The 71,374-nt window shown below is 33.9% G+C and overlaps 2 protein-coding genes, 1 long non-coding RNA gene and 1 other non-coding gene across 5 annotated transcripts; 3 read left to right on the plus strand and 1 right to left on the minus strand.

The window, feature by feature from the left end:
• Positions 1-13,535: 13,535 nt before the first annotated feature.
• On the plus strand, positions 13,536-15,848 carry LOC127151052 (uncharacterized). 2 transcript variants are annotated; one of them, XR_007823759.1, is made up of 5 exons: positions 13,536-13,849; positions 13,956-14,040; positions 14,127-14,226; positions 14,473-14,522; positions 15,327-15,848. It is a non-coding gene; the product is annotated as an uncharacterized LOC127151052 (long non-coding RNA). The 2 variants fall into 2 exon arrangements; XR_007823760.1 differs by lacking the exons at positions 14,473-14,522; positions 15,327-15,848 and having other exon boundaries at positions 13,949-14,040; positions 14,127-14,435.
• A 9,695-nt stretch (positions 15,849-25,543) lies between these two features.
• LOC103501656 (60S ribosomal protein L23a) lies at positions 25,544-27,581 on the plus strand. Its single transcript, XM_008465294.3, has 4 exons — positions 25,544-25,652; positions 25,753-25,798; positions 26,695-27,058; positions 27,369-27,581. The coding sequence occupies exons 2-4, from the start codon at positions 25,786-25,788 to the stop codon at positions 27,451-27,453; spliced, it is 462 nt and encodes a 153-aa protein (XP_008463516.1). The 5' UTR covers positions 25,544-25,652; positions 25,753-25,785; the 3' UTR covers positions 27,454-27,581.
• Positions 27,582-28,021: 440 nt separating this feature from the next.
• LOC103501654 (psbP-like protein 1, chloroplastic) lies at positions 28,022-31,485 on the minus strand. Its single transcript, XM_008465293.3, has 8 exons — positions 31,317-31,485; positions 31,116-31,221; positions 29,958-30,038; positions 29,707-29,789; positions 29,467-29,589; positions 29,318-29,389; positions 28,674-28,770; positions 28,022-28,412 (listed from the first exon to the last, which is right to left on the minus strand). Exons 1-8 carry the CDS (start codon positions 31,359-31,361, stop codon positions 28,309-28,311), a joined length of 711 nt encoding a protein of 236 aa, XP_008463515.1. The 5' UTR covers positions 31,362-31,485; the 3' UTR covers positions 28,022-28,308.
• Positions 31,486-33,479: 1,994 nt separating this feature from the next.
• LOC127151072 (U12 minor spliceosomal RNA) lies at positions 33,480-33,633 on the plus strand. The gene has a single exon (XR_007823813.1). It is a non-coding gene; the product is annotated as a U12 minor spliceosomal RNA (small nuclear RNA).
• Positions 33,634-71,374: the final 37,741 nt, after the last annotated feature.

Genomic DNA, 71,374 nt, shown 5'->3' on the forward strand with positions numbered 1-71,374 from the left:
AAATATGATAGTAATTTTCTTTTATCAACGTGTAGATGTTTCATAGGTTGGATATTAACATAAAGGAGAAAGGGCAAATCAATAATATCGTTTACTATATGATAAAAAAATCTACAAAACATTTAAAAGTAAGCAATTAAAACACTTTAAATGGATGCAATATTCTGACTTTTTAAAAGGCCTACCAAAATTTTAATTATATTTCCCATAATTTAAAATGTATATATTTAAAAAAATATCTAATGACATGCTATTTTTATTAACATTTTTGTAAAATTTAGATGTTAAAAGTATTGGTCGTTGTCGGCATTTTTGTATTTTGGAAAACTGCAAACAGTGTTCATCAAATATTAATTACAACTGTACCTTTCTCTATATGTCTGATTTGTAGTTGAAAAATCGTCTCTAAATTGGTTGGTTTCAATTCAATTTAAGAGTTTTAAGAAATGAATTTAATTAATTCATCAACATTGTAAATATCAAATAAACACTTTCATCCAGCGAAATCGTGATGGTACAACTAAAATTGACGGGAGATGAGAAAGAAGTCCATCTCAATCATAAAAACAAAAAAAAAATGCAGTTAATTAATTAATACGTAATATTACCAAAATCTAAAATTATCGCAACATTTTCTTTTGTCAGACACGAACTAATAGTCAACTTCCAAAATAAGTATAGTTCAATTGATATAACACTAAAATTATCAACTTCGAAAGTAGAGGCTTAAATTTTGCGCCCTACATATTGTAAACAAAATCTAACGGTTAAACAACTCTTCATCTTCCAAAAAAGTCACAATTTAATTGAAATTTGTATGTGTCAACCACAAAATTGTTGGTTCAAATCCGATTGTATTAAGAAAACTAATGATTATTTAAATATTAAGAAAAAAACTCTATCCATCATTTCAATATTGTTTTAAGAAGGATTAAAGAGGTAAAAAGGAACTCAAAAAGACAAAATCATTCATTCATTCATTCTTTCTTTCTCTTTCTTTCCAATTATGTTGGTTTATTATAATGTAGTCCATATAGGTGAGTTGAAATAACAGTAACCAATAAACAAACAAATTTGTTTATAATATCACATCACTATCACTCATTTGAAGGAAAAAGGTTAGAATAAAACTATTTTGAAACTTACTCAACTAAAAAACATAACAAAATTGGGAATGGAAAAATATTGGGTCCCAATTGGAAAAAGCAAAGTGACCTTTCATTGTCAAATCATATACTTGGTCTAAAATTAAAGTAAGATTCAAACACATTGAAATCAGCCAAATAAAAAAATATTACAAAAACAAGGATGCCACTAATAGGGATAGGAGATGCCCTCTCGTGATTCTCATTTCTTGGCTAACATGGCCATTGCGGCAAACACACGTGTCCAAACTACATAGGAGGAGAAAAGCCAATTAAGTTTTGATGAAATGAGAAAAGTCCGACTACATAATTGGCCTCACATAGAAAGACATATTTAGGTTTCCTCAATTTAATGTTTTTTGCTTTTAGTTTCTCCAATTTTAAAATATATATAGGAAAACTTGGTCGTTTAGATCTCAAGTTTTAATAATATGTGTTTTTGTCCTTAAATTTTAAAATTATACTATTTTTTAGTTCTTATGATTATAGAAATTATACATTTTTTTCTAATCTTTTAAAATGTATCTTTTTAGTCAATAAGTTTTTTTAAAACATGTTTATATGACATGGTAAATTAGAAAAATAATTTCTAAAAATCACGTCCTATCTACAACTATTCTTTTTTTCTAATTTTAGATATCAACAATTTCTTAAAAAAAAATCAAACAAAAAATGGTTATATGACAATTTAAAGTTATTAAATTCATTAACTAAAAAATTACATTTTGAAAACTTAAGGTATGTTTGAAAACGTTCCAGTTTTTCTATTTTTTGTTTCTCATTCTCCAGTTCTTATTAATTGTTTCTTTTTTTTTTTTAGAACAAAAAATAAGACTTTGTTTGGTAACTATTATCGTTTTATGTTTCTTGAAAAATATAGTTAAAAACAACTCGTTTGATAATTATTTCTTGTTTTTCGTTTATTGTGTTATTTTCTCTAACATTTTCTATTGTTTTTATAATTTAAATATAATTAAGTTATAGAAAATAAATAAATAAATATATATATATATATATATAATTCATTAGAATATAAATAATAACAATAAAGCATTGGCATTATCAAATACACCTAAGTCTCGATGCAAAATTAATAACTATAATACAATAATTTTTATTAATCATGTTGTTAAAATTTGATTTGAAATATTATTTTTCATTCAATTTATCTTTTTTAGATGATATTCATTCGAATTCAATTCAACTATATTATTATATTATGTTGTGATTGTAGAGTATTAAAAATGATGTGAATGATTGTCTTAGAAAAAAATATAATATAAAACTTTAACTAATTGGTGATGCTACTAAAACTAATAATTTTAAATTCAAAATAACATATAAATGTCACATTGCAAAATGTGAATTTTAAATTTCAGAAAATCGTTAAATAAGCATATAAAATATAAAATAAATAGAGCTAAATAAAAAGAAATTAAAATTAGATTTGAATTTTGAAAATTAAATAATACATTAATCTGACTATTGAACAATTTAAAATTAAGAATTAAAGTGAACATATAATTATGAAAAGTTAATAAAAAAAAAGACAAGAAATAAATTAAAAAATATTAAACATATAGATATGAAAAATTAATAAATGAAGAAACACAAGATAAATAAATTAAGAAATATAAATAAATAAAATAAAATCATCATAGTTGGAAATTAAATTTTCTGTACCGATCTTAGGCATGACTCTAATCAATGAGCCACCTAGAAACTTTAAAACATACCAAAAAAAATATAATTACATAAAATGGAAACGAAACTTAGAGAAACTACTTATGATAGGTTCTCAATTTTTGTCCAGTTTATGAAATATTCCTTGAAATTTGAAAACGAAAAATAAGAATAGTTATCAAATTATATCTATTTCTTAAAAAAATGAGAAACGATAATAGTTATCAAATTATGTCTATTTCTTAAAAATATGAAAAACAGGAATAGTTATCAAAATATGAATATTTCTTAAAAAATGAGAAACAAAAACATTTTCAAACAAGTCTTTAAAGATCAAATGAGTATATTTTCATAACCTTACGGAATAATAATGTACATTTTTAAAATTCAGAACCAGATACAAACTTCCATCACAACTTAGGACTAAAAAGATAATTCTTCATAAAGTATATCCCTACTCATTATCTATTTTATTACATGTTTGTAATATTTTTTTAAAAAAGATGTTATAGAGGATGAATTTGGATTACGTTTTCAAGTGCTTAATTTAAAAAATAAATTATATTGAAAAAATTGCAGTAATTAATATCTAATGAAATAATTCTTAAAATATATTTTAAACAATTTTTACCAAAAAGTTAAACATAAATATGTTTTTTTAAAGTTGTTTCAAACAAGCCAAAAACATCTTAAAGAGCATTTTCAAAAATAGCAAAATATTATAATTATTTACATGATATAGTAAAATTCGTACAACCTTTTATAACTCATTTGAAAATGTTGATATCATTGATAAATAGCTTCATTTTATGTGTTATTCATATATTTACATGTATCAAACTAATTATAATAATTTTTTTTATTATTAAATATTTTGTTAAAATTTATTACTTTAATTCTTATATGAAATATAAATATTTTGAGAGATGTTCTATTTTTTACGATTTTCAAGACAAAAAGATAGAATATCATGAAAGAAAAGGTGGAGGGAAAAATGGGCCACCAGGGATATAACATTTGAGCTTAAATTAATTAAGGATATAGCAAAAGTTTTAAAAAATTGCAAATATGACAAATTTTAACTACGATCCAAAGTAAAAGATGAAAATGCCCCTGCAAGCAGATACACTTCACGCTTCTGCTGCTTCGTATTCCAATTTCAAACACAGACTTCACGCTTCAGTCTTCACGTTTTCCCTCCATCTTCCACTTTCTTCTCCTTTCTTCGTATTTCGATTTGATTTTTCGTTGCCAGTGCCTTCGTTTTCTGCTTCGCTTCATGTTCTCAACTTCATCATCTACAGACTTCTTTGCTTTTCGTTATTCTTGTAACGCCCCAACAAATTTGATTTCCTTTTCATTATTATCTTAAGTGTGGATACAGAAATTTCGAATTTATTTGAGGAACTTGATTATTTTGACCTTGTGATTAATTAAGGTTTAGAGTTATAATTATTTTGATTTGGATAATAATTGTTTTATTTGGAAAATAAATTTGGTAAAGTTATTTGTTGAAGATTAAAGATATTTGGGTTGAGGAAAGAGAGAATTGATTTTTGTTAAAGATAACGGTGAGATATTATTTGGAAAAAGAAAAAGGAAAAGAAGGGATTGATGTGATTGGTTGGAATTGAGATTTCGGAGGAAAAGGAGTAAAACATTAAATTAAAGCAAAAATAAAATAAAATAAAAGGTTTTATTTTATTTAAATGGGGGCATTGAGATGTGCAATTAATGCACCATCACCATCATCTTCAGCAAAGGAAAAAAAAAGAGAAAACCCTAGCAAGCTGCTGCCGCCTTTCGCCAGACACCGCCGTCGGGCGTTCACTGCAGATCAGCCGAGCCGTGCTGCCACTCGTCCCGAGCGAGCCGATCCACTCCGCGTCCCCCTCTGCCACGAAACCAGCTGTCGCCCAGTCGCGACCGTCCGTCGGAGCTGAGCGTCGGCCGCTGAAACCGAGCGTCGTCGATTGAAGTTGCGAAGCCGAGCCGCATCTCTGCTCCGCGTAAACCCCGAGCCGACCCGCTCCAGTCGCCAGCCGAGCCGCATCCATCCGCTAACCGAGCCGCGCCTGCTCCATGCCTCAAGCCGCCCTGTGCCGTGTTCGTGAGCCGAAATTCTTCAAGCCGAGCCACCAAGCTGATCCCTACTCTTCCAGCCGAGCCGCCAAGCCCTTTTGAGCCACCTAGTTTTTGGTCCTTTCCCCACCTGTCATTGGTAAGTTTTTGGTAAGTTGGTTGGGTTTTTGGCATACCCAACGAAGAGTAATTTTGGTTTTTAAATAATTTAATTTTAGATTAAATTAAATTATCTTTCTGAAAGGGCCGGTTGGACCAATTGGAGTTGGAGTGTGGGATTTCTCGACTTAAATGGAATTATTGCAACCTTGATCTTGGGTAAGTTGCTTCGAACGACTTTTGGACTTCTTTTCCATGAAGGTTAGGTTATTAATTGTTGTTCCTAACCATTTAGGACCTCGCTGCTTGGAAAGCACACTTTTTCTTGCTGTTAGGACTCGTCAAGCAAATCTCCAGGTAAGAGATTTCTACTACTAGCTCTACGACTAGAACCATGAGACTGCATACACTTCCAGTTATGCACGTTAAGGACTAGACTGTATAACACATGTAAATTAATGAGAGCATGATGTGACTGATGATGTGGTTTTATATGATGGCATGGTATAATGTGATGACGTGGCTTATTATGACTGTATGTTTGATATTGTGATGAGATGTGAGATGATGATTAGACTGATACGATTACACGATGATGTTATGTTTGTGTATGTTATGGTTGGGGTACCTGTTAGCTTAGCCTATTAGAGTCGTACCTGCATGGGTGTCCTTCGGGATCACCACCGATTTAGGACGGCGTAGTCCGACGGGACGCCAGTCTAGCATGGATATAGATATGATTCGAGTGATTCGACGGGATCCTCGCAACCCGATTGTCTTAGTGTTTCCTCTGGGTTCGCTACAGACCAGTATGTCCTAGGTGCTCCCCCGGGACACCGAATACCAGAATTTCGTTCCTACGGGAGCGCATGTTGCACGTGTTCGAGAACGTGCCAGTTATTGGGTACCTTTTTCAGGACTCTAATAGGAAGTTAACAGGCACCTAGTGGGACTAGTAGTGGGTCCCTTACGGAGTATTTTATACTCACTCTCTCCATGTCATGTTTTTCAGGTAGAGGCCGAGGTAGGGGTAAGGGCAAGCTGGCGAGCGACCAGAAGTGACCGTGGCGAGCCATAGGGATCTCTGCTTTCACTTACACCCCGTTTTAAACATTAGTACTTGAGTTTTATTTTTCTTTATTTACTATTTCGTTTCTTTAAAAGTAGATAGGGCCCGAGTAGGATTTTAATATTTGTTTATATTTCGCACATTACCTTGATTTGGTTTTTATAAATAAAATTCTGAGGTTTTATTCATTTTAACCAAACTTTATGACTTAAATTATGGTTATTTACATTTAGTAATGACTTCAGCTCAGTATAAGGAGTTGGGTCTTTACAATTCTCCACTTCAATTGTAAGTTATTTGTTTTTCTTTTGAAATCATAAGTTATTTTCGTAAGGTATATTTGTTTTCTATTTAGTCGTAACTTGTTTGAAATAGATTTTTTTTCTTTTTCTATTTGTTTGAAATCGATTTCTTCCTTTTATGTTTGGCTCTACTTTGTTTTTTCAGTTTGTGTGTAAGGTTTAGGGTCTATTAGACTTGAAGGATGTTTAGTTTGTTTGCTTTAGAATGTTATTAGATAATTTAGTTAATGTAAATTTTTATGTGTTGTTGTTTAGGTTCTATCAGTGATATGTTTCTGTCAAATTGAAAAGGATGTTTAACTTGTTTGTGTTGGATTGGTATTAGATGTTTTAGCTTAATATGCATTTATTATCTATTATTGCTTATGGTCAATCAGTGATATGGTCTATCCATGATATGTTTCAATCCTTGATAGACTTAGAAGATGTTTAGCTTGTTTGACTTGAGAAGTTAATAGAAGCTCTAGTTTAATGTGCATTTTTTTTGTGTGATGTTACTTAAAGTCTATCAGTGATATGTATCACTGATTGATAGATTTGGAGTATGTTTAACTTGTTTCTATCTCGATAGACTTTGAGGATGCTTAACCTGTTGATTTTGGATGTTAGTAGAGGCTTTAGTTTAATGTGCATTTTTTATGTGATGTTGCTTAGGGTCTATCGATCATATGCTTTCATATGTTTCTATCATAGATAGATTTGGAAGATGTTTAACGTGTTTGCATTGGAATGTTAGTAGATGCTTTAGTTCAATGTGCATTTTTCTATATGTTATTACTTAAAATCTATTAGTGATATGTTTTTATTACTAATAGACTTTTGACAGACTTTGAGTATGTTTAGTTTAGTAGATGTTAAATAAGCTATACACAGGACAAAAGGGCCAATGTGACCCAGAGACCTTGAAGCCCAATTTTGAGCGGGCTTTTGTGAATGCTTTGACATTGGCTCTGACTAGATAAATAGGCCGAATTCAAAGTTTATTTTGATAAATAGTAAAAAGAATATTTAATTATAAAAATGAAAAGAAAAAAAATCAACAAAAATAAGCGTGAAATTATTAAAAAAAGAGAAAAGAAAAAAAAGAAAAATACTCAATTCATATATAAAATTCTATAGTGGGTTTGTTTGGAGGAGAGAAAGGAAAAGAGAGGAATAAAATGGTTCTCTAAGAGGAAATTAAAGGAATAAGTTTAATTCTCCTTATTCTTTCTTAATTATTTTATTTGCTTTGTTCCTCCCGATCCCTCTCTTTCTTTGACATAAGTTGTGCTATTGTTATTATTATTTTAAATTAAGAAATTTATTATTATTTTAAATTAAGAAATTTATCATTATTATTATTTTAAATTAAAATTTTATTATTATTATTGTTATTATTATTATTTTAATACTATTTCAAAATAAATTTGTACAAGTAATTGACGTTAACCATTTAACTGCATTAAAAAAAATTGTTTATCGTATTTCATTTCGTTTCAATGTTATTATATTGGTTGTCGTTTTTTTAAATTGATTGTTAATGATGCGCAATTTCCCAATATTGCACCTATAACGTCAACTTAAAGAAAATACACGTAATTTTTTTCACACGTAACACATCAATTAATTTTTTGGCACGAAAAGTTTGAGTACAAAACATTCAAAATTGAAATCATTGTTCACACGAGATTTCGGGCGAAATTTAATTCGTGGAATCGAACTTTGGATTGATTTATGTATTGTGGATACAATCTCTAATATTTACTCCTTTGATTCTTTCTCTCGGATAGAAAAAGTAAAATTTAAAACTTCATGGTCTTCGATCTTCAAGAAGTTGTAACTACAAGTCAGTTCGAGCTTCAATCTTCTGGAATTCAAGGAAAGTTTGATCTTCCAAGTCAGAAAGAAGGTTGATGATAACTTGCACGTCTTAAGAGGCTTCAGAAGTTTTTGTCTTCAATTCTTCAGAGCTTCGATTTTCTCTTCAATCAAAGGTCCCCCAAATGAATGGTAGATGTCTCTATTTATAGAGAAATTTTATGGGCTTTAAGTGGGCTTGAGCCTGTTTGTTTGTTAGGCTTGGGCCTATCTGTCTGTTGGACTTAAGCTTGGCCCATTTGCTTATTGGGCTTGGGCTTGAGCCCACCTGACACTCTGGGCTTGGGCTTGAGCCCACCTGACACTCTGGGCTTGGGCCCATTTGCTTGTTGGGTTCGTGTCCGGGCCCAATTGTTTGACGGGCTTGGTCCATTATTTCTTGCCCTAATTTATATTTAGGGCTTAATTAGATCAGGTACAAGAAAGCTTAATTATCCAAACCCAATCAAATTATGATTATCACAATATTTATTGTGATGACGTGGCGAAATTTAATTGGCCAAAATTTATTGCTCAACAATCATATAAAGCTAATGAAGCATGTTTTTCGATAAAAATTCTAAATTTCAATAAATAAAATACGAATATTGTGTATTGGATTTACAATACGAATTAAAAAAATATATACATTCTATGAATTAAAAAATAATTTTAAAATCGATGGTTAATGATACACAATTTTCCAATATTACACTTACAACGTCAATTTATAGAAAATATGTGTAATTTATTTCGCACGCAATGCATCAATTAATTTTTTGGCATGGAAAGAAAGCTTGCGTACAAAACATTTAAAATTGACATTATATTTACGAAAGCTAATAAAACACGTTTTCCGATAATAATTTCAATTTTTGGTAAATAAAATAAGAATATTTGTGTATTGTATTTATAATACGAATTTAAAAAAATACATTTGTACAAATTTTAAAAAGAAAAAAGAAAAAATAATTTTTTTAAAATCGATCATAAACGATATGTAATTTATTGATATTGCACTTACGACATCAATTTAAAGAAAATACATGTAATTTCTTTCGCAGGTAACATATCAATTAATTTTTTGACATGAAAAGCTGCATACAAAACGTTCAAAATTAACATCGTATTTACGGAAGCAAACATGTATTCTGATAAAAATTATAAATTTTGATAAATAAAATACGAATATTTGTGTATTGAATTTATAATATGAATTTTTTTTTAAAAAAAATACATTTTTATGAATTTAAAGAAAAATAGAAATAATAATTTTTTTGTCATAATCATTTCCACTTATTCATTCTTTAAACAATGAATATAAAATAATTCTCATAATCCTATTCTTTATTCTTTCTCTAAATAAGGATTATTATTATTATTTTCTTTTCATAATATCCATTTTCTTTATTCTTTTTTGTCCCTTATTCATTTTCTTCTCCCAAACACCCATAAATTTCAATACATAATTTGAAAAGTCTCTTAGACAATTTAAAAACAATAAAATATAGTATAATTAAACCACTTTCAATATAATCAGTGCTCCTACCAAAATCCCAAATCGACCCATCCTTCGCTAACGCCTCAAACAATTCCTAATTTTTTTCATCGTTCTTCTTCATTCATGCCTAAAACAATTAACCAAAAACCAAAACCCATAACTTTTTCAACTAAAAATTGTTCCAATGCTGCCAAAGACGTCAACAGTTGCTCGCAACTCATCCCTAAGTTGCTCGCCTATCACTCTTTTCACCATCGCTCACCTACCATTGATCCATCGCTGCTACATAGTGACTCCACTGCTCGTTTTACTGTAATTCGAGGTTCGAGGTTGCATGTAACAAAATAAACACAATACATTTTTTCTTTTATTGAGTGCATAAACAATTTTCCTACTTTTCGAAAATCAAATTCAATAATAAGTGTATGAGTGTATGACTGAATGAATGATAGAATCTCTAAACTTTCAAAATAAACGAGGGTTGAAACTTAAGAATTCGAAAAATGAGACGAGTTTCCAACTTCTTGCGGCTAGTTTACAAAACTTGAGTTTTTTTTTCTCTAATTTTCTTTTAAATAATTAGCAAATGGTTCTTTTAAAATTCCCTACGATGTACTTTTTAAAATTTAACATACAATCTAAAAAAATATTTTGTAATTGAAAAAACAAATATTAGCTTTAGTAGTTTGTTGAGATTTGAAAAATCAAATATTATTTAAAAAATAAAAAATAATTGTAACGTCCACGAATTAAAGGTAATTTTTGTTTAGTTAGGTTGGAACTATTGGGTGTAAAATTTTAGTTAGTTGTTCGAAAATTGTTTGATTTTATGGAGATTTATGATAATATAATTATTTAGAGTATGTTTGGAGTGAAGATTGACTTATAGTCTGACATTATAATAATATGAGCATTATAATAGTTTGCGTTTGGGACAGGTAAAGACTATAGTTTGCGTTTGGGATGCAGACTATTATAGTCTGTGTTTCATAATCTACGTTTGGGATAAAGACTATTATAGTATGTGTTATCATAAACTGTGTTTAGGTAGAGATTATTATAACCTGTGTTATTATAAGCTATGTTTAGGATAAAAATTATTATAATATGAATTTTTTACTACTTTTTTTTTCGTACACATGTACTGTGTATGAAATATATATTTTTCTTAAATTGAATTTATTAAATCTTGTTATATAGAGCGAATATTTTAGAATTTTTTGGATCTTGCCATATATTTTGAAAAACTCCTATCTGATTTGCAATCTTCCCACTTAATAAATGGGATTCAGATCAGAAACGTTTTTCAAAATATACGGGGGAATATTTTAAAAGTCATCTTTCGATTTTTACCATAAATTTGTTAGGTTATTGGCTTATTGCAGTGTTCAACCTAAACTTCTGTTTTCTTCAAAATTTGCTCTAAATTTATATCTTTTACAATTTCTACCATTTATTCGATCGTCCCTAATCCACCACCTCATTTAACAAAATATCTCCTTAATTTCAATAATATCAAGTTTCACATAAATTAATTTGATTAATGCACAAACTATAGGTTGGAGATATTTTAACCACATTAGTTTTTATTTAAGAGAAATTCATATAGGTAGCAAATAAATTAAAACTGTTTACAAATTAATATAACCAAAAAAAAAATAAAAAAATTACAAAGATTATATAGAATTCTTTTAGAAGGATATTTCTCTAATTTTATACCATGTATTTTAATATATATATATAATGATTATTTGTTTTTTTTAAAGATCAATGTTAAAATTGCAACACTTACATTTGTGGCTTATGTGATGAATTTATTATTGAGGGTAACATTTTGAAGTAATGAACAAGTTTAGGGATAGATTTCTTCTCTTTGAAAATTAAACTAGTAATTTACCCTTCTAGGACCTAATTAAGAACAAGATATCTTTAGCTGGTTCTGAATTGTCAACTCCTAAAGATATAGTTTGTTACATTCGTGCTAAACATGGTTTAAGCATATCTTACCAAAAAGCATGGTGTGCTCGTGAGGTTGCATTGGATGAGATTCGCGGATCTCAGGAGGACTCCTACAAGATGATACCCCAATTTGCATACATATTGGAACTCAACAACCTAGGTATATTGGCAATATACTTATTCATATATTTCATTAATTTGCCGTTATTATTTCCTTAACATTTTTTCGTCATATGTTTATTACTTTTTTTTATGTTCATAGGTTCTGATGTTGAATATAAAGTTAATGCCGATGGTAAATTTCTTTACTTCTTCATAGCATTATTTGCTTTCATTTCTAGTTGGCAACATTGTCATCCAGTCATTTCTATTGATGGAGCAAATCTGAAGAATAAGTACGGTGATACTCTTTATCTGCTTCAACACCTGATGCCAATGATCAGATATTTCCAATAGCTTTTTATATTGTGGATTCTGAGAATGATTCCTCATAGACCTGATTTTGCAACCAATTAAAGAGAATTATAGGTGGCCGAAATGAAGTTGTCATAGTAGCTAATAGGCATAAAAGTATATGCAAAGCCATAGAGATAGTATTTCCCAACGTTCTACATTGCATGTGCTTTATTCATTTACTTAAGAACCTGAAGTTGAAGTATAAGATAATAGTTGATATCGTATTTCATGCATGTGGGAAGACTTTTAATATTGTAGACTTCGAACTCGAAATGCGTTTGTTGGAATCTTCTGCCCCTGGTATACATGAAGAGCTTGAATCCATTGGTTTTGATAAATGGTATCGTGCGTACTCAACACGTAGGAGATATAATGTCATGACCACTAATATATCTGAAAGTTTGAATTCTATTATGATTTTTTGAACGAAGAAATGAGGTTGATTATCAAGAGACGCAGATTTTACCAAAATCATTAAAGGTATATTAAGAGAACAGATTGAACGTAGTCTATCAATGAAGGTATGCTCAATTTATTTATATTTACGTATATTCTTCATATACATCACCATATTTCATATATACATTATATAATTCTTTTATATATTTGCAATGTAGGTTAATCCGGTTAATAACATGAAATACTAGGTCATAGATGGAACCTCCCAATATGTGATTTACTTACCTACAAAGGTTTGTAGTTGTAGAATGTGGGATTTATTGAAAATACCTTATGCGCATGCATGTGCTGTTTTCTGCATGAAACATTTATCAATTAAGTCATATGTCTCACCTCTTTACTTGAACAACACTTTGAGTTCAATATATAGAGGCGTAATAAATCCCTTAGGCGATCATCGACAATAGCAAATACTTGATGATATTATGTTCATTGTCATCCTTACACCTAATGTAAAACGTGCAGTTGGTCGACCGAAGAAGATTAAAATTCCTTCAAAAATAGAGTTCAAAAGACGCGTTAAATGTGACCGTTGTGGACATGTTGGTCATAACCGAAAGAGATGCAAGTTTTTCTTATTGAACTAGATTAATCGTGATTTATTGTGTGTTATATTTATAATTTAATTTTTTTATATTGTAATGTTGTTAAAATTTTAACTTCAATTATAAATGTGTCCTCAATTTTGGAAAAAATTTCATACGTCTAGAATTATGTTTACATTATTTTCCTTAGTTATCTGTTGTTATATACTTCATATTATTGAAAATATACATTGCACCATTTCCCAATTTTTCAACCACATGATATGTAAACCCGATATTTTCTTGGTTTAATTTCTTTAAATGTGGAAAAAAAAAAGAAAAAAAAATGGAAATTAAGTGTAAATATAAATATATATATTTATATATTAAATAGTTTTATTCAATTAATTAAAGAAAAGAAAGAAAAGAAAGGACAAAAAGAAGAAAAGGAGAAGAAAATTTCATTTTCTCTTTTCTTCTTCTTCTTCTCCTCCCTTCACCGCCAAATTTGAAGACATCCAAGTTCCTTTTATTTTTTTTTCTTTTTCCTTCTTCAATTTGCAGAGAACTTCTAAGAGAGAGTTTGGAAGAAGAAGAGAAATTTTACTAGAATTTTTAGGTTGAAGAAGAGGAGGAGAACTCAAACAAAGTGTATCAATGGCTGAATTTTAGTTCATTCTGCACATCACTGGTTTTTAATTCGGTTTGAACTCTTCAAAAGGAATTAAGAGGTGAGATTTATATTTACTGAAAGTTAACTCATTTTTAAACAAACTTTATGAAGAACGTTGGAGCAAATTCGGATTTTCATTTGGTGCTTTTTGATGAAGAAAACAGAGCAGTTGGTTTTCACTCGAAATCAGGAGGTCTCTTGTTTTTCTTGTATTTCAGAGTGTATCGGTGGAGTTAGAATTTCTATTTGGTATGGTTGGAAAGCTTATTCCATTTACTACAACTTTCATGAAGAAATTGTAAACCAAAAACGACTAAAAATTGGTTAAATTGTAGGAACAAGTTAAAGAGGTCGTGTGCGCGCGATTCTGGAAGTGGTTCTGTTTTGAGGGTTATATGTGTTTATGCACGGGGAATCAGATTTATATGTCTTCAGGTAAGTTTTAGAGGATCTCAAAATGAAGAGTTTGATATAAAGAACACTCATTTTGGTTAAGTATTGAGAAAGTTATAGTTCTTTGAAGTTTATGTTAGAAATCTGGAAATTTTAGAGAATTGTTGAAATAGGATTTTATTTCTTAAGCTTTGTTTTCGTAAGCGTCATCTTTGGTGCGACATGTTATGTATATCTTTAGGAAACCAGAATGTTTAAGGTTTTAATACTTGGTTGCGTTGTTGGCAGGCCGAGAAGAATTAAACCGAGCTTATAGACCAAGGATCTAGCCCAAGACTGTGAGTGACAAAACCAACTTTGAAATATTTTCCATAACTGTTATTATGATTGAATGCGATAAATGTTTATTTACGAAGCCATGAAAGGTATTTGAATTTCATGACTATTTTCAAGTATACATTTGGAGACTAGATTTCTTAAAGAAATTTATGCTAGCACGTAGATATTAAATGTTTGGAAAATATTTAAACCACAATATTTTAAGCAAAGCATGAATTAGTATGAAGTTTTGTTTTAAGAACTACAATTTTCCACGAAAGAGCTGAGTAAAGTTCGAGCTTTGTGTAAAATTTATAAGCAGGCATGTTTTAATATTTTATGATGATTTATGAAATTTTCATTAACTACATGACTGAGATCTTGAGCCTGAGGCTAGAGATTACCGTGTGCACACTGGTTAGATTTCGTTGTTGACGTTGAGTGTACTCCGTAACAACGATGTTGTCGTGAGTGCTGGGCGGGCCCCACTACGACAAAGACGATGGGAGTGCTGGGCGGGCCCCACTACATCGTAGTGCTTGTAAACGTTGTTGTACTAGGTGTACCCTACACAACGTAGATTCGTCATGTTAGTTAAAATGCTTCGATATACTTGATATGCCTTGCTAGATTTCAATGATGAACATGCTGAGTATTTAAGGAAGCTATTCTTACTATTACACATTTACATTTACGACTTGTATAAACAGATTTATATGTGTAAAGTTTTCACGTGCTCTTATCTTTAAATTCATAGTTTTAAACTGAGTCACTCACTGAGCTTCATAGCTCACCCTTTCCAAAATGTTTTACCCATTTTCCAGGTAGAGATCGACTTCCCGGTGCCTGATAGACTGCCTTAGTCTGCGGAAGCTTCATTATCGATTGCCAGTACGTGTTTTGAGTTGGGCATAAAGTCTGTTGTGTTGTGATGTATTCACACCCTTGTATGTTATAGATACTCCACAGTTTGTATAAGCTTTAGGAGCTGTAGTTGTGTAAATTTTGTTGGTTATATTTTGATTAAGGTGTCTTTAGGTTTACTCGTGAAATTGGTAAATTTTGAGGTACACTTCATGTATGTGTTTGACTAGCTGTGTTTGACTAGCCTAGGATCCGCTGTGTTTTGTGGCATGTACAATAGTTTATATACTAGATTGGCAAGTTCATCACATGAAAGTTTTAAGCAGAGTCGACAGATACAGGTATATAAAAAGCGTTGTTCGTCGGCTTCACGCCATCTTTCGGTCTAAGGTAGCAGGTAGTCCGGGAGGGGGTGTGACATGATATTCTTTCCATTTTAATATATATCCAATTATAATGTTTATTATATGTTATATACACAATATTATTACATATATAGGAAACAATTTTATACAAAACATTCCAATTGTATTTTTTAATTATCCACTAATTTTCTTAATATCCCATATTTACCAATGATGTATACATTATTTTCCTTAGTTTTCTAGTTCAAATTTTGCATTGCAAAATCATATACGTAATATTATTGCAAATATACTTAACATAAACATTTTATCACATTTTCCATGTCAATAAACATCAAATTATAATGTATAGTATCCTGATATACATCATATTATTGAATATATATCATGTTATATCCATTATAACCTTATCCCAATCAAAAAGTTTCTCATCAGATTCATTTCATCTTCCATAACTGATACATGTTGTTACATCTCAAACATACATTTCATTCATTTCAACCATGTTTCTTTAGATAAATAAAGCATTCAATTTATAATATCCTTTCATCAAAGTACGTATCTATTTGTATCTGTTAACAAACACAATATACAATTTATAAAAGTTATAAAATTTCAAAGTTGTTCCTTCAAATCCAAATAACATAATTCAAATTACAATCTTAAAAGTTGTTTCTTCATTTTTCTAATACAAGGTACTACAAACCTTAGGAGAGCAATTTAAAAGTTGGTGCTTCAAATCCTTGACTATTCAACTCTATTTTTTCCTTCTTTGGCTCCGTCAATCCAAATTTCGTTGTGAAGGAATATCTCAATATCGTAGAAGGTAAATTTCCTCTTCTCATGCTCTTCCTCGCTACTTGTTGATAAGCAATATCTCTACCTTGAACCTGTTATTCCAGTGAATAATTAGAAATGTACATTTCAATATTACGACATACATATGATCAACATTTGAAATATACATACAGTAATTGTAGCACTCTTAACAACTACAGGTCTTTGAGCTGGTCTCTTTTCCAGTTTTTTCTTATACATAAAGCACATTTAGCGTATTTTATAATAGTTTCAATCTACATATAACTTCAAAAACAATAACTATATTTACTAAATTACTTACCATCATTTTTATTGCTTCTTTTTCAGTTTTGTCTACTTCATTAAGTAGCGCAGTGCTATTTACTACTTCATTAAGTAGCGCAGTGCTATTTACTACATCATCAAGCAAATCATTTTGTTCTCCGTGATCATCTTCATATTTAGTATGTAATATACACATTTATAAATTAAAATATACAGCTATATATCTGTCTATAATATACCTCTTGTCTTTCATTTTAAGTTTCATCGTTTTATTCTGATCATCATTAAAGTTAGTATGCAAAACATACATACATACATACATATATATATATGTGACTAATATACAGACCAATCCATAAATCATAATATAGAGATCAATTGAAAATCTACCTGCTGATCATTTTTTCCTTCACTTTCATTTTCGGATTTTTCATCATGTTCTCTTTTATCCCTCATTCCCCTTTCTTCACCATTATTTCTATCACCTTCACCTCCATCATTCTCGTTATTCTCATCCCTTTGTATGGTTTCATTTGGTTCCACTGTTTCCTTTTCCTTCTCTTTCAACATATTTTCAGACCTTCGACCTCCAGAATCAGTTTATCCAATTACATGTTTAAAGATTGATTGTTTGCCATCATTAGTTCTTGAAATTTGAGGAAGTATACAAGAACTTCCTCGTTGGATTGCTCAGCTTGCCGTGAGCATTCTCCTTTCTCAAATCTTTCATTAGTTTCCTCCCTATTTTGCTTTTCATGGAACGTGCTTCGTTCCACGAAATCATCCTCAAGAAACATGGCCTTGTATTGGAATTGTTTTAGAAATGACATTCAGATATGAGTTTATACTATATGCATATACATATATAATATTAACAATAAGTATAAAATATACAGCTCGCATCAAACTTGTTCATGGTCGAAAACTCTTTCTGCCAGTTCTTTCCATTATGGGTGGTTGTCAACTACCTAGTTCAACATGCATATCTTTTTGTGATCAATTCTTTAGGCACAAAATATTGAAGGTCCAGTCAACAGTGAGATACAGTCATACACCCATACTAAAAGAGAGTAAGCAAATCTAGAGATTCCAACAGCTAGGGCAGAAGGGGTTTTTTTTTATAGAATCTATTAGCACATTATACACTATCCTTCCCCATGGATACACATTAAACTATTTTTTATCATCCACTAATTTGATGTGTTCCAAATCAATATCGGTTGTGAATTATTTTCCAAGGAGAAAATTCTCTAGGAAGTATATATTTGTCATTTTATTTTATCTTCCTTCTTCAGTTTTTTAGAGTCATTAAATAAAAATGAGATCCTTAATCTTGGTATAGGGTCTTCATTCTTGAAGTGCTTGGATATAAATTTTTCCTTCACCTTAGATATTGGATTGGTTCTTCATATCTTACTTCCTTCTTATATATATATATATATTTAAACTATTTCCACCATTTAAAATTCAAATTCAGAAAGTAAAAAATATACATATGTATTATCCTCAATCATAATAGGATCATCCTTGTTTGATTTAATATTTTTCAACCTCGATCCTATGCATCTTTCGCTTGTATGAACCATTTTTTTTCAACCTTATCCTACATATTATGATACAATATAAACTACAGATTATGATACAATACAACCTTATCCTAGCCAAACACATTTTGTTTTTTGTTTCATTTGATTTTTAAGAATATAAATATCAGTAAAAAATATATACAACATGAATTACTTAATTTTTGGTTTACACAAAGAATCTACACTACACTTTAAAGTGGTTGTTTAAACAGAAATTCAACACTTCAATATATACAGACTTCAAAATGGTGGTTTAAACATGAAATATATACAACATACATTACTTAAAATTTGTGTTTTACACAGAGAATCTATACTTTAAAGTGGTTTAAACAGAAATCAACACGAGAACACTAACGTCTTTGATAGTCTCATTTTCTAAATCAAATAGTTTGAAGAAGACTGTTAAAGTTCGTAAATAAATACGATTGATGGTATATATACCCCATTTTATTTCATATAAGAACTATAAAAAAACACTCATCGAAATGGAAGATTTTTTCTGAACACAATGATGGAAAACGACAATGGTCGGATGGTGAAGCTCTGTTGAATAATGAGAGAATGAAAACTCTAATGTAAACAATGGTCTGCGGAATAATGAGAGAATGGTGGTAGTTTTCCCAGACGAACTGCACTTTCCTTAGTGCACTGATTTTCCTCTCTCCACGCTTCTAACGTCTAGCTTTCCTTCCGTTTGAATTGTTTTTTTTTCGTTCACCTAAAATAATGATGGGTATTGTATTAAAATAACCCATACTTTTGTGAAATAAATAAGCGCATTTAGGTCTTTTGTGGAATATATGACAAAATTAGGCACATTGTGTAATATCTTAGGGCAAATTAGGCCATTTGAGTTAAAACCCATTAACTTAATGAATGTGGTATTTATACAAGAAAATCAAGGATGGAAAGGTAAATTCTTTACAACAACTAATTAACAAATCTTCAACTAAGTAACATTTTACTAACTAATTATATCAACTAATATTCCCCCCTCAAGATGAAGTACAAAGATTACAGATTGCCATCTTGAACATAAACTCGTGTATAATTGATGAAGGAAGTGGCTTAGTGAACATATCAGCTAGTTGATGTTAGGATTTAATGGATAGAAGCTTTTATTGTCCCCGTTAAATTTTATCACGTATGAAGTGGCAGTCTATTTCAATGTGTTTAGTACGCTCATGGAATGTTGGATTAGAAGCGATGGAAATGGCCACATGGTTATCACAATATATTAAGGTTGGAGCTTGATGAGGAATTTGCAAGTCTTGAGGGAGGTGAGTCAGCCATGTAATCTCACTTGATACACTTGCTAAAGCTCTGTATTCTGCCTCTGCTGATGAGTGTGAAACCGTGGCTTGCTTTTTAGTTTTCCATGATACAAGGGATTTTTCAAGAAAGATGCAAAAGCCAGTGATTGATTTTTGAGTGTCTAAATAACATCCCCAATCTGAGTCAATGAAGGTCTTGATGTTAAATTCTTTTAAGGCCTAAAGCATTATGCCTTGTCCTACTGTGCCTTTTAGGTCGCGTAGTAGGTGTGTTGCAGTTGATGCCCTAAATGTCATGGTCTTGTAGTTTGTAATTGTATATATTATACAAACTTTTATTTATCTAATAAGTATTTTATTTTATTTGACATTTAGTTGCATTAACCCACAAAACCAATAAACTAACATCCAAGGTTATCTTCTGTAACCTAAACATGTATGTGGAGACATACAAGTGGATCATGTATACAGGGGAAGGAGCAATATTCCGGTCTGTAGTAAATGGATAAGGTTGGATACCTTATCCTAGTGGCACTACGAATACGGTCTGCTTTGTAGTTGTTATAACTGTTCTAAAGTGCTACAAATGATTTGATCCTAATCATTCATGTCGAGACATTAAAGCAGGGGTATTCTATACAAAGAGTTTGTATAAGACCGGACCATGAAATGAATAGTCTCTCTTATTAACACTGTTACTAGTTGAGACTTATTTCACCAAGATGACCATAGGTGACTTGACTTGAATCCTAAGTGAGTCGTGAACTTCTACCTATGAAGGTGGTTCTTTGATTTGCATGGGTGAGAGTGGCTTATGTCGTTGACTTAATATACCTACCATTTTGGGGATTCGTCTGATTGGAAAGATGGGAACACAACTACACAATAAGAAATTCACTCATTCTCTGTAGATAGAGTAAGTAGAAAAATTGCTCTCTTTAAGGCTGATTCAAAGGCTTGAACAATGTGGCGCCACACCCTTTTTTGGCTTGAGAGGAGTTCAATTATAGTAGGACTATAATTATTGTTCATTAGAGGAATCAATGGTACTTAAGGAGTTAGATGTAATTACAAGGGCAAAATGGTAAGTTTTAGCCTAGCTGTACTTAAGAGCAATTTGTGAAGGGTCATTGCACTGTTCAGTAAGAAGAGTGCAACTATTAGTCTTTGGTGGAATGACTATGGAATGACTAATAGTTAATGAATAAAGATTAATTTAATTAAAGAATTTAATTAATTAATCCTATATCATTGGAGCTTCAATCTGTAGGTCCATAAGATCCCCTTGTTAGCTCAATAAGGATAAATGAGAATTAAATTTATTTTGGTTTAATTTGAATTGTTAAAATTGATTATAGGAAATAATTTGTATATGATACAATTAATATAATGTATTTGATACATTATAATATAAAGTTTTTATGAGAGAAATTAATATTTGAATATGATTCAAATAATAATAATAATAATAATAATAATAATAATAATAATAATAATAATATAAATAAGATTCATAAATAAACTATAGGTTAAAATTAATATGGATTCGATTCATATTATAACTATAGATCATATGGGAGATCTAAACTATTGGTTATATTATATATGATATAATATAAAGTTTATATTATATGAAATATAATATAGATTAAATTTATATTAAATTTATTTTATTTTAATTAATATAATTTTTTTAAATAAATAGAATAACTCTTACGTGGAATAAAGGGAGTAAGTTATTTTGATAACTTCCCCCTCTATATCAATGGTTAAGATTTTTTCTTAAAAAGAAAGAGAAAGATTTATAAAAAGCTCTCTTTGTTTTTTTAATTAATCGATCTCTCTACATTCCAAAAACAATAGTGAATTCTCTCACCAAAATTAAAGAAGCCCACAACTCTCCATGATTCTTTACCTGGAGAATAACGTGAAAGATTTCGTGGTGTTCTTGAAAGCTTGGAAGAAGAGTTCTTTAAGGTTCTACAAAGGTTAATTTCTTTACTCATTTTCCTCCATAGAAGCATGCTTAGGCTTTTTGTTTTTTTTTTCTTTGAATTTGTTGGTTTTACAAATTGAATTTCACTTGCACGACGTTCATACGTTTCCGCTTTGAAAATTCCATTCCTTCAAGGTGATGCACTACTGTTAAGTGTTTAATATGAGGTTTAGCCAAGAATTGACTAAGTTTGTGAACACAGTAGGAAATGTCTGGCCTTGAGATTTGTAGATATAATAGTCTCTCGATTAGTCTTCTATATGAGGAGGCATCCTTATCATCTAGTGCATTGCCTGATGTAGCAGATAAACACAGGCTAGGCACCATTGGGCATTGAGTGGGTTTTGTGGCCAAAAAACCAGAGTCTTTAAGTATTTATAGGTAGTACTTCCTTTGAGACAAATAAGTGCCTCTTGTTGATCAGGACAATTCAAGGCCTAAGAAGTATTTTACTTGTCCAAGGTCTTAGTAGGAAATGTGATCTGAGTAGTTCCTTTACGGAGGTTATTTTATTGCTTGAAGGGCCTGTGATTAAGATATTATCTACGTATACCAAGAGAGCAACAAATGAGAAACCTTTACCTTTGGTGAAAAAGGAGTAATCTGCTTTGGATTGGAAGAATCCATTTGTGAGTAATATTTCATAAAATTTTGAGAACCATTATCAAAATGCTTACTTTAGCTTGTTGCTTTTTGGAATAATAGCCCAGTGGTAATGTCATGTATACTTCTTCAAATAAGTCGCCATTAAGGAATGCATTATTCACATCCATTTGGCATAGGGACCAGCCAAAGGAGGCTGTTAGTGATAGAAGTACTTTGACAGTGGCAATTTTAGGCACAAGGGAGAAGGTGTTGAGGAAGTCAATGCCTTCTTGTTGACTATAACCTTTTGCAACCAGTCGGACTTTATGCTTATCAACGGTGCCATCAGCATGGTAATGCATCCAACAGCATGATGCCCATGGGAAAGGGGAACAATGCTTCAGGTATTTGTTCTTTTCATGGCAGCTATTTCTGCATCCATAACATTCTCCATGACTGTGATTTTACTACTTGGTGAAAAAAGGATGGCTCATATTCTGTAGACACACTACATAAGAAGGTATGGTGTGTTGGATTTAGTTTTTCATAGGATAGGAATTTATTTAAGGGGTGATATGAGGTATTGTCTTTTGGAGGGGAGCCATGGGTTAGTAGGTGGCAGTGGTAGTCTTTTAGGAAGTTAGGAGGTTTATGTTGTCTTGTGGACTTTCGAGGCATGGGTAGACTACAAGGAAAGATGGTATGTTTTGTATTGGTTGTATTAGGTGTGCTATTTGTATTTGTAGCATCCTGTTCAACTTGAACTTTGGGTGAACTGTCAGTATTTGGATTTTCAATGATAGAATCAACAATGGTTTGAATGGTGATGTAGGTATCAAGTATTGGTATAGGTAAGACAAGATCATGGAAGGCATTTTCAAGTTCTGAGTGGTCATTGGTGGATATTGAATGAAAGAGGAAGTGTTGCTCAAGGAATGTCAATTCTCGTGATATAAAGATGGTTTTTCTTTCAATATCATATAAGTGGTATGCTTTCATGCTTGGTGGGTAACTAATGAAGATACAAGGTAAGGCCCTAGGATCAAATTTTGATCTTTGTGATGTGAGGGTGGATGCATATCAGAGACAGCTAAAGACCTTCTCATCTGTGTATAATCAACTGGTTTGTCATGGATAATGGTAAATGGACACTTGTTTTTCAAAAGTGTCATTGGGATTTTGTTTATGATATATGTTGCTGTTAGGATGCAGTTTGCCCATAAACGGATTGGAACTCTTGTTTGAAAGAAGAGGGCATGAGTTACATTGAGAAGGTGTTGGTGTTTCTGCTCTACTACTGAGTTTTGCTGAGGTCATTCAACCCAATAGAATTGGTTGATGGTTCTCTTTTGAGCAAAGAATTCAGTGAACTTTAGTTCATGGGCATTGTCAGATCGAAAACTCTTGATGACTTTTGAAAATTGAGTTTCGATGAACTGAAAAAAAATTGGTACAATGTGAAGAACATGAGATTTTTGCCTTAGCATATATACCCATGTGAAGCGTGAGTAGTCATTAACTAGTGTCAAGAAATATTTTTAGCCACCATAAGAGGATGTTTTAAATGGTCCCCATATATCAGCAAGGATAAGATCAAATGGAGAACAAACAACATTATTATTTAAATGAAATAATAACCTTTTTTATTTGGCTAATGGACATATATGACATGATGAATGATATATGAAATGATTAAACAAACATAAGGTTGAAGATAAAGAAGAAAGACATTTAGGTGATAAGTGGTCTAAACGTTGATGCCATGTATTAACTGAGATGACATTAGTTTTAACTCCAGCAGAAACACAAGTGGCATCAGCATCTTTATTGAGAATATACAATCCCTTTTGGCAACTAGCCTTGCCAATCATTATTGATAAGGAAAGATCACGTATGATGCAACAAGTACTTTGAAAGTCAAGTGATATATTTTTAGTGATCAATAAGCAACTGGCCAATATGAGGTTGTGTGCAAATTGAGGCACGAACAATACATCTTTCAATAGTAGTCACCCATTTATTAGGATATCTCTAGTGAAGTCAATAGATATGTGATGGCCATTAGGTAGCATAACAAACATGTTATTTGTATGATTCCAATTTCTGGAAAGGAATTTATCATGGCATACGTGTCTAGATGCTCCTAAGTCTATGATTCATTCATCATGTGACTGATCATTATGTGAAGTTAGGGAAAAGATACCTAAAGTTTGAGTTATAGTAGTTGCTGTAGTGATGGGATAATTAATTAGGAAAGACAATATGAATTTAATTATTTGAAAAGGAAAAATGAAAAGTATTTAGGAAAAAGAAATAATAATAATTATTATTATTATTATTATTTAATTAATTAGAAACTCTCGGTCTACGTACACCCTCATCTTCCCATCTATATTCTTCCTCAAACCCTAGTCCGCCACGAATCACCATCTCCTTTGTTGAGCGTTCGTTGCACTGTCGTCCTCCACAGTTAACTCTCAAATGAAGTCGTCGTTTGTCGTTCGGTAGGGTATGGGCCACATCTTCGCCGAAGTCGCCGCACGTCGCTTTTAATTAAACCGCTACCAATTGTATTTATAATAAAACTGACCATCGGGTGTCGGTTTAATCGATTTTGGTCGTTCGAATTGGTTTTTCGGGTGTTGATGCTCACCCCTAATTAATTTTGAAGAAAATTGCAAAAAATCTCTATTATCGTGGTTTCAATTACATCCTCAAACTTCTAATTATAAAATTCAGGTCTTAAAACTTCTACAACTTTTAATATGGACCATAATTTCATAACATTCCTAGAAATTGAACTTCTAAATTAGAAAAATTGGCCTCTCAGACCTATACAACCGTCTTAACTTTTAAAATGTATGTAAATTTGAGAATCCATTTTTTCAAGCTAAGCATGTTTAACTTTATAGTTCTTAGAATTGAACCATGATTGAAAAGAAACAGGCACATTGTTAGTATAAATAACAAATTTCAAGTATTTCAAACATTTTTAAATCATACTTTCATATTAAAGTTTCCTTTCATCCAAATGTGGTCTCGGTTCATCTATCTCTTCATCCAAACTCTCGATATTACATTACATGAATATATAAGTTTTTTCGTATAAGAACCTTTGAATTATTCCAAGACTTCATTATTGTTGATAAGTTAATCTTCAAAGAGAAAAAGTAAAGAATTAAAAATACTTAGCACAGGTAGTTTGATTAAAAATAACCTATCATATTTTAGGATTAATTTTTGTAAATTGCCCTAATTTGAGATTTGGGGTCACAAATATATTGATTTAAATTATTTTCGGCATATATAAAGTGTATATATATATTATCTACAAAACCCTAATATATAAGCATCATCTTCTCCCCTAGGTTTCGGATAGCGGCTTCTTACTCTGGTAAGATTGCTTCACTTTCTCTCAATCTCTCCGCCCTTCGATTTTATGCTTAGGGTTAGGGTTTACTATCTTATGTGTTTTCTTTTTCTATCCTGAACAGGTCGGAGTAGCGATTAGGTAGAAGGGCTCTGCAATGGCTCCAAAAGGTAAGCCTATCAACTTATACGTCTAACAGTTCATCGATTTCACTTTTATGCATAGGACATTCAAGTTATTTTCCGGCTGTTTTATTTCTCATTACTGCTGTTTGTTCATTGATCAGTTTCGATTTGTTTCTTTGATATCAGTTGTTGAAAATTAACCGAGATTAAGAATTTCGGACATAAAGATGTTATTCAAATGAAACTACATCTGTATAATCTGTTTATTATTTTGTCCGCTAGCTCCTAACATCTTGTAATCCTACGATCTAATGATTCGCTTGATTATCAGGTGCTCTACTTTTTTTTTTTTGGTCTGGCAAGCCCCCCATATTGCTAGATAGATTGTATAGGGTCAAGAGTAGGAAAATGGTGATTATCTATTGTGAATATCTTTTTTATAAACTGTGTTAGAACATAGAAGGCTCATAGAATTTGTAGAAGATAGGTGTTTCACTCATCGTGGTAAGTATGTATGGTTTTGAGTTTGATGGACAGAGATAATTAATGCTGCTATGCGGTTTTTGAAATGGAACAATGTCTGTGACGTGCGGAAGTTGGTTTGATTCTATAAATTAGTATTATATGATTGGGTGTTGTTCTGGGTCGTTCGTGTTTTCACCCTTTATCTTTGCCAAGGCTCAGCTCTGATGTCTTTCCCATTATGAAAAAGTACTGTTTATAATGGCGTAACTTTTGAATGAAGTACACTACATATGAATGGGAGAGTTTGGCATTATAATAATAATTAGTCTTTCGATATGTGGTTCCATTGGGTGGTGATTTTCTTTATTGTATGCAACTAAGAATGAATTTAAGAACACTTGAACACACAAAGTACTTGGATAATGTATGAGTTTAAGTGAATTAACTAATCAGCTTGATACTTCTTTTCCCCTCAGCTGACAGCACCAAGAAGGCTGACCCTAAGGCTCAAGCCTTGAAAACTGCTAAGGCAGTAAAATCTGGCCCAACATTTAAGAAGAAAGCCAAGAAAATCAGGACGTCCGTCACATTTCACCGTCCAAAGACTTTGAAGAAGGAAAGAAATCCTAAGTATCCACGCATCAGTGTTACTCCACGGAATAAGTTGGACCAGTATCAGATTCTTAAATACCCTCTGACTACTGAGTCTGCAATGAAAAAGATTGAGGACAACAATACTTTGGTTTTCATTGTGGACATTCGTGCTGATAAGAAAAAGATCAAGGATGCTGTGAAAAAGATGTATGACATCCAGACCAAGAAAGTGAACACGTTGATCAGGTAATTTTAATCGAACATTTCTGTAGTTTCATTCAAGAATATTGAGTTGTACTCTTCTTAGATGTGATCTCAATCTTACCCAATATTTTGTGGATATTTCATGTCTAATCCAGCTGAGTTCTAACAGTGTAAATGATTAGCGTAGTCTCATGTTAAAGAATGGATCTTTCAAAGCACTTTGATTGCGATCATTAAATGTTTAAGTCACAGTGCCAAGTTATCTGTTAACTTAAACATTTCAATTATGATCCTAAAATGTTTATTTATGCCACGATTTTATCTGACAACGTGCTTTATTCCACAATTGCAGACCTGATGGAACCAAGAAGGCATATGTTAGGCTGACTCCCGATTATGATGCTTTGGATGTTGCAAACAAGATCGGAATCATCTAAGTTAATTAGAATTTGTTTTTTGTTTGAGAAAACTGATTATCTTTCTGCAATGGGAATTTTGATTTATGGAATGACCTCTATTTTCTCCAGCAAATTAGTAAGATGTTTTCTTCTAAGCTATTGCAACACATGTTGACTCGTGAACCATAGGATGTGTTCTTGAATCTCTTCTGTAGTTTGCAATTTTAGCTCAAATGACTTCACTTATTTCCATTTACGATAAAATCCAGTGTCGAGTCTGGCCTCTCTTGGTTGCTACTAAACCTGCTTGGTGGTGTACCCCCTTCAAACCAAGAATTTTTAACCACTTTTTCTCGGTCTGTACTCAGAATTATAAATTGACTTTCATTTGAGATTTTGGTTTTCTTCCTTAAACCGTGCAAGATGTTCTTGAACCATTATCATAGAAATAGTGGTATACCTTTGTAGTTTGTCAATAAATATCATCTCTTCATATGGACAAAGTAGACAAGAAATTAAGAATACACATCCTTGTTTGAAGTTCTACTTAAGATTAGAAGAGTAGTAGAATAATTGAAAATCACACAATCAAAATGGGATCTTGAAGTGAGCATGAAAAAGAGGTTGAATTGAAAATTGTGGAAGTGAAATGAGTTTGATGTTACAATATAGGTCTAAAAAACGGTCCAACAAATACTCTCTATCCCATGAGATGGTGCGTTGCATTCTTTTACATAGTCATCCAAAAATACAAGGGGTTGCTTGGGAGGAAAGAGAATAATTGAAGAACAAAAGGTGTGGATAATTTACTGAAGTTTACTTCAAGCGGGTAATCAAAATTAGAATGACGTTTGAATGAATAATGATAAATGTGTTCACAACAGGGGAACTCCATCAAACACTTGAAATTGTGAAGGATTCAACAACTGTGCGCAATTTATCTTTCATTTTCTCCCACCTTCTCTCATTTGCTCCGGTTGTTAAAGTGTAGAATTTTCCTGCCATAGAAGAACGACAGATATAACTGACAATAAAAATGTAAGAAAAAGAGCTTTGTTAGGAATCCAAGTACTTCGTGGATTTGCATGATATCATTAGTTTAAATGTAATTTCATTATATAGTTTGACAGTAAAATAAGACGAAAACAGAACTGTTTTGAATTCAATTTGGCAGACCTAAAATACTGAGATATAATGGAACAAGAAAAGCTCAAGAAGTTCCCCAGCAACAGTAAAATAAGACTAGCAAAGTTTCATACCATTGGCAACAGCAATCGTGCTCAGAGCATGGCGAGTGTAGTTTGGAGCTTGAGCTACAAACTCAAATGTGTAGTATGCTTTCCCATTAACGTCATGCTGTATCATCCAACAAACAAATGAGCTACAGCCGAGGTGAAAGGTGCCAGTTTTTATGTCTAGGCTGTGGGGGTTGAGCAGCCACACATGCTTGACAAGTTGGACAAATTCAAAATTCTCGGCTTGAGGGGGGGATATGTAAAAGACATCATCTACTTAGTCAAAAGCCATATGATGTAACACACCCATAAACTAAAACAACTAGGGACACTTGATCATTGACAACCTAATGGAATGGGTTCTATCATCAATATTTGTAGCCATGAATTTGGAATACAGGGTTGAAACGACTGATTTCGCTTCACTGATTGCACAAATGACCTGGATTTATTACTTTTGGGTGTATCTTTCCATTTTAGATGATTGATCTACAATATTGCGAAAGGCATGTGCAGAAAAATATCCCGAATTCCAAAATTTTCCACCATTGTGTCGAGACATGCATGTGCATCAGATTTAATTTGTAAGTTCATTTGCAGCTACTATCTATTGCTCCATGCGTTAAATACTAGTACGATAAAATCTTATCGAAGAATAATAAACAAACCTCTGATGCTTCAATTAATTTTGTTTTCTGATTAGAAGGAGCTAGAACCTTCTTTATCAAAGTTTCTGCTACCTGAACCATGAGATACAGAAGTTACCTAAAAATTAAATTACCAACTTAATGTATTATTCTAACTGTTTAATGCTAACCTGTTGAGGAGGCCCAAAATCTCGAATATCTTCTTTGCTGGTTGGAATCAAATTCACACTGACACTTTCTAATGGTTCAATTACATCTTTGAATACCTTATCTTGACCATCAATGACTACTTCCTGCTCATTCCTCCAGAGGAAAAAGACTTTAATCTTGTGTCGAGTATAAAAATTTAAAGTGGATGTTGGGTGCAAAAGTAAAGGAGTGGAGAAACAAAAACTAAACAATTAGTGTACCTGCCACCCGAATGGATAGACGAATGAGTAACCGTCTTTCTTGTCTGAAACTGATAGAAATCCTTTCTTTGTTTCTGCAGCAACTGAGCAATATCAAGCGGGTACCCTTAGGATATCATCATCCTTCATTTTGGAAGAAAGAAATACAGTGCACGCTAGAGGTGCTAATTTCAGAATTGAGCTTGAAGAGAAGCAACTAAGTGGAAGAGAAACTTAAGTTGTGTGTAAGTAAGAAGAGAGACAAATCTTACATGACATGGAATTCATGTCTGCAAGAGAAATCCAAGTTATAAAGGCACTGCCAGATAGCAGCTGGCGTCTCCCAAGTCTATCTGCCAAAAAAAACAGAGCAACTATTGAACAATGAAATTCTTTGTTTCTAAAGCTGATAAGAAAGAATTAAGATCATTCACGGGAACAAATCTAAAAGCAGTACAAAGATTGCTGGAGTGTGACAAAATTATACGAGCCATAAAATCCCATTTGAGTTTGAAGAAATTGGTACATTCAGCTGGAAAAGAAGGCAATCCATAATGTTGTTTAAGTTAACTAATGAAGGAACGGTACATGATAAGCTAGGAAAAAAAAAAGTCCACGATGCCCGTCACGACTGAGGCTTCAGCCCGAGGTAATTTTCCTTGAAGAGTAGAATTGTTTTTCTGTTGGAATGCCTAGAGTTTGATATATGACACTTTGAATGACCACGTTTGCACTTGAAACCTAAGTTGTACTACATTATTTATGATTTGATCTCAGGGTTTAGAAAAGTGGGCTATAAACTCTCTGACGTTAGATGTTTCATTTGTTTTGTTTCTGAATTATTCATTCCAATAATAAAAATTGCTCTTTTGCCTGTGAAAATAGCAAACACATTGTTAATGAACTAAGTAAATTTATATAGTTTACGCTCTTTAGCTATTTTTATTTGTCTGTTTTGTAACATTTTCCTTGTGTATGAAAATCTAATATGGTATTAAAATCTCTAGACGAAATTCAACCCCTCGATTCACACAACAAAATTAATACGGTGCTTAATCATTTAAGTAATATCGTTTCTAGTGTAATAGGATTGAGTGATACCGTGGTACCTACAAATAGGGGCGAGACAATGTCTTTCAAGAAGATTTGTATCGTCCAAATCTCATTTCGTTTCGATCTCTATTCTATTTACTACTTTACTATGTGGTTTCTTTCTAGTTTCTACTACTTCAATGCAGCATCAGTAATGGATGGATGTGAATCCTCTTTTCTAAAAGTTACAAAACCTTCAGCACTCTAAATTTACTAGCCCAAACTCAAGTGAATAACATGCACATTCAATTAACTCACAAAATCAAGCAAAATGGCAATGTAATGGGTACTCTAATTCAAGTGAAACCTGATTTTCCATCTCAACTCGGTAAACTGACCTTCGGAACTGCAGGCATGGCCATTAATTGAAGATCCGTGTGCTTGCTCAGCCCTGACAAGAAATGAGACCCCGGCTCTGCAGCAAACAAATCTTCCGTGGAGTTTCTGCGAGTGGAAAAAAGAAAAACACGTGATTGTTAGTAAGAACAGGGAGAAAAGAGAAGACAAAGATTGGAAAGAGTTTTGAAGGAATTGTGAACCTGAGGAAGAGAATTGAGGAAGAGGGAATTTTGGAGAGAAGCCATTGAAGGTACCTTCGGTTGTGAAGCCGTATGTGCTTCTTCGTCGTTAATGTAAAGATTGCCTTATCTCTTTTGGTTTTGTTATACTTCGCGGGTTCCCTCAGCCACATTTCTTACGTCGGCCCCTCACTCCTTTTTTTTCTTTTCCCTCTTATTTATTCAATTTAAACTATACTCGTTTTTAAAAAAATATATCAATTTATACTTTCTTATGTTTCATTTACATTTCTTTAAAATACAAAAACTAAAAAAAAAAATAAAAAAATAGTTCAATTAAATTCATCGTTTTCATCAGACAATTTTTTTTTCTTAAAAAAGCATTCATGCATTTATTCTGATTAATTGTTCATACTTCTAGAATAAATTTCATGCATGAAGGAAGGGTCCCAAGTTCACTTTGTTCCTCCTACAAATAAATAAGTACATTGTTTAGTTTTTCGAATTTTTTGTATTTGATAGGTTACTTTAACTACTTTTATCTTTTAACATATTCATTTGAATTTTAAACACCATGGATCTATAACTTTTTAAATTCATATTAATATGTCATTGTCACATTTAATACCTTATAAGATTAACAAAACTAAAAGTATAGATTAACGTGTTGTTAATATAAGATAAAAAATATAAAGATTTAAGAAATAGAAGGTAGATAGAAGATATAGATATGATAGTATGTAACAATACACCTATTCTAAAAAATTTAGACATAAATACATCGAAGATACATTACTATATGATACTTATTTTTATATTAAAATGGAGTTGATTTATGAAGAGAGTGCATTTTTATTTTATAGAAAATCATGCAATATTGAGTGGTGGTTGAGAGACTAAAAAAGACCGATGAAAGATTGAAGAATGAAGTTGAGAGTGAACAAGATAAGAGTGTAAATCTTTATTCATATAGCGAGAGAAAAGAGAAGGGTGAAGATTTGAGTTTTTGAATTAAAAGTCGGATAGTTTGCATAAAAATTACCTTTTAATTATTGAAAAATTTGATAAATATTATTGAGCTTAAAAAAGTTTAAAACATATTTTTATTGATCCAAATTTAACACTAATTATTTTACGAACAAAAATTTAAGTTAAAATCATAGTTTCAATTTTATTTGACTATTAAAACATACTGATAGTTCATAATCACAGTCAATTTCAATCACTACTATTATAATTAACATACAATTAATTGTCAAATAAAAAATGTATTTGACTATTAACACGCAATGATGTAAGATTTTCTTTATTTGATTAATTGTTTTAGTATGTTTTAAGGATAAGTTTTTGTTTTGAAATTTTGTGAAATTTTATATTTTAACCAAGGTTTAAGGTATAGTTTTTGATGGATATTTTGAAAAAATTATAAAAGAAAATTTCAATTAGTAAATAAATATTTTTTTATTTTCAAATAAGTAATCATATTAATTATATTATATTTATATTTGAATCATTTTGATGTTTATCTTTTGTGATTTGTAAATTTTTCTACCATGTAATGAAAATATTAAGTCACTCTTTCTATCAATATCAGATCCACGTAAATGTGAAAATATAGACAAAACATTGAAATATCCACGTAAATCTAAATTATGATTTTAACTTATAATTTTAGTTTTTATTTTGGATGGTAAAAAATTTGTTGTAAAAATTGAATTAATATATGTAATTTTTTTTAGTTTAAGTTTATTTACAAAATATTTTAATACTTTCGTAATATTTTTGAAATGAAACCCTAATAGTTTACCCAAAAAGCTAACGAAAAAATATTTTTGAACTATTTTTAAAAATTTAAATCAAAATAAAATTTAGAGAAATTATGATGGATAGAAATAAAAATTAAGACTATCCACAAAATAAGCTAAAACGTAATAAAGGAAAAATTTAATAGATTTTACTATTATTTTTAAATAGTTATATTTTTTTTTTCTATATTTAAAAATGCATCACAACTTTTTGAATTTTAGAAATAATTTTTTATGATTTAGACGTACAAATTTAATAATTAGCATATATTTTGTAAAGGGTCAAAAGTTAGAAAAATAGAAGTTCCCACATCGGAGAGGCGTGAAAAAGGGAGTTGGGGCGGGGGCTATAAATAGAAGACTGGCGGGCTATTGAAATCTGCCTTAAACTAATGAGTAAGGAAAACAAAGTGGCCGGGGGGATCCGGCCGCAGCGCTAACCAAAGTGATGCGCATGAATTTGTGGAGGGGTTAAAGGCTTGGCCGATTGTTGACGCTGCTTACTTTGCAGAACTCTTTCGTGCTGGCCTCCCAATTTACCCACCCCCAATTCCAGTCAAAAGCCCTTTCTCCCTATTGGTTATATTATTATTATAGTATTATGTATCTTGTAGATGCAATAACAGTTGTTAAATTTTATTTCTGATTTGTCGAAAAGAACCAACCTTCTATCTAATTTTTGGTTAAAAGTCGTAGTTCGAGTTTCCATTTCGGTTTCTCTACCTATGTAGGGAAACTGATCCATAACTTAATTCAGGGGTGCTTTGGAACCATTCTGGGCGTTACTCTCTATTAGGCGATTGCTCACTACCTCTCAATTTAGTTCCACTTTAAGGGGGGATTATTGCTAATGCTTTGTTCACTGCTGCACAACTTTTAACTCACCTTAGAGGTTTTGATATATTATTATTTCGCATCGGTTAGATCTCTTGTAAATCAGAAGAATTTGAGGTGTTGTTTACTTCAGAACAAGAATTTCTTACTGTTAAAAGGGAGGTTCAAGTTTCTTAAGACCAGCTAAGCTAAGCTAGTAGCTGAAATTCTAGTTGTATAAGCTAAAGAAAAGAATCAAAGATGAACGATGAAACAAATCACAGATTCCAGATATAAATCCAGATATAAATGGACAAGCGAAGAAAACTTTCTTCTTGCTAGTTTCTTATTTTTCTCCTATTTTCAATGCAATGGTAGTGTGGTTTAAGTTTGGAAGAAAACTAAGAAGGGAATGACTTGGGAATCACAGTGCTAAATGTTGGAAGGCGATTTTATCCGGCTGTGAATTTTTGGTGTTGCGAGTTTCTTGGAGTCGTATCAAATTTGCAGGGCAAGTTGAATCTTCACTTCACTTCACTTCATAGTTAAATTTAGAGTAAAATCTTCAACTTTTCTTCTAATGGCATTTCAATCACAATAGAGAAATTTCATAATTCTGTTTTTATTCTTTAGAGGTCGAAATTCCTAATGCTGTTGAACTAAAAAAGTATAGTTTTGACTAACGATAATATATTGTTTATGTGCAATATTGATTCGAAACATAATATATTTTTAATGTTTATGTTCAATATTTGATTTAATTATCATGTAGGATATTCATTTTATTTTTTATTTTGAAATTAAGTCAAATTGCCTCCGACTTTCTTTCCTTATTATTTACATTTCAATAATGATTTAATTTCGGTAAAATCTAAAAACAAAAAAGTAGCTTTTAAAATAGAAAATAATTGTAAATAACATAAGTGCTAAAAATGTTTTACAAAATATAAAACAAAATATCAGATTCTATCTATGATAAATACTATAAACTTCTATCGATGGTAATAAATTATATTTTTGTAAAAGTCATCTTTTAATTTTTTTGTTTTTAGAATTTTACTAAGAATTGAACATACTCAAGGAAGATGTAAATCATGGTAAGAAATAGCGAGAAGTATACTTTGATTTTAAAAAAACCAAAAGCAAAAAATAAAATGCCTATTAAAGGGACCTTAGTTTTTATGGAAGAAGATTAGTTCTCGAAGTTGGTTCTGTTATGAAGGAGAAGTTGAATTTTAAGTTTGCTAGACAATTATAAAAAGCTTGAAGGTAGATGCGAAGTTGGGGGAGTTGCGTGAACTCTTAGGACCTACAGTGTGATGAGCTAATGAGGTATAGAATTAATGTTTTTTAGTTATGAGATTCCCGGATGGTAGAAGCGAAGTGCACATGTAAGACCCGTGCCTCAAAAAGAAGGAAATTAAGAAGTGCTCTCGGACCATCTCGAGGCTGTGGTATACTGAGATAAAGAACAGAAGAGTTTTAGAGTTGAATCTCGGGCAGTCAAGTGGAATGCCAGGCAAGATTTGGGATAGATGTGTATTCCCATGGCAAACTTGATGCTTGGTCGCCCGAGATTGGAAGAAGAGAAAGGAATATAGAGACGATTGATCTCGGGGCTATGTCTGGCCGAGATCTGAAGAGAAGATGGAAATGTAAAGAAATCTTGGGCTATCTTAGGGACAAGTCCGACTAATTAAAAAAGAAATGTAAAGGATCTCGAGGCTATCTCCAACTATATTCCACAAAAAATGGAGATGGAAGAGGATTTAATTGTAAACTCGGGGTGACTACAGGCCAAATCCAAGTGTCATGTCATGAAAATACTCAGTTTTTGGGAAGTAGAAGCTGACGAGTTATTAAGAGCAATAAGTTCAGTAGAGGAGGAAGAAAGACAAATTCAGGATGAAAGGCTTTCTCTAATTCATTGAATAGGTTGATTTGAGTAAAGAAGAAAGAGATCAAGCTTAGAGATGTAATTGAGGAGATAGAGTGAACGAAGGAGAGGAGTGGAAGAAAGGCTCGTCGACAGAGTTGTAGATTTTTTGGATGCTCTTGAATTCGTGATTGCAGAGAGGGTCGTGCCTTTTAAGGAGTAATCCTTCTAACCTTCCCGCTTTCAAAGACCATTCTTTCTCCTTTGAAGTTAGGCCTTAGGTCGATGAGCTCACTGAAGTATCGAGTGAAGAACTGAAACTGCAGTTTCCACAACCTCACCTGAAAGAGCCATTGCCTCATCCTTTCGACCCTGAAGCCATGACCTTAGATTTAGTAGGTGAGAGATTTGAGTCCAAACAATTTAAGAAAGAAATAAGAAATTGGGAGTCTAGTTGTAATGTAAAAGGGGCCTTAGTTGAGATCGTGTGGAGGAGGTCCACTAAAATTAGGCCTAGATCTTTTTCTTCTTTCGTCATAGTCATAAAAGGAAGAAATGTTCCACTTCGTTGTCCCAATCTCTCTGAAAGAGGTCCTAGAGGTCCTAACAGTTGAGGCAATTAGAAGGAGAAAGTGAGATAGCAGAGAGAGAGGGTAGAATAGACAAACCTATAGATAGGTTAAGTGAGCAGTCAATGTTGCAGTGGAAGTAGCAGTAGCTGTGGAAATCTGTCTATTGAAAAAGCTTTCTTATATCTCAGTTTTTGTTAGAATTGAAGGAATGGAACTCCCAAAGCAGAAGCGTATGAATGCCGTGCAAAAGGAATTCAATTTGTAAAACCTAAAAACAACAATTCAGAGAAAAAAAACTAAAACCTAAGCATGCATCTATGGAGGAAAAGGGAAAAAGAAACTAACCTTTGTAGAACCTCCAAGAAATCTTCTCCAAATTTTTCAAGAACACCACAAAGTCTTCTCGTTATTCTCAAGGAAAGAATCTAATAGAGAGTTGTGGAGATTTTGTAATTTTGGTGAGGGAAAAGTTTGAAAGATAATTTTTTTTTCTTTTTGGAACACAGATAACCGGCCAAAAGATTAGAATGAGAATACGAATACAGAGTAATTCTGTATATCTCAACCAATTTAAGAGAGATGGAGGGAAGTTATCAAAATAACTCCCTCACTCTCTCTACACATAAAATAACTCTTGGGAGTTATTTTATTAATTAAATATATATTAATAAAATAAAATTAATATAAATTTAATTCATATTATAATTCATATAATATAAACTTTATAGGGGTCTTTTCAAAAATATAAAAAAGTGGCAAAATATTTACACTCTATAAAACAATTTCAAAAATGGAAAAAGCCTAGAGGCCCACCATGTAAAATACCAAAAATACCTCGTCACCATGCCGTCAATAACGTGCGCGTAATATGTTTGTGATTTATACGTGATCATTTAGATATGGTTCAATATATACGCGATTGTTTAGATATGGCTATAAGGCGATCGTTTATATATGGTTCAATATATACGCGATCATTTAAATATGATTCAATATATGCGCGATCGTTTAGATATGACTATAACTTATACGCGATCATTTAGATATGGCTACAAGGCAATCGTTTAGATATGGTTATAATTTATACGCGATCGTTTAAATATGACAACAAACGCGATCGTTTAGATATGACTATAATTTATACGCGATCGTTTAGATATGTCTACAATTTATACGCGATCATTTAGAAATAACTACAATTTATATTTTCAATTCCATCGTTTAATTTTGTTACACGATTGTTTAGATTTGGGGATCTAAATCTAAATGATTTTTTTTTAAAAAGTTTGGTACACGATTTTTTAATTCTTTTGGTATACGATTGTTTAGATTTATTTAGACAATTTTTTACTTTTTTCACACGATCGTTTACATTTGTCTACTTCAATTCAAATGATTTTTTTCAAGATTTTTTATACACGATCTTTTATTTTTTTTACACGATTGTTTACTTTTTTAAATGATCGTTTACATTTGTACTCCAATCTAAATGATTTTCTAAAGATTTTTTATATACAGTTTTTTATTTTTTTTACACGATCGTTTATATTTGGCTACTCCAATCTAAATGATTTTTTTCAAGATTTTTTATACATGATCTTTTAGATTTTGCTATTTTGTTGTACACAGTTTTATACACAGTCGTTTAGATTTGGTTACTAAATGTAAATGCATAAAAAAAAAGAAAGAAGAAAGACGATGAAAAGAAATCGCAGCAAAGTAGAAAGACGATGGAAGGAAATTGAAGCGAAAAAAAACGAAGAGGAAAAGAAGAAAAACGATGGAAAGATTAAACGACATAAATGAAGAATTGAAAAATAAGAAAGATGATGGAAAGAAATCGCAGAAAAGAAAAAGAGAAAAGAAGAAAGACAAAATTGCAGGGGAAGACGAAATAACATGAGGAAGACGAATAGCAAGCAAAAATAGAAAGATAGAAGGGCAAACCTGGTATATTTAAAAAATGGCTAACCTTATGGGCTTTGTTACACGGGCCGTAAATAGTTTACAGTTTTGTTACATTTATGTAAGTTTTCCAACTTTATATTATATCATATATAATATAAGCAATGGTTTAAATATCTCATATAATCTATAGTGCTAATATGAATCAAATCCTTATTAATTTAACCTATAGTTTATTTATGAATCTTATTCATATTATTATTATTATTATTATTATTTGAATCATATTCAAATATTAACTTCTCTCATAAAAACTTTATATTATAATCTATCAAATACATTATATTAATTGTATCATATACAATTTATTCCCTTTAACCAATTTGAACAATTCAAGTTAAACCAAAATAAATTTGATTCTCATTTATCCTTATTGAGCTAACAAAGGGACCTTATGAACCTACAGATTAAAGCTCCAATGAAATGGGATTAATTAATTAAATTAATCTCTATTCATTGACATCTCCAAACTCTCTCAAGTCTGAACCTTTAGCCCACAATAACGGTACTCAATTTCTCCTTTGGCAAATGGACGCGCCTGAAGCTAGCTCGTCAATTGAATAGCCCCTTGCTTCTTACTGGATTTATTGACTCCCACTTTCCTCTCTGAAATACAGTTCTTTGGTGATCTCATTCCCCTCAAAGGAGAAAGGGTCGGCGTCATTTGTTCATTGAGGCAGTGCAGTTGAGGCTCCATAAATAGTTGAGTCAGTCAAATCCATCAAATCTAGAGGCATCCGCTGAAAGGGCAGTGGTAGTTCGACCAGTGGCTAAGGTTCTTGTCCCTGTAAAAGAGGAAGTAGTCGTTTAGTTGTCGTTGAAGTAACAATTCTCTTAATCGGGTATATGAACTCATATTCCCATTTTATTTCTTATGAAATGCTTGCATTGAGCGAGAAGAAAGGAAACCCCACACGAAAGGAAGCTCTGCAGCGACAGGAAGGGAACCCCACCTCTTGAAGTTGCCCTTTCAGAGACTCTTTTTTAGTGGCATTAATTTTAATATGGATTTCTTAAATTATTTAATAAGGAATTCACTTTCAAATTCTTTGAACTTCTCCTTATCGGTCGAGTTATTTCATAATGCACTCTTTATAAGTGGTAAAAAAGGAAATTTGCTTTCAAATTCTTTAAACCTCTCCTTATCAGTAGATTTATTTCATAACCTACGGACGACCCATAATTTAATCCATATGAATCTGATAAGGATCAAAGAATTATCTCGGAATTTGAAAGCGAATTCTTTATTCTATGAAGGAGTCTTTTATTTTTAGAAATATCTCGACTCAAAACATAAAGGATCAAAGAATTATCTCAGAATTTGAGAGCGAAAGTCATTACCCCTTATTTATCACTGTTCAAATTAGAAATAACTCGAGTCACAATGAAAAGGAGAGACTCAATGTAATATGAGTGAACTCCTTATCAAAGAATTTGAGAAATCCATATTAATTAATTAAGCCACTCAAAGTTTCTTCTCATCAGCTATAACCTTTGCCTTCTATCCTTCTTTTTAGTCTCTTTCCCTGGGTTCCATTGATCGTCCTTATATTGAGGCTTTTTTCTCAAATTCTTTGAGCCTTGATGGAATCTTATAGTTCATTCTTCTTCTATTCAGAGGGTCCAAACTGAATGTGTCTCTCTGCTGCTTCACACCTCTCATTTATTTGAGAGACAAGGGTCCATAGCAGTTGAGAAGAAGTTGATTACGTGGGTTTCAGTAGAGATGCGGGCATCTGCTTAGCTACCTCCCACGAAGTATATCCCTTGTAGCACCACCAGGAAATGCTCACGAGGTGGGTAGGACTCTTGGAAAGAAGATTTAACTTGAACTTGTCTAGCACTCCTCCCTGTTGGGGTGGATTTTATTAGATAAGAGATGGAAAGATAGCCTCCTTTTCCCCTACTGGGTTCCGCACCCTCGACTCTTATTTTACTAGAAATAATGTTCTCACTCATTTCTTGCATTTGATTTCCAAACATTTTTGGCTTAGAATGAATTTAGGTTGAAACTGCCGATCAAGTGGTTTGCCTCACACCCACCCGCAACTTTCTTCATTTTCACTTCTTTTGAAGGCGCTTTAGGCCTTTCCCTTCTCGTGAATAAACTCACTCGACTCAATTACGCCTAGCCTTCTCAGGGTTCGATGCCTCTTCTTCTTGGTGGGAAGTTTTTTGGATTGTTTCCTTGTTCATTGATGACCACTTATCGAATGCATGTGTTACATGTAAATGACAACGAAGTTTTCTATGTAGAAAAAGCGTCAACTCCTTACTCCGCCTTACTACAAAATGAGTGAAAGCCTAGCGTCAATCTCTACTTTTGTTATCTACGAGAAAACTAGTTTTGAGAGTCCATTTTAACTTTCTTCTTTTCTTGCAAAAAACAATCAATGAGCAAGGCTCGACTAAAATGATCAAAGAATTTGAGGTGATAAAAGTTGGAGTTAAGAGGTGTTGAAAAAGGTGGGAGTCAGAAACCCAAAGGGAATAAATAGGCTCAAAAGTTTAAACCTTCTTAAAGGACTGCTCCTTCGTCTAAGTTTCTAGGGAAAAAATAGGCTTCAAAGTCTGCTAGGCGTGAAGTCAATGCCCACATAGTGGGAGAGGAGATAGACTTTTGACTTTTTCTTCAGCTAAAGAAGCACAAAAGGTTTTTTAGTGGTTTTATTGAGAATAAAGTCAAAGACTTTGCAAATTGTTAGATTCAACTACGGAAGCTAAGTAGGAGCAGTCCGATCTTATTCTTCCTGCTCCCTCCAAAGGTGCAAAGAATATTGCATTTTCCGTTAGCTTTCTTCCATTAATTCCACTGATTGTTGTAGGCTACTACGAATTAAAGTTAGACTGCAAGGGCCTTACTTACTGAGATAGATTCCTATTTGAATTACCTTGATTCCAACTTTTGAGATCGAGAGTGCTACCTCTTGATCCCTTTGAGTACTTCCCGTCGACCCATATAAACTGATAGTCTCCCTCTTGAAAGGGAAAGATCCTGCTCAAGTAATAAGAAGAGAAATATTCAAGGGGTTTATCAAGCAATCTTGGCTCATATTCTCTTCCCTCTAATCGACTTTGCGAATAAAAGGATAAGTTCATAAGCTTTAAATAACTCAAGGCCTCCTTCACCATCTAGGGGGGTACGAGCAGTTCAAACTCCATAAATGAATATGCTCAGAATCTTTTCTTCTTTTTATTCCATTTCTGATTGTCGAACTTCTTCTTCTTCTTCCTTATACTGCATCGTGGGATTCTATGGACTGGTCCTACGTAGCTTAATAGACCGAAATCAAAAGATCGTAATATCTAAAGAGAAGTTTCATTCTTATGCCTTCTATGTTCGAGCGCCAAGATAAGGACGCCTTGGATCAACTATCTCCTGAAAGCCTAGGTTAGACGCTGCTATTTTGGATATGCTCGACTTATCTTATTTGACCCTTTTGTCTGCAATAGCTCTTTAAAACAGATTCTTAGAGTTTCGAGATGTTCACTGAAGAAATTCATTCCTTTGAAATTCATGAGAGAGGTGGAGACGTAGTTATATAAGTTAATCAGAGCTAAGCTCGACTTATAGAAGAGAGAGGGGTTATTACCAAGAGAGAAATCATTTACCGGTTCAACTTCTAATTAATGACCTTACTGGATGGAATGATTGAACCTCCGCTTACCACTGCACCCCACGAAACTCGATATTGAGAATAGTCCCTGTCGAGAAAGCTTCTTTGTGGAGATTCATTCTGATTGTTTCGCTACTCTTTTTTTTGCCTCTTTGTCGAGCAATAACCTCTCATAAAGTGAGCCTACCTCTTTACCTAACGAAATCGATTATAGGAGCCATATCTATGAATTTGACGGTCTCTATCCTTGTTGCAGAGGCTTTTCTTTAAGGAGAAATCATGCCTCCTGGCCTGATTGCATTCTTCATTTTTGATGTCATGGACAGAAATCACATTCATTCACATGGAAACCCTGGTCGAGATCATTGAACTGCGTGGTGGGGACTCATTCGTCTACAATAATCAGCCTTCTATAGGGCCAAAACTCATGAAATTGGATTCAACTCTCATACTACATTGAGCCTATCCTATTCAATTATAAGGGGTCCTCAATGAACAAGGTCATATTCATCTGTTCGGAGTCCTTCAATATTCTTGGAACCTTGAATGAAGGAACTCATATTCATTCAACCTTTGTTTTTGCTTCTACATATTCAAACCTCTGGACTGGTCTCATGTCCCGATTCTTCTTTCTACTTCTTCTTGGGGAGGATGAATCCTCATTTTTTCTTACGCTTTTTCGATCTTCGAATTGGCATCGGGCATATTATGAACCAGTAATATGAACTGGTTCTAACTGACCGATGGATCCTATTGTGGCCCTTTCTTCCTTCGTACTATTCTTCTCTGCCTCTTCTCTTGGTAAGGAGTGTGTGAGCGGCGAATATTTTACCGGTGGGTCTTTAGATTGATAGATGAATTCAATGGCCAGAGGATGGTCTCGTGGACTTCGCTTCGTAAACTCTTTCTTCCTAGTCTTAAATTCTTCTAGTTCCATCTTTGACTTAGTGGATCAAACAGGTCTAGAGGACCAGTCTCGCATATTCAAACTTTCACATCCCTCCCGGACTACCTGCTAGCTTAGACCGAAAGACAGCGTGAAGCCGATCGACATCGCTTTCCTCTAAGATATCTGTCGACTCTGCTGAATTCTTGAACGTGATAAACTTGCTAATCTTGTGTATAAACGATTATACATGCAATACAACACAGCGAAACCTAGACCAATCACATACATACATGAAATGTAGTCTAGAAATAACTAATTTCACAAGTAAACCTAATGGAGACACCTTAACCAAAACATAACCATCAAAGGTTTACACAACCGTAACTTTTAGAGCTCACACAAATTGTAGAATATATATATCATACAAAGACATATACATCATAATACAATAAACTTTATGCACAACTCTAACCATGTACTAGCAATGAATATTGGACCTTCAACAGACTAAGGCAGTCTATCAAGCACCAAGAACTCGATCTCTATCTAGAAAGTGGGTAAAACATTTTGGAAAGGTAAGCTATAAAGCATAGTGAGTGACTCAGTTTAAAACTATAAATTTAAAGATAAGAGCATGTGAAAGCTTTACACATATAAATCTGTTTATACAAGTCGTAAATATAAACGTAAAATAGTAAGAATAGCTTTCTCAAATACTCAACATGTATGTCATTGAAATCTAGCAAGACATATCAAGTATATCAAAATATTTTAACTAACATGACAAATCTACGTTGTGTAGGGCACATCCAGTACAACCAACTTTTACAAGCTCTACGATGTAGTGAGGCCCGTCCAGCCCTCACTACAGCATCATTGTTACGGAGTACACTCAACGTCAACAACAGAATCTAATCTGTGTGCACACGGTACCATATAGCCTCAGGCTCAACATCTCAGTCATTTAGTTAACGAAAACATCAGAAAATCATACGAAAACATTAAAACATGCCTGCTATCTTTATCTTTCGTAAAGCTCAAGCTTACTTAGATTGTTTGTGAAAAACTGAAAATCTAAAAACATTACTTGCTTAAAATGATTTGGTTTCAGCTACTTTTCAGAAAGTCGATAATAAAGTGCTCATATGTAAATTTCACCATAAAACTTTTCGCTTGAACTTATGCTTGAAATCATACATAGAAATCATGTACTATTTATAGAAATATAATCATAGATAGCAATTTAGAAATCTGTTTTGTCACTCATTGTCTTGAGCTAGATCTTTGGTCTGTAAGCTCGGTTTAATTCTTGTCGACTTGTCAACAACCAAACTGAGTATTAGAACCCTAAATATTCTGGTCTTCTAAAGATAGATTTAACAAGTCATATTAAAGATGACGCTCACAAAAACAAAGCTTAAGAAATAAAATCCTATTTGAACAACTCCCTGCATTTTCCAGAATTCTAACATAAACTTTAAATGACCATAACTCCCTCAATACTTAACCAAAATGAGTGTTCTTTATGTCAAACTCTTCATCTTGATATTCTCTATAATGTACCTGAAGATAGGTAACCCAAATGGCCAGTCACAAATCTAAGAAACACCATGGAATAAAACCACTCCAAAATCGTACACTCTATAGACCTTCAACTTGTCCCTATAAATTAACACATTTTTAGTCATAATTGGCTCTTAGAATCTTCATAAAAGTTATATGAAATTGAATAAGCTTTCCAAAAATTTCAATTAGAGGTTTTAACTCAACGCAAACACACTGGAAAACTAAAAAAATCAGAGAATATCTGATTTCGCGTGGAAAACACCTTCTCTGCCTTCTCTGTCAAATATCACCCAATTAACAACAAACTTGACTCAAACATCCTTCACCAAAATTGTTCAAAAATGAATTAGATTTCAAGAAATTCAAACCTCACCTCTTAGTTCTTCTTGAAAAGATCAAACCGAATAAAAAACCAGAAGTGTGTAGAGTGGGTTAAAATCTGCAATGATTGAAACTTCCTTTGAGTTTTTTCCTTCTTCATCAACCTTAGAACTAAGAAAACTTCTTCTTCCTCAGGTTCTCTCCAATGCTTCTCTCAAAATAAAACTCTGAAAGTTTGGATAATAAAATGGTGAAGATGTTTGTTTTGGTGGTGGAGGGCAACATTATCGAAAGTGAAAAGAAATAAAGAGTTTTTCTTCCCTATTTTCCTCTTTCTTTCCTTTTATCTTTTATTTTGTTTTGTTTATTTTTAAAACAGATCTTTAATTATATAAAATATTATATAATTAATTTCCATTTTTTTCTTTCTTTTATATTGTATATATGGAAAATATCCAAAGAGAATCTTGGGTTTACATAAACCTAGCAAATGACTGATCCCACTCCACGGTTCTTCCATCAACACCTTCTTATGGGAGGACATCTTTCCCCATATTTTTTTCCCGCAGACTCCGATCTTTCATTTCTGGGAATATAGTTGAGAAGAATTGAAAGTGCAGGAGAAAAGTGAATATGGATAAAAACAAGTCTAGAGAACTGCATAGAACGAGTCTGAAATCCATATGAACCTGTCCGGATTCAAAGAGGTTGAGGAATTTCATTTATGTAGCCCTTTCTAAAGTCCCATACATAGCCGTTCTTGGAGTTTCGTCTTGACCTCTGGGCCCCTTCTTCTAGAAAAGCTCTTTTGGGAAATATGATACACAATTCATAAGTAGGAAATGGAACAAATGGATAAGAAAAATCAGTAAATGTAAGGTTATGGGGGACAACCCCCATCATAAGAAGAGGCTTGTACAGGATTCCCAACCCAAGAGGCTCAAGGCGAGACCTTTGAGTCTTCGTTCCTCTGTGAGACCAGTTTCATCTGTTGAGCTTAGAAGAATGCATGATCTGGCTTTTGGATGTGATGGCCTACCCCTTTCATGAGACAAGAGGAAGAGGGCGGGAGTTGGAGTTCTTCTTTCTGTCTTTTCTTTCTTTTCTGTGTCGGAAAGCTAGCTAATAAAAGATTCTCAATTCACTATTCAAATAGAATTAACTACTATAGGAATATGGGGGAATACAAAGAGTCCATCTACTCTTTCATGAGATTATATTGCCTAACTTCTTTGAAGGAGAAATCTTGGGTGTCCCAATAAGATAGTTTTTTTGATTGAAGCAAAAAGTGTCCATAAATTCACCCTTTAGACAAGAACTGGAGGCAAGAAAAAAAAGTACTCAAATTCGGAATCATATATGGGAAATATGAGTGAGTATCAGACCCAAGAAAGAAATTTCGTTATGAACTCCTAGGAGTGAAAGCCTATATCTATTCTTGCCACCGTCAGTATTCCTCCTATTCCACAGAGAATGCTACCTCTGATTCATTACGACGAGTGCCACCACCAGGCCGCATAAATGGAGTTTTTCCTATCTCCTCAACTGCGTAATGGGCTCGCGAGTAAAACTTCTTTCGAGATCGGGGTCCTATGACCATTGACGATAACACAACTATCTATTTAGTAAACCTCAGTCATCGATGTGGCTGACTTCAAAGATCAGCGATCTGACATGTGTTGATATCTGAGGAAAAAGATCGGTCTTTAGAAATAGAAAGAAATGGAGGTAAATGAGAGAAGGACACGCCGAAAACACTTTTCTCACACTCATCACTTTAAATCCTACTAATTATCATATTCCTCATTCAAGGGTTCCCATTCGTAATGCCCTATGAGGGGTCGCGTCCTCAGCCTAAGGATCTCATTCTCTTCTGTTTGCCTCTATGCTTTGGGTTATCTCTTCTCTTGCAAGCTTCCACTATTGAGAATACCTCCTCTCGTTCCCCCTATCTTTATGAGATCTCACCTTCTACAACTCAGTTTCCTTTCTTGTCACCTCGCATTTGGCTTGGTATGCTCGATCAACTAAAGTAAAAACAAAGGTCTATTTAACAGTTTTTTTTAATACTCCTAGTGTCAATAATTAGCTAGAAGACTAAAAAGGAGGGGAGGCTCTGTAAGAGTTAAGAAAGCAGCTTGACTTACAAAAGAAACACAAAAAATTTTCAGGTTAGGACCAAAGAATTTGCGAAGGACTTGTTTATATCCATATTAGTTTCCTTTTAGTGGTTCTTGAGATCTTTGGAGGCCTCATAGTGGTGTTTTTTCTTCTAGAGAAGGAGAAGTTATTTCATTCAATAGGTGAATCAAGCTAAGCCATTGACGTATCGTACCCTTTCTGTGTGACCTATTATGAGGTTTCTGCTCAGTAGACGGATGAGGTGGGAGATATTTGCTTGGCGCACTTCCTTCCTTACTAAAGAAAGATGAGAAAATGGACTCTTTTTCGGAATTCTGAAAGTTGAAATCTTTTAACAAAGGTTCAATTAAATTAAACTAGAGAGGACCAAAGAATTTGCATTAAAGGCCACACTATGCAGTCTTAGGATCTCATTCATTCAAGAATCATGCTTTGTAGGATTTGAACCTACGACATCAGGTTTTGGTGTCGCACATTTTATCAAACTGAACTAAGAGCGCTTTCAAATAAGGATAAGAAGGGCAAAGACCATCGTCAAAATTGAGATATTCGGGGGCATCCTAGGCGCCCCAACCCCACCCTGAAACTGTGCATCTGATTCCAGAAACCCATGCCAAATCTTCAATCTTTCTTTTTTTCCTCTCGAGTACAGTAATAGAGAACTCTTTTCTATCTGTATTGGGTCTCATTCTTTTGATGACCCATCTTGTGTTGAAGGGATATCTATATGATCGATTGATTGTGTAAAGCTCATGGTAGCAAGAGAAAGTAGAAGGAAAGTGCTTCTTCCGTGAGGAAGGAACCAATCCTTTCTCTCTGTGGATGAGGGCTGCCCTTAGTACGTGGGATCTGATGAATGAAAAAGCCCTCGTCTACTGATAGAGATTAAACGAGCAGGGTGGAAGAAAGACCAAAATTTTACCCTAATTACAACTAATTAACAAAAAAAATCCTAAACTGAAATAAGTTAAAAAAAGGGGTTTTAAGAAAAATTTACTTTCGAAGCTTCGATTGATACTTGAACCACCACTAGGGTTGACCTTCTATGTCCATGACTTAGAACCGAGTTGTAAGACCCGTTGGATGAAAGAAACCGGGAGAGAGAAAAATAAGATGGAAAAAAGGTTGAGTTTTAAAATTTGATTTTTAATAAAACCAAACAGAACATTAGTGGGCTTAATATCTTCATAGCTTTCTAACACCTAGCCCACTATAGTCAGTGGATTTATCTAACAAAATATTGGATTTTCCCACTAACTTTGGTCAAAGGGTAAAATTGTCATTTGGTCAAAGTCAAACTTTGACTTTTCAAACAAAAAGTCAACATTTTGACTTTTTACAATTTTATTTATGTTGACTAATTTTGACCTTCCGAGCATGAATCCACATTTATTTTCTCAAGATTCAGATCACATTTAAATATATTGCCTATCAAAGTTTTACTTTTCAAAAGTCAAAAGTCAACATTTTGACTTTTTACAACTTTGACTATTTCCATATTTTTCGAGCTTCCGAGTATGAATCACATTCATATCTTCAATATTTAAATCCTATTTAAGCATAAAGCTCTATTAGTAATTTAACACCGACGACTATATCACATATACTTGTCGGTTTTTTCTCCTCTCCTGTTTCAAACAATTTGACTCATTCCATCATACTGTTTTAAGTTTATTCCATATGAGCTAGCAGGGGAACCTAATGGACCTATAGATCATGTGCTTCAATCATCCGAGATTAATAGGCTAAACTCTTTTATACCGAGCTAATCAAGATTCGTTAAGAAATAGGTCATTCCATTAAAGTCTCGTAGTTGCACTCCCCTCACTATAGATATATTTGTGTCCATTTGATACAACCATGATCAGTTAGTTAATCCTTCACAGGTTTTTCGTAAGCTTGGCTGGGTCGAAAAGTACCGTTTTACCCTCAAGATTACATCTTTCTCCTTAAGTCCCACTGATCCACTATTGAACAATCGATTTTAAGGTACAACCTATAAATCGAATACCTTTCGGGCCAATGAGAGGGTGAGGCCCCATTGTTCAAGATTTGAATTCAATCCTTAAGGGAACAACCTATCTACTAACCCTAAAGCGGTTAGGAGTGAATTCCATCTTGCACCCTGTTTTTCCAATTATCCACTCGATCTTACCTCTAAAATGAGAGGCTTATTGGGTCAACGCTAATGAGTTGCCCTCACCTATGCAAATCTAAGGATAACCTCGTGTGAACAGGAGTTCACAGTTAGCTCAGGATTAAGATTAAGTTACCTAGGTAATCAATAATCGAGATAGTCAGTTTTAAACAGTAAACGACGTTATAACGTAAAAGTGACTATTTCATGGTTCTGTCTTATGTAAACCTTTTACATAGAATGCCCCCACTTTCATGTCTCTACATGAACGATTTAGGATTGTATCATTTATATTAACTACAAAGCGGGCCGCATCCATAGTATCTCTGAATAACGCGTCCAACCTTTATTTATATACTATAGACTATTTAGGTTATTTACTCGAACTTAATCCATATTTATGTCTCTACATAAAGTTCAAGTTTACTCAAAATAACCTTGGACTCTTAGTATATTGGATTTAAGATTAGAGTATTCAATTTCTTAATAACGACTTTATTGAATAGAAAATGATTACAAATTACGAGTTTTAGGACATAAATTCCAATAGTCTACATCCTCGCCTGGAATTTCCCATACAAATCCTTTTTGAAAGAATTGAGATGCACCCTCTTGTCTCTTACCTGTGGTCGAGCTACAGACTTTGGAGGACTCCTATAGGCTTTCTCTTTTCATTATGGATTCGCCTATCCATAGGCTTTTGTATTTATTTGAGGTTTAGGAGTTAGAACCCTTTTCTTCCTCTCCTTTAGCATTGTGCCTTTGCCTTTTCTCTTCAATATCTCAACTGATTCTTTGCTCTTTCTGGTCTCACCTCCTCTATTTTCATTGCTTTTCCCTTTTTACTGGGGAGCTGTTGATAACCCTACTGAATGATAGCTTCCTCTTCTCTTTCTTCGTTAAAATACCTTGATTTCTCATAATCTTCTACTTAAAGAGAATAATAGCTTGACTTAAGATCTCATACGAACTGCACCCATGAAAGAAAAACTGCGGATTCTTGATCCCTAAACTGATCTAGCTTTTTCAACTTCACTTGTATGAATTCAATGCTAGCATTTCTCATAAGAGAAAATATTCAGATAGTTCTATGATAGTCCTACTGTTCTACACACCCTAATGGGACTTCCTTGACTACCTCTCTCTCTCCTTTTGAAACTAATTAGAATAGTAATGAAACCAAGTCAATAGCAAGCTATGAAAGTTCTTTTGCTCTGATTCTCATTCCAATTTCTGTCTTGGCTACTCTTACTCTACTGTATCCAGCCCTTCCTTAAAAGTCAAGATTCTTTACCCCTCAGACTCAAGAGACAATTCCGATTCAACCTTTCATGCCCTAGTTTCTACTAATTGTTGTATGGCATAAACAAAAAGGAAGGAAATAGAAATTCATTCCTCCTGACCTTCTTCTCTCCGCGAGTCCGTCCCTTTATTCTATGTGGTTTTGCTTTTCTACTTTCAGAAGTTGAGCTCATGCCTACTTATTTGGAACTCATTGATAGCGGTTGCATTTCCGAGCTAGAACTTCAACTTTGAACGCGATAGATAAATTGGTGAATGAAAGCAGGCTTTCTTTCAAGCCTCTGGATGGAAGTTTGAAAAAGAATTTTTGAGTCACTTTTCTGAAAGTTATATTATCTCAAATGCTTCATTCATGCCAACCGACTAAAGTGAAAGATTGGACTTTTATCCTCGTGGGTGCATATGAGGATTGCTTTGGCTAAGACCTCACCCAGACTTTACCATCACTCCAACAAACTCACCATTCCCATTAGGCGGTATGACATGGTCTAAGCTAAGTCGGGAACATCACTCGCCTAGAGGTTTAGGCTCTTTAACCATAGGCTTTCTTGGAATTCAATCTTTCGGGAGTCTTTCTTTCAACTCCTTACGAAGCCTTGTTTTGGTTCTTTCTTGTTTTCTTTCTCTTTCTTCAATCATTCTTTCAGCTCTTTTGCTTGTCCTTGCTTTCCTTGATAGCTGCTAGCCTTAAATCAAAGGTAATTCAGTTGAAAGGAACTCGACCTACAGAAGAGTTATAGAAGTTGAGATCAGAAGCTCGCCAGAGGATGACCCTAAATTATCATGAATATCAGGAATTCACTGGATGAAGGTGTGATAAGAGCCAGACGTGAAGAACTACTCTGTCTAAGTTAGTGCATGGTGGACATTTCTCAGTCCGTTTGGAAGCTACTGCAGGAGTTCCAAAGATTGACCAATACTGAGAAGATCTTCAGAGATGCCCATTGCACCTCAGAATCTTTTTTTATTTTATTCAAGGCCCATCCCTTCTACATCGGGCCCACGGAGCGGTATACCACTGGGAGCAGGGGATAATAAGTGGAATTCGCCCATTCAAGGAAGAAGAGGGAATCAAGTGAGGATCTCTTCTCGCTGCATTCTCATAGCTCTTGGTCTTCCCACCTTGGTTACTGGCTATTCATTTTTGATTGAAGAAGTAGGATCACGTACAGATTGAACTCGACTCTCAGATAGAGGCGTCTTGTTTAAATTCCCCATTTAATAAGAGAGAACTTCTCCTTCCCCATAAAGGGAAAATGTCTTGATTTTAGGCTTTTCTTCTATTAGTAGTAGTAATGAGATTTTTCGAGGATTCCTTTCTTAAATTCTTTGAGCCTTGTTCTCTCTGAAACTCATCGAGAGAGCATAAGAACCTAAACTCTAGCCCACACACCCAACTATTATAATGAGCTCCTTCGCCGGGGGGCCTTTACTAAAGCATTTTCTCTCCTACTAGTGCCAAGGCCAAGCCCTTTTAAAGTAGACAATGAAAGGTGTACTAGATATTGTATTTGATGTATGAAGCTCTACGAGTCAAGGATAGGTTTTCATATCTAAACTGGAAAGTCAGATTGTGAGCGCTAAACCTAGCCTAACTGAGTGGGGAAAAGAAAGATGGAGTTTAAGTAGTCAAGAGGATGCTCAACTTGATCTTGCCAGAAAATTAGTCTCATGTAGAGAGAAGTCCACCATAGTCATAAAATCTTAAGCAATAAGATAAAAGATTGAAATGATCGATCAGCTGAGAAAAGTAGGAGGCTTACAAAGAATTGGAGTAAAGAGAGCATTTTTTCTTTTTATCAAGACTATCACAAAGATGGCTATTGGAGCGAAAGTCTTCAGGATTCAATAAAAGGAAGAAAGTGGAGGTTATGAAATAACTCGATTGAAAGGAGAGAGGCGAAGCGAATTCCTTATTCTTAGAATGAGTCCTTTATTTTTCGAAATAACTCGACTGTAAGGATCAAAGAATTATCGAAGAATTTGAGAGCGAAACTTCTTCATTATAGCCCTTATATTTAGAAATAACTCGACTCCAAATGATAAGGCGGAGTTATGAGTTGAAAGCGAAGTCCTTATCCCTTATTCTGTGAAAGAGCCCTTTATTTTTTTGAAATAACTCGACTAAAAAAGATAAGAAGAGGGAGGACTCCTCGTTTTCTCTTGGTTAACCGTATTTTGAAATATGGGAAAAAATCATTGGCTTATCAAATTCTCTATCGAGCCATGAAAAGGATTCAACAAAAGACAGAATGAAATCCACTATCTGTTTTATGTCAAGCAATACATGGAGTAACTCTCGATATAGCAGTAAAGGCAAGACATGTAGGCAGGCGAATCAACGCATAAAGTTTCCATTGAAATAGGATCCGCACAAGGAAAATCACTTGCCATTCGTTGGTTATTAGAGGCATCCTCAAAGGAGAGGAATTAATGGAAAGCCTATTCGGAGCCGTGCTCATTCGTCATGAAATTCTATACGAATCTGTCCTCCAGTCTTAATTCTCCTAACGGAGGGGTCTTGAAAATACTATGAGAAATAGAAAGATAAAGAGAAAGCCTAGGAATCAACTTCAAGAGGTTAATATTTTGATAAACAAGGACTGAGGACCGCTCTAAAGGAGTCTGAAATCCATATGAACCTGTCCTTCGGTCTTAATACTCCTAAATACGATTAGTGGAATTCATGAGTCCTCCAGACCATCTGGACCCTTTATAAATTGAGGCCTCTATGGGTTTTCTTATAATTTGGATATGCTATTTTGGGGTCAATCTATTAGGGATACGGTTACATAGTTATGGTTCATTTACATTAAAATCTAATTTCATTCAAGAAAGAGCCTGACAAACATGAGGGTATAGATAAGAAAACTGTGTGTAAGACATCGAGAATCCTTTTCATCACTACATTACTTGATTCAAAATGGTTCTCACAAAAGCCAAATGTATGAGGAAGTCCAATTCATTTTTCGATTTCACTTAAGAAAATGACTGATTTTTTTATTGTGCAATTCATTAAGATAAACCAGACATATTCTATCATAACTTGTTCTCGCCAAGAAAAAAAAGCATAGAGCCAAGAAATCCATGAGAGATTCTTTGTCAAATAGTTTAGTCCTTTATCACTTAAAGAACCAATTCCTATAATTATGTATGAAATGAAAATCTAACGATAGGAGGAAGAAGCTAATATGGAAGGTATAGAAGGAGTTGAAATCCATACTCATATTCAAATTTGGACCTCTCATCTCCTTTTAGTCGATCCCTTTATTCGCAAATTCTTTGCACCTCGACTAAATTAAACTAGTGAGGACTAGCTTAATTAGTCTGAAGGACTGATTTATATCTATATTAACTAAAAGGTGAAGAAGAAAATGCAAGCTTTCCTGAATTAGAGATTGAGATGCCCACGTAGCAGTGATGGGCCTTCCATCATTTGAAGATTCCACCGGTTTGAAGGACTAATTTATGGAACTAAAGTTCGTCTTGAGTATATTATATAATGAATCTAACCGTTTTGCAGGTTAGGATTAACTCTTGATCACTAGGCTTGATAGCCGTAGTCTTCTCTCACGAATTCTCTATAATGGTCAACGCGATCCTATTCGTCGATTAGTTGCCCTACTTATTTTCTTCATGGATTCCTGCACTTAGAGGTTGTAACGACTTGGGGAACATACAGCAGGAATGAGTAAATTAATGCTCGTTGGCTTTAATGAGTTGGAGCAAAGAGGAAGATAATTAGAGGCAATTTCTTGCAAACCACGTTAGAAAAAGAAAATGAAAGAAGCCCACGGAGCGTTAAGTAATCCAAATTTCGAATCTTTATTCTAATGCCATATCCAAAGGGGAAGAATATAGGTGGAAAAACTGATATTTGACCTTTTTTCTGTAGTTCAGGGAAAAGAAGGGAAAAGAGTCCTTTATTTCGTCTAAAGGCTCTGCAATTAAACTCAAGGAAAGATCTGAAGAGCCGATAGGCGAAGAGTATGACGAGGGGATTAATAAGCAATGTAAAATATCTATTTATAGGTGAGAGAAGAACCTTAGTTCTTAAGAGAGGGGGATTGATTTGCATGATCATATGATGATAACTCTTCGTCGACCCTAATTCTTCTAATGGTGGATGGTCAGAGGATCAGAGGGCAAACATGAAACGAAAGAATTTCTCATATGAGACTGATTGAGAAAGGATAAGTTGAACTGCATGAAGATGGGAGCTTAGTAGGCAACACCTGAAGGAAATGAAATGCCCCTATATTTGTTGCATAGAGGGCAACTAACTGATTGTTTGTTCTCTGGTCCATGTTTGGATCTAGATCTGGACATCACCGATTGACGAAGCTCAACTACATTTTGAGGAAGTAGCTACAGAAAAGGGGGACCACCCTCTAAGCCTAAGCGAAGAAAGGTTTTCATTCATGATGAGAATCGACCCGAGCACACGGAGCGGGCATCAGATCGAGGAATCCTTGATTCTCATTTTCAGTAGTAAGAGTACTGCGTACAAGATAAGAATGGGGATCACCACCTCGTATAGATCAGTCGTGCTATACTCTCTCAATGTTGCAAATAGAAAAGAGTGATGGAAACCCACGGGGCAGGGAAGGAAGAACTAACCAACAAAAGTACAGTAAAAAAAAACTCAAACTCCAAAAATATTAGTTACGAGTACTTTGATCTAGTTTATTGTTCTATTTTCTTGTTCTAGTTTGGAGCGGGAGAGAGGGAGGGTGCCTATTACGATGGTTTAGCGGCCTTTAAATGTCCTTTATAGCCACTGTCATAGAATTAGGAAGATTGGAAATGAGATCTAAACAGAAGCTTGGGAAAGAAAGGTCAACCACCTTTCCCACGGAGCGGTTTCATCCTAGATTATTGAACACTTTGTTAAAGGACAAGTAGTCTCTTTTATTGAATGATTTTTCTGGTAGGGAATCTGTTGCATAATAATCTGCTTTAATGACTTCGTCCTTAGTGCTTTTGCTTTCCCACAATAGTGATTTAGCCTGGATTATGGAGGTAAGTGGGTTTAAGGAAGCCCTCACTAATAGTAGTCTTGTCTGTTTGATGCTACAAAGGCTAACTACTGGAAAATAGACCTTTACCTATGCGGGGATAACTTAGTGTGGTTTGAAAGCCGTGGATAGGAAAGAGGGGCTCAATCAAGATGAACAGGTTCTTGGGTGGAATCTCGTTCCCTGTGTAGAAGTATACAACTCAGCTCTTCTGACTTTAAACTTATTGGCTCACCTCTGGGATATTCGTTAAGTACTACCTTTTTGACATCTTCTTCGTCGCATAGTCTTTTGAATACATTGAAGGAGAAAATCAATGTCCTATGATTGAGACTAATGTGAAAGAACCTTGACTTCACTTTGCCTATCGACGAAACAAAAATAGGGTTTGCTTGACTATTATACCTAGAGAGAGAAAGACCTAATGCTCATCAGGTCTTCAACCTTGATAAGAAAGAGGTTATAGATAGGTCTTCAATAGTTGCAAACAGTAACCTAATAAGTCCTTGTATATATAGGGTGGGCCTAGGACATAATGGAAGTCAGCGTGTCTTTAGAGGTGAGCCGGTAGGTGAACACGCAAAGAAGGTAAAGAGGAAAAAGAAAAGTAGTTTGTTCTGCTATACCAAGGGGCTTTAGACTTGACTTCTCTGCTTGGCTCCTAAAGAAACGGTGCTTTCAGAAGAGATCCATATCTCTAACTTTGAGAAGGGATAGCTAGAAGGTTACAAGGAAAAAGTCTTGCTACGAGCTGGATGCCTTGGTTAAAATCTTACCTGAATCTTAAATTCTTTGAGCCTTTCAAAATGCTTTGAACCTTTTTTGTCTCAAATTCAGTTAGTGTCTCAATAGCGAGAAAATCATAGCCATGGCACGGAAACAAAAGCAAAAGCCATTTTAATCTCTTGTTGCAGTATGAACTGCTGTCCTTCTCTTCTATCGGTTGCCCTTCATTTAAGTTTTTTCTATGTTCTAGGTGATCAAAGTAATGTTAACCATATTTATAGAAGCCACCCTCAAGTGATTAGGGGAGCCACTCAATCAAACTGCTAGGGATCTCTTTCTGCTTAAGACTTTTAGACAAGAAGCTAGAATTAAAAGTCTCATTCTTGGTTGGAACTCTTATTCGATTTATTGTACTTACAGAATCCGTTTCGCAGTATGGGGTTTATATACAAGAAAGTCAGTATGGCATTTTGACAAGGTTAGAATATGCTTTTCCATCTCACATATAGATCATATACTTTTGGTAGGATGGGTGGTTCATTAAGTCAGAACAATACTATCAAGTTGATCTTATCAAATGTTCTCTTTTTTATTTGAAATAAAGAAGATATGAACAAATAAAGAAAGAGAGTAGCATTAAAAGGCATAGTTTAGACCCTTTGTTCCATTAAAAGGAAAACTTTCTTTCCAATTAGATTGAGTAGTGACTCACCCATTTGTCTTCATTCTTTCACTTTATTCAAACAATATCTCTATCTTATGGAGCTTGCCCCAGCCTCGATTTCAGTTGGCAAGCACTACTATGACCTCTCCTACTTAGCAGCCCATCCTCTGGCTGCAACCATATTCTAGGATTGGTCATACGGTTCTTGGTGCAACTATTGGTTTCCCTATTTGGATCAAGGTCATGGCAACCATAACTTAGACCATTTGGCCCTACTATTAAGTAGAAGCCAATGATGCATTTCTTGATCTCAACCATAGAGAAAAGAATTAGCTTTGGTTCAAAGCTTGAATTTTAGTCACTCTAGGTGAGAGAAGTTCGCCTAAGTTGGAAAGATAGATAAAGTTTAGCCTCTTGATTGACTAACAAACTGAAAGAAGCCAGTAGTAAAGGAAATGGCAGTAGTGCTTTATATAAGATAACTGCTTTTAGGACTATCGTCCCCTAGTTTGTGATGAAAAGGGGCTAAATATCTCGTCCTAACTTCAATAGTGAAGGGATATCGACGTCAAGCGTTCGTTGAATCTCCCTTTCCCAATTACCATAATTTATTCGTTTAGGCCTTTGTTTTATATGTTTTTCCTGGCATCTGAGAAATATTCATATGCCTCTTTGGGATCATTCTTTCAAGCAACAATTCTGGTAGAAAAAAGGGAAAGCGAGTAGAATCAGACTTTGAGGCTAGCTCCTTGTGGACTGAGAGAGCGAGCTTTAAAGGATTTGTTACCTTCTAGAAAGATAAGGATCAAGTCTTAATAGTGATGGAAAGTATACGAACGCAGTGGAAATAAGATCAGATTTTACCCTAATTGCAACTAAACCTGATTTAGTGATTAACATGCACACTAAACACACTCCTAATTACATTAAATTAGGGTTAAAAGAAATACTTACCTTTGTAGCTTCTTGAAGCTCCAAATCTTCTCCCGAACTCAAATCAAACCACCACTAGGATTGACCCGCTATTCTTTAGATTTGAAATCGGGTTGTGGGACCCGTTCAAAGTAGGAAATTTGAGAAAGAGATTGATGACAAATGAATGGAAATAGAAGAAGGAAAATTAGGGTTTGAGATTTGGGAGAAAGGTTTATTTGTAATTAAAAATTACAAATTGGCAAAAATTCTCTTCCATTTGAAAATTGCCCCTTAAATAGACAAATTAGTAATTAGACCACCAAAGCCCAACACCTCACAATCTACTATCCATTAATGGATTGATTCACCATTCCATTTTCTCTTAGTGGGCTTAGTGTCATCACCATAAGCTTCCACATAGCCCACTAAGAGTTAGTGGAATTATCATGTTGGATTTTCCCACTATCTTTGATCAAGGGTCAAAATGGTCATTTGACCATTCTACTCAAAGTCAAACTTTCACTTTTTAAGTCAAAAGTCAACATTTTGACCTTTTACAATTTTATCCATCTTGACTAATTTCGACCTCCCGAGCATGAATCCACATTCATTTGTTTGAAATTCAAATCACATTTGAATATAAAGCTGGTCAAAGTTTGACTTTTCACAACTTTGACTATTTCCATCAATTTCGAGCTTCCAAATATGAATTCATATTCATATTTTTAAAATTTAAATCACATATAAACATAAAGCCCTATAACTGACGACTATATCACATATATTTATCGGTTTCTCTCTCCCTACAGAATTTGAACGATTCAAATTATTCCAAGATCGTGGGCTCCAATGATTAGAGATTAACTGGCTAAACCTTTTTAGATCGAACTAATCAACATTCGTTAACTAATGGGTCATTCCACTAAAGTCCCGTAGTTGTACTCCCCTTATAATAGATATATTTGTATCAAATTGATATAACCATGATCAGTAAGTTAATCCTTCACAGGTTGTTTGTAACCTTGGGTAAGTCAAAATACCGTTTTACCCTCGAGACTACATCTTGTTCCTTAAGTCCCACTTATCCACTATTGAACATTTGGTTTAAGGTCCAACCTATAAACTGAATCCCTCTTGGGCCAATGAGAGGGCAAGATCCCTTGTTCAAAACTTGGATTCAGTCCTTAAGAGAATAACATATTTACTAACCCTAAAGCAGGTATGAGTGAATTACGTCTTGTACTCTATGTCCCTAGCCATCCATTCGGTCTTACCCCTGAAATGGAAGGCTTATTGGGTCGATGTCGTTGAGTGCCCTTACCTATGAAGATCTAAGGATAATACCGTTTGAATAGAAGTTCATAGTTAGCTCAGGATTAAGATTAAGTCACCTAGGTCAACATAAACAAAATAGTCAGTTTATATAGTCAACGATGTTATAACTTAAAAATGACTATTTCATGGTTCCAGTCTCCACATGAACGATTTAGGATCACTTCGTTTGTACTAACTACAAAACGAGCCACATCCATAGTGATTCCAGAATAAGACGCCCAACCTTATTTATTCACTATCACTAGTACAAATTTGGGTTTTAACGACACTAGTAATCAAAATATTGTGTCATTAAAAATAAAAAAAGGGTGGGGTAGAGTAAAATGTGTCGTTAAAAGTAACAAATGCAGAATTTTTAATGACAAAATTTTTGCGTCATTATTTAATTTTTCTTGACATAAATTTTGCATCGTAAGAATAAACTCCAACAATTTTTTTGATCCAATGGAATGGTAATCTTCTAAGAGGTAAGAGAACAATGAGTATTCAATTTGGTTAATAGTTTCTTCTGTTATTTCTACTTTTTGTTTGTGAATTAAATTTGCATCTAAAAAACAACTTGTGAATTATCTTAATATTCCCTACATATTCTTTTATGTTTTATTTTTTCTACAAACCACCTCCCTTTCAAAATTAATCAATCAAACTCCAATTTTTACTAAAATTCTCTCTAAATTTCATTTTGGCAAAACTCTTCCCTCTCCATTCTACCATTTTTCTCCCGAAAACTACAACAATCTTTTTTCATCCTACTTGAAGAGGTTGTAGATACAACGTTTTATCCTTTATTTATTTTTATTTTTGATTTTTATTTACTTTTTGATTTTATTTATTTACTTTATGTTACTTTATTTTTATTTTATTTTCAAAGTTGGATTTGAATTTGAATTTAACTTTTTTTTTTAAAATCTTCTCCCTATTTTTCATCAACTCGTCTAATTTTCTCTCCCACGATTTTTTTCCTCTCTCTCTTCACGACTCTCCCACCTTCTGCACTCTTAAAACATACCCGCTGTATAAAAACAAAGGAGAGTTTTTTTAGAGGATATGTTAGGTTGAGATCAATTGGAAGGGTTGAAAAAAAAAAACTAAGGAAACTATTCTATCAAATTGGTCTTCAAAGGTAATTTTTTTTTTAATTTCGTCTCTTTCCCTTCCCTTTTGAGACTGTGAATAGTGTAATTTTAAAATTTTTTTTTTGTTGGAATTTGATTAGTTGATTTTATGGTGACTTTAATTTTTTTATGGATTAGGATTAGGCCACTTGGGTTTATTGTGCTTTTATTATTGCCTCAAATTTAGCACCAATTAATTTCAATGTGCTTCAAATTGGTTACATTTAGGTCATTTGAGTTTACTCTACTTTAACTTTGTTAGGTTTAGGCCAATTAAATTTATTATTGCATCAAATTTAGCAGATTTAGGCCAATTGATTTCAATGTGTTCGAATTTGTTAGATTTAGGTCATTTGAGTTTATTGCCTCTGCTTGCTTTAATTTTGTTAGATTTAAGCCAATTGAATTTATCATTGCTTCAAATTTAGTAGATTTAGGTCATTTGAGATTATTCTGCTACTTTAAATTTGTTAGGTTTAAGCCAATTGATTTAAATTTGTTAAATTTAGGTTTAATTTACCTTTGATTTAAATTTATTAGATTTAGGGTTTAATTTGAATTTATTAGATTTAGGATTTAATTTGGTTGTTAATTTTTTTTGTTTACTTTTTATTAAATATGTTGCATGTTTGAAATTAATTGATTAGACTTGTGAAAGAGAGAATAGTTTGTTAGATTTGATATTTATTTCACAATCTGCATATTACATTTTGTATTTATTTTCCAAACCTATATTATTTCTCAACGTATATATTATTTCAGAAATATCACATATTGCTTTCTTATGAGAGAATTTCCATATCATGTGAAATTGAGAAACCGCAGAGTGGGAAGATCGATCGATCTAAAGTAGATTCAATCCAAGGTATCTTTATCTTGTTCTTGTCTTCCTAAAAGATCGACTCTCATTACACAAACTTAGCTGCAAGAAGAACAAGAGCGAGGAAAAATTATGTGCCCATAGGAAAAATGTAAACCCGAAATTCTCTTTCGATTGTTTGCTATTGTCATACAATATAAGAAGTTGAATTTGAGTTGTTTGAATAAGAAAATGACGAAGCTTTTAGTTCAAGTTGTGTTAATCAATTTGGAATTTAAAAAAAATGAAAAATGAAAAGAAAGAAAAGGAAAAGGAAAACAAAGGTGGAATTATGTATATATATATATATATTTATTTATAGAAAGGGAATAAATAAAAGAAAAAAGGAAAGTGGGAAAATATCATTTGGTAATTTTTTTCTCATTCATCTTCTTCACCGCCAAGCTCTTTTCCCCAATTTCTCCTCACTTTTGATTCTTCAACTTCAGCTCTACGTTGAGAGAAGATTTGCAAAGACTGGAAGCAAATATTCTGCAGTTTGATGGTTAAAGAGGATGGGGAACACCAAGCTCAATTCGACTGCAGGACATATTGAATTCACAAAGACTTCTTCTAATTTTTTCATCAGTTTGAACTCCTCAGAAATAATTTGAGGGTGAGGTTTGTTTCTTTGGAAAGTTCATTCAATTTCTAACAAGTGATGTGAAGGAAGCATGAGCAAATTCTGATTTTAGATTGGTTTTTTTCGAAGAGGCATTTAGGTCATAAAGTTTGGGTACTAATTCGTGAATGCTTTGTTTTTTCAAGTTTACCAAATCGTACAGAGAGAGTTAGAAGCTCTATTGGGTATGCTTGAAAAACTTATGAAATTTCCTACATCTTTTATGAAGAAATTGTGAGCTAAATATGATTAGAAGTAAGCTTAATTTCAGGAGCAAGTCAAGGGATAATAGAACACTCGATTTTTGAACTCTATGTTTTGGGCATTTCTGTAGTAATCTATTGAAAATCTTATTTTCTTTCCTTGAAGTAAGTTGTAGAGGAGTTTTAGGACATAAAACCCAACATCTGCTACTTCATCGGATTCCCCTCTTGAAATAGGAGAAAGGCGAGGCTCTGTAAGGAGTTGACCACCACTCTCTTTCGGCGATTAGGCTTGCCTACTTTATTTTGGCATAGAAAAAGATTCCTGACCTTTTGATTGAAGAAGAAGGCGCAAGATCCATTAAGGAATGCACTCGACTAGATCCTACGAATTCAACTCCTTACGAAGCCTTGCAAGACTGAAACTCACTTTGCTGGACTCAACACGAACCCAAGTCAACTAGGTAAGACATTTCTGCTCCTATTCAAAGGTAATTCTCGTCTTTTCGATCTTGCATTCTTAGTCATTAGAGAGTTTTAGGATCATTTCTATGAGTAAGAAAACTTCTTACCTTTTGTTGAAGCCCATAAGAAAGAGTGAGATCTTTCATCTTTGAGCTATGCAAGACAATCGTTCGGGGCTTGGAGATTGAGCTCACTTAAGAATAGGCCTTGGAAGCTAAGGATATTCTTTCTTCAGTTTCAAGATAAGGATCATAATCATCAATGATTAAAGATTCACATGCGAGCAGAAGCCTCATATTCCAAGGCTTCCAACCCCACACCTGTCTAAGCGGCTATCCTGCAATTAGATTTATTGTTGAAGGTAGAGTTTTTTTGAAGAGGAGTGAAGAATGAAGTAGAGAATCCATCCGTCCTTTTTATTCTTTCAGGTGGAGAAGAGACCAAGAGAGAAAAAAGTAGAAATGGCACTAGATATAGCTAACCCTAGGCCAGTGGGAAGCCGCTCTCCCGTTTAACCATAAGGAATTTCATGAGTTGAATTCAAAAAGATTGAATTTGGTCTTGCCCTTATGGCTGCTCTCGCTCTTTTTGCAATAACCTAATAAATGATGATAGGATAGCTCGAAGCGAAATGGTGCAAATCGAAGGACTAATCTCTCAATCATTTTTATGATTATGATAAGGAAATCCTATTAGATGCGAATCTATTTTTATCTTTTAAGTCTTCCAAAGATGGGTATCCCAAAAAAAGTTCCATAAAAAATTCCCTCCCTTATAATTTCACCGAAGGGCTGATTAATAAAACTCAAATAGAACTATTCATCATATTTTTTAATCTCCAAGGACTGCTTAATGGAAAAAAGTAGGCGATTTCCACTAAGTAGAATTTCATGGTGTAAAGGGTATTAAGGGAAGGGTATTAGAGGCATACGCTTGGGAGATCTACTAGCTGGCTCAGCAGCTACTTCTGAAACAAGTGATTCTCTTTCATTAAGTGAGGCCCACCTCAAGATCTAATCGCCTCTTCAATCTAGCATATGGGTGTCTCATCCCAATATAGTGGGATTGAGTTAGTTCGAGATGATCAGGAATATATGATTAATGAACTAGATTCTTTCTAATAGTTGGTTTCAACCACTACTACTGAAGAAAGAGGAGGAAGAACAAGCTAAAAGGACAAGAACTAAACCAGACGCCTGTCTTACCTTTCTCGCTCTGTGGGCTTCTTCTTGATGCAATAGGCTAAGATTTATAAAGGAAGCATGAGCAAATTGTGATTTTTGATTGGTGTTTTTCGAAGAGGCATTCAGGTCATAAAGTTTGGGTGCGAATTCGTGAATGTTCTAGTTTTTCATGTTGTTCAAATCGTATAGAGGGAGTTAGAAGCTCTATTAGGTATGGTTGAAAAGCTTATGAAATTACCTACAACTTTGATGAAGATATCGTGAGCTAAATGTGACAGAAAATAAGCTTATTTTCAGAAGCAAGTTAGGAGATAGCAGAAGACGATTTTTTACTCTCTCTATTTTGGGACATTTCTGTTGCATTCTATTAGGAATCACATTTTCCTTCCTTCAAGTAAGTTGCAGAGGAGTTAAAAACAAACAGTTTGATATAAAGTACATTAATTTTGGTGAAGTATTAAATCCAGAAAATTCTGGAAAATAGAAGAAATACTCTTTTATGTTTAAGTTTGAAATTGTTGAATGTCATTTTTATGTCGTCTTAAGTTAGTATAAAGATACCAAACTCTATAAGGTTTTGACGCTCATTTTGGTTTGTTTGATAGGCAAAGAGAAAATAAATCGAGTCTACACTCTAGGGAACTAGCCTAAGGTTGTGAGTGACAAAATAGATTTCAAAACAGATTTCTAAATTGTTACCTATGATTACATTTCTATGAATAGTACATGATTTTTATGAACGATTTTAAGCATATGTTAAAGCTTAAGTTTTATGATGAAATTTATACATGAGCACTTATTACCGACTTCCTGAAAAGCAGTTGTAACCATATCATTTTAAGCAATCATTGTTTTTAGATTTTCAGTTATCCAATCTAAGTAAGCTTAAGCTTTACGAAAAATAAAGATAGCAGGCATGTTTTAATGTTTTCGTATGATTTTCTGATGTTTCTGTTAACTACATGACTAAGATGTTGAGCCCGAGGCTATATAGTATCATTTGCACACAAGTTAGATTCTATTGTTGACGTTGAGTGTACTCCACAATAATGATGCTATCGTGAGTGCTGGACGAGCCCTACTATATTATAGAGCTTGTAAACGTTGGTTGTGTTTGGCGTGTCCTATACAACGTAGATTTTTCATGTTAGTTAAAAACTTTTGATATACTTGATATGCCTTGCTAGATTTCAATGACATACATGCTCAACATTTGAGAAAGCTATTCTTATCATTACACATTTATATTTACGGCTTGATTAAATAGATTTATATGTGTAAAGTTTTTACGTGCTCTATCTTTAAATTTACAGTTTTAAACTAAGTCACTTACTAAGCTTTATAGCTTACCCTTCCAAAATATTTTACCCACTTTTCAGTTAGAGATCGACTCTTGGTGCCTGATAGATTGCCTTAGTTTGCTAAAGCTCCCATATCGATTGCCAATATGTGGTTGGAGTTGTACATAGAGTCTGTTTTGTTATGTTGTATATGTCTTTGTACGATATAGATACTCTACAGTTTGTGTAAGCTCTAGGAGTTGCGGTTATGTAAACCTTTGTTGGTTATGCTTTTGGTTAAGGTGTCTCCATTCGGTTTACTTACTAACTTAGTTATTCGATTTGTCTAGGTTCCGGTATGTTGTGTTGCATGTATAATAGTTTATATATTAGATTAGCAAGTTGATCACGTTTAAGAGTTCAATCGAGTCGATAGATATCATTAGAGAAGAGTGATGTTAGTTGGCTTTACGCTGTCTTTCGATCTAAGCTAGCAGATAGTCTAAGAAGGGGTGTGATAAATTACGTGTCATAAGTTTGAAAACTATGTAAAGACCTGCTAAAGGTGTTAATGATTTAGAAGACGACCTACATAAAGGTTTGAAGTACAATAAGGAATGTCAAGAAGAGCGAAAGTGGCTCAAGTGAGGTTAGGAAGGAGAGGAGCTCCAACCGTATTTTGATATTCTCTTTGAAAATATCGAGACTGATTTGAATGAGAATGAGCCGAGAAAACTGCCGAGCCATTTGGAAGTCATTTGGCGAATCTGCCCACTACCATGGGCATAGGTGGGATGGAAGAAATCAAATCCAGTGAGATGGAAGAAATCAAATCCACCAAAATGAATTTTCACCTTTTATCGCTTTCTCCATCAAGATAAGAAGAAATGTTCGTATGAAGAGGAAGAAAAGAGAAGACTCCTGAAACCCGTTGGAAAGATTAAACCCACAAGTCATTGGCTGGGTTTTCGTGAAGACTTTCTTTATGCATCGCACATTTCCTTCTTATTGAATTTAGACAAGGTACGAAAAACTCGATTAGGCATGGGCGAAGGATAAGAGGTGCCGAGAGAGGGGAATTCAGTAGGAGATGAGTTTGCGCGACCTCCATTATTATCAGGACCGACTGAGGCCTTTCTTCTTGAAAGAGTTTTTTTTTTCTTGCAAAAGTCATCTCCTTAATTCACTCAATTCATCTTGATTCTATTCTTTTTTTGAATAAATGAAGAAAGATTCTCGAACTTAAATCGAAAGTCCAAGAGGTAGTAACTTGACTAGAGATCGGGAGCTCGACCGAGGTAGATCCATCTCATCATATAATTCACAATTGAGGATGAGAGAAGGAACCTCACTTTCACATCCATCTCTGTAGAAGGAAGGATTTTGCCTTCCTTCGTGGATGCAAACCACTTCGTACTCTCACATTGATAGAAGAAATAAACCACAAGTACGAAGCTCCACTAGACGGAGGAAGAGGAGAAGTACCTTCCTTGTCCCAATCCAATAAAAAGGAAAATGAGGACTTACTTGTCTTTCTTGCAAAGTGTTAATGATTAAGATCCTTTATTCACTCTATTAGAAATGATCATTCCCACAATGCGAAAGGTAGAAGGTTCGCGTCCCATGAGAAGTAAAGTAAACTTGGAAAGATTTCCTTAGTTAATATTAGGTCGATCCCTCTTTTCAATGAGTTCAAGAACCGAGGAATTGACTCTCAGAGATTGGAACTCAAGAAGAAGAGAAAAACCCACTGCCACTGAAAGCAGAATAATTGGGACTTCAAATTCTTTAAGCCTTAAACATCGTGCCTTTACTGGTAAGCTCATTCTTTTTTGTCCAATTGGCCATTCACGACTGGTTCTGGAATGAATGCGGCGATGGTACCAAGGACACCATGATCTAATCACTCACTTGAATCTCAAATTCATTTCACTCGTGCACCGCTTTGCCCATGCTCCTCACACTCAAGTCTTACCTCTCCCTCTCGTAAACTTCTCGTATCTTGTAAACTCATGGGTTCAAGGTCTTTTTCTATGATCAGCCTATCTTAAGCTAATGCAAAGCTCCACTTCTCCACCTTGAATGAATTCGTTAAACTACTTTTTTCCTTCAAAATAGTATGCTCTTCCCATTTCAGATATATTACGAGACTTCTTTGAAAGGCTTCCCACTTCGTCAACTCCTCCTAGAGCCTCTTGATAAAAGAGAAGAACCTATAGCTTTTTATCATTCAAAGGAGTTTGGAATGTCCATTGAACATGGTCGACCAATCGATGTTGATGAAGAACTTGAGAATTATGAATTAGCTCATGACGGAAGGAAGGGTAGTTTCAGTGAGGAATAGGTTTCCTGATTTGGGGATAGAAGATAGGATATCGACCCTTAGGGTGCAGGGAAAAATTAGTCTCGACCAAGCGATGAATAAGATTTCGGGAGAAGAGGAAACCTTGAAAGGAAGAGGGCGAGACCGTACCGCCCAATGGGAAAAAAGCTACGAAGGACAGGTTTCCTAGGTTGAGGCAGAGGTTAAAGATCTTTCTTTTTCATTCTCCCTTGTCATGGCAACCAAAAATAGGCCGCACTATAGGGTAGGGTAGAAATAGGAATCAATCTTCTCATTTTGTAAGCAGAAACTATCGAGGGGTTCGGTCCGAGCAGTCTTTTTTTTCCAGTGAAAACTGGAAGATCCAAGGTGGGGAAGGACTCAGTCTCATTCAATAGGCTTTTAAGTTCGGAATACAGAATTCACTCCATGAGTCAGGAAAAGAATGATGAAATTGTGCACATTGCTCTTTCATTCTTAGAGAGTTAGACAGCTGAGAACTCAGAATCATCGTGGCCCTCTTTTAGATCTAAAATATGAAAGTAGAAGAAGAATTCGGTAGAAAGGAATTTTCTATTATAAGCTTGAAGGCGCGAAGCGTAAAGGCAATAAAAGAAAGAGAAGACTGAAACCCTTGAATCGAGAAAAGGATGGTCGTGCCTCATCCACTTTCGTGGAGTAGTTCTTTGGCATGCTCTTCTTGTCGACTTTTGACCTGTTCGAAGGAATTTTTTTATCCACATATTAACTGAGAAAGAAATGGAGAATAAGAATGAACTTGATTATTTCATTATATGATTGAATTCAGAACTTCTGCTAATGCAAGAACACGTCTTTCTCAACCACAGACTTTTCTAATAGTTTCCAAATGGAAAATCGTGGGAAATAGAAACCTTTTCTCCTCATCTCAAGTTGGGAAATCCCACATAATGGGAACAAAAACAGGAAGAATTTCAGAGGTTGCTCAGGTGGTTCATTCAGGAGATAGAATAAAGTGAGTTGGAGGGAGGCATTTTTAAGTAGGATCAGAGACTTAGAAGAGACGATTAGCTTTATAAACTACAGAGAGTGGAGGTCTTCAGACCGCGAAGGAGGAATAGTCTTTTTCTTTCAATTTTTTTTTCCTAAGAGATCTTCCATTTCTACTTTTTCATACATTCTGATTCTTCACAAGAATCACTTTTCATCAAAGCCTCTTTCTACAGCAAGAAGAACAAAAGAAAGAAGAAAAGAAAATTCTTACACTTTGTCAACTACTACAACTGCTGTCACAGGTCAAAATGCCTTTTGGAGTCTCATCCCACTCCGGGGTAAAGAGCTAAGTGAAACGGAAGAGATCATATTCTATTCTCCTCTTGCCTTGTTCTGAAGAGGTAAGTAATGGCCTTTGTGCTTCTTTGTTGAGCAATGAAGGTTTCCTGGGTGTTTAGGGGCAATGAAGGTTGAGTTTCTTTAATGCCCCTCCAAAAGGAAGAGGTGGAGTTCATTCCTAGTTACGAAAGAAAAGTCTTGCTAACTCTGCCTGGGCACCTAGCCCGAGACTATTTGTGAATTACCTTTTTGATGCACAAGGCCTAGGCTTCATTTATGGATGTTCATTGATTTCTTTAGAGAGTTTTCCCAAACCAAACTAACTCGATAAGAGGGATCCCTCCTCTTACATAGGTTAGAAGGAAGCTCTCAACTAGGGGGCAGTCTTTGCCAAAGGTTATCCTTTTTGAAAGCACCCTTATCGGTAGAACGTGAGTCATCGTAGGTTCAAATCCTACATAGCGTGATTCCATTCTTTCATGATAGGCTTTCACTTTCTGGGAGTCTTTTGGCTAAGGGACAGGTATTGTATTCATATCATAACCTTTTTCACTATTAGAAAGTAGGACGTCTTTCATGAATGAGAGAGTCTTATTCTCATCCGTGAGTAGGAAGCTCGATCCTTTCTCTTTCTTCAGTTCCCAAAAAAGAAAGCTAGAACTAAGGTGATAGGCAGACTGGAATAGGAAGACTTGGAACCGTGGAGTGGGGCCTGGAATCAAGGTATTTCATTACAAGGAAAGAAGTTGCCAATCTTGCATGATCTCTTGTATCAGCTCCAACTACTTTACCACTGTAACTCCATGATCTAAGTAGTCGTGCATAGGACTATGAATACAAAGTGGGACTAGGCTCGATGTAAATTTTTCCCTTCTTGAGTAGAGTAGACAGGTAGGCGGTTACTGGAAGAGCAATTCTTAGATAGAGAAAGGATCGATTCAATTGAGGATACTGAAATTCTATCTTTTATGAATTAGGCTTAGTCGAGTAGAAGCTTTAGAATCGGCAGTTTCCCTTTCATAGGTTTATTTCGTATTTTCAAAAGGAGGCGTGGTCAGGACACTTAAAGGAGAGGTTCAAATCCCTCCGTTCGTGTGTCATAGGAAAAAAGAGATCGATTGGGACCCCATAAAAAATAGATTATAGGAGTCTGAGAATTCCACTGAAATTCAAGAAACGTGACATAATTTATCCAAGGCACAAAGAACCCCAAAACTCAAAGGTAATCTTTGCTTTTGATCTCAGGCAGATCAAACCACTCCTCATTTCTTCAAGTTTGATGAATTAGTACAGTTCGTTGAAGGACAAAGGATTGAATCAGACGAGGGAAAGAAGGATAAGGTTATCTGTGGCAGCTCTTCTACGAGAGAAAAAGAAATACCAAATTTTGATGCCTTTTAGATTTTAGTGGATTTCATGAGTTTTGGAGGTCTAGAGGATCAGTTTAGGCTTTGCTCGACTGTGGCTCTTTCTTTTCTTGTTGTTGAAGCTCTTTTTTTCTTCGTTTTTCAAGAGTTGATGTAGTGGATGTCGGAACTAGTCAGGAAATGGTTAGCTATTATTTGATATATGAGATGGACAAGTATAATGGAAGAGACTGAATGAAATAGAGGGACATGGTCAGACCACTAAAGCAAGAGGTTTAACTCCTCTTTTTTCCAGGGAGAAGAAGCTACTTTTTCTAAAGCAATAGGGGAGAAAGGGCTTACCAAAGTTGACGATCGAGTGCCAGAGTCAGAAATCATACACCTCTTATAGGAAGCAAGGGTACGACTAGAATGAGAGCAATAGGAAAGGATCACCTATCCCACTATCATCAATAACCTTCTTGGTTTACACTCGATCGCGGAGTTGCTCGACCTTCTGTAGAAGAAAGAGGAATCGGAGGAAGCGCTCCTCATAAGACTGAGTATGAAAAGTGATAGGTAACTTTTTTCATAGTTAGTCTCACTCAGTTTGTATTCTCGAAAGGAGCGCAGTGGTCACTAAGAGAGGAAAGAATCCTTCTATCCCAGTGAGTAAGTAAGGTCGTTGTAGCAAGACTGTATCTCTAATTATTAGTTCTTTTGGCGAGTCACTATTTTAAGAAGAACAAAAAGAAGTTTGAGTGGTTAGGAGGACACGTCGAAACTAAGCTTTTTAATAAAGAAAGCACTACGTCGGAGAAGGAGTTATCTTCATCTCATAGGTTTTCCCTGTATAAGTGTTGTTAATAAAAGTAAGCAGAATGAGCCCACCAAGCCACGATAATGAAAGAAGAAATCTATGAATAAAGGATCATACTTATTTCTATTCAACCAAAACTGAGATAGATTCCTCTTGCCCGACGATCGGTCAATCCTTTCCTTTTTCCAACTGTGGATTGGAAAAGAAAGATTACCTGCTAGTAAGAGGAAGCGAAGTAGCTGACCTAGCATTTAAAGGGGAAAAACTAAGCTCAGTGCCTCTGGCCTTGGTGCATATTTTTTCTTGTTTGATATTTGAATACCTAGCAGGAACGCCTAGGAATCTTTTTGATCTTTTTAGATAGAGAATAGTATCGGATGATTTCGATGATTATATAAGAAAGTGTCTGACCTACTTCCTAGCCTTCCATGCATCAGACCCATAACCACCTTGGCTTCACACTAGTTCTGAGACTGAAGTAGCGGTCCTCCTTCGTAAATAGTATATAAAGGGTCAATGTAACTGATCAGAGATTGACTTAAAAAAGAGAAAGCCCTTTTTTCTCCTTATCAAGACTAAAACAAAGTCCACGTAGCGATAGCGTTTCAATATGAGAAGGGTAAATGTAATATGAGTCTTTTAAATCTTATTAGATTAGTAATCAATAGAATACTTGAGAAACCCCTATTTAGTTCTTATGAATTAGTCAGAATCGGAAGATTATCAGGTCTTTTTGAATTAAGGAAAAGCGTCGAGATGTTTTAAGTCGAGAAAATAAAGAATGGGATGGAAGAACGAACTACTCCTATCGGTTGCCTACTTCTAACCTCTTCAACTTCTATCTTTCCTTAAGTCTTTTCTGTACAAGAAAGGGATTATCTTAATAAA

The sequence above is a fragment of the Cucumis melo genome, chromosome 9 (genome assembly GCF_025177605.1).
Source record: "Cucumis melo cultivar AY chromosome 9, USDA_Cmelo_AY_1.0, whole genome shotgun sequence".
Lineage (NCBI taxonomy): Eukaryota > Viridiplantae > Streptophyta > Magnoliopsida > Cucurbitales > Cucurbitaceae > Cucumis > Cucumis melo.

Coding starts and splice junctions, on each gene's coding strand:
- LOC103501656 (XM_008465294.3), top strand. Junction 27,059..27,368: donor AAAGTGAACACGTTGATCAG/GTAATTTTAATC, acceptor CCACAATTGCAG/ACCTGATGGAACCAAGAAGG.
- LOC103501654 (XM_008465293.3), bottom strand. CDS start 31,361: ATGGCTTCTCTCCAAAATTCCCTCTTCCTCAATTCTCTTCCTCAG. Junction 30,039..31,115: donor CCATGCCTGCAGTTCCGAAG/GTCAGTTTACCG, acceptor TTTTTTTGGCAG/ATAGACTTGGGAGACGCCAG. Junction 29,790..29,957: donor AGACATGAATTCCATGTCAT/GTAAGATTTGTC, acceptor GATATTGCTCAG/TTGCTGCAGAAACAAAGAAA.